This window comes from Lissotriton helveticus, chromosome 4_1 (assembly GCF_964261635.1).
Source record: "Lissotriton helveticus chromosome 4_1, aLisHel1.1, whole genome shotgun sequence".
NCBI classification, from domain to species: domain Eukaryota; kingdom Metazoa; phylum Chordata; class Amphibia; order Caudata; family Salamandridae; genus Lissotriton; species Lissotriton helveticus.
Window position 1 is genome coordinate 422358732 of NC_136063.1, and position 72089 is coordinate 422430820.

Sequence of the window (72089 nt, forward strand, 5' to 3'; positions counted from 1 at the left end):
TGCTCTCAATTTGTTAAATGTCCTTGCGTTGGGGTGCTGTCAGGTGATGAAACGGCACGTTATGACGACAAGACAAGTATATGCTGAGCGCACCCTATTTTTTCTTTTGTAGTTCGTGTTTCCTTCGTTTTATTTCCATTAGCGTGCAACACCTGTAATAGTGCGCTGTTCCTACGCATCTGAGCACAATTTATCCGAAAGTAGTGGCCCGCTCTTAGCGGGTCACACACAGGATCACAATTTTGCCATGGGTGCCTCTATTAGCCAAGAATGACCTTCTGTAAGTCAGGAACAACTGCAGTCTTGCACGCATAACACCATATTCTCACTCACACTCACTTACATTCACTCACATTTATTCCTTCTTACGCTTACTTTCATTAATTTCACACTCATTCCTTCATTTTTACCCACTCTCTTACTCTCATTCATAATCTCTCACTCATTATTCCTCATTCACCCTTATTCATGCTCACTCTCACTCATAGTCTCCTCTAGATTCACATGCTATTACTCTCTGTTACTCATTCCCGCTCACCCGCACTTATTCTCACTGAATCTAAATTTGCCTAGCTAACGTAACGGTAAGTTTCAATTCTTTTAAGGACACGGAGGCGAGGATTATGCTTTTCTTCCTTCGCAATTTATTATTACAAGAAAACACAGCAGTCTCAGAAAAGCTTCAACCAATGCTTATACGCAACAACAAAGAAGCATTTGGAACAACACATGAAAAAATCCATGGATAAACTATAACTCCCATGAGTCCGCCATAACAGTCCAAATATAGTCCTTCCACTATGTCCACGAGGTCTAGATAATCAGTCCCTCATCAATCTTCCTCCTCTTTCTTCGCGCAGGTTAAGCTCTTCATTCACTGATCCTGTTTGGAACCGTCATTCCCTAGTAGAAAACATGACAGCGTAAGCGTTGTAAAAAACCATTCCACTTACAGTCGTCAAACAGAGGAACAGCATCAAAGTCAACAGCAGGTATGTATCAATCGTAAACAAGTTACTGGCATACGGGGAGGGTTCGGAATCAGCGAACTCCTGGGTGGGATAATCCTCGCCTCCGTGTCCTTAATAGAATTGAAACTTACCGTTACGTTAGCTAGGCAAATTTAGATTCTATGGCAGGGCCGGAGGCTCGGATTATGCTAGTTTAAAGCTTACTCACCACCAACTGAGCAAGATCCACCACTGGTTTAAAGTAAAACCTCTTAAACGTGGAATCCGAGGACCAATCAGCTGCTCGCATTAAATCCTCTAAACGAGCCCCCACAGCAAAAGCCTTCGAAGCCATGACTCCCCTGGCAGAGTGAGCTCCAAAACGCTTAGTATCAATGCCCGCTTCTTGCATGACCCAACGCACCCACCTGGCAATGGTGTGGGAAGAGACCGCCTTGTGTGGTTTTCGCAGGGCAATCAGTAATAGTTGCTCGCCCGGGGGCGAATGTCCAGAGTCATGTCCTCATACGCTTTTAAGCACTGAACCACACATAACTTGGGGACGTCCTCAAAGGACGGGTACGATATGACCCGTGACGCAGATTTTGTGCGGCGTCCCACTGTGAAAGTAACTCCGCCTGGGGAAAAAACCCGGGCTGAAACGTCCAGAGCACGAACATCTGAGACTCTCCGGCAAGATACCAAACACAGAAGCATAGCTAACTTTGCCGAAAGCTCTTTCAAAGATAAGTATTTGTTAGGTTGCCAGGACAAAAAAAGGTTTAAAACCACATTAACATCCCACAGGACCGAATACCTAGGCTCCGGAGGCAACGAGAGACGGATGCCTCGCAGGAGCCTACAGACAAATGGGTGTTCCCCCACCGGTGAACCCTCAACCGGGTGATGGCCCGCTGAAATAGCCGAACGCATAGCGTTAATCGTTCTGTAAGCGAGGCCCTTGGTCGCCAATTCGGCCAGAAAATTCAAGATGAGAACGATACCCGCGACCAGGGGATCCATATCCCTTCGAAGACACCAACGCATCCACTTAGTCCAAGCGGATTTGTAGCGCTTCTCCGTACTGGTTGCCCAGGCTTTGGACAACAGGTCCTCAGCCGATCTCGAAAGGCCCGGGAGCGACCAACGGCACCGGAAAGCCTCCATGCCATGAGGCGGGGAGAACCCTGCACGATGAGAGGATGCGGCTCTTGATCCGGATTGAGCAGGAGATGTGGAAACTGGGGGAGTAGGATTGGAGAATCCCAAGAAAGTTCCAGAAGAACCGGAAACCAGACTTGAGATCTCCAGAACGGTGTGATCAACACCAGCTCCACCTCCTGACGGCGAACCTGGGCCGCCGTCCGCACCACCATCGAGAAAGGAGGAAACGCAAAGGGTCTCTCTTGACTCCAGTCCTGCAGAAAGGCGTCCGTGGCTTCCGCCAGAGGGTCCGGCCTCCAACTGAAAAATCTCGGTAGTTGATGATCCAGCCGAGACGCAAACAGGTCCACGGAGAAAGGGCCCCATCGATCGTGCAGCCACTAGAAGACAGGAGGATCCAATTTCCACTGGCTGGAATCCTGGAGATACCTGGAGTGCCAATCCGCTACTTGATTGGCCTGACCCGGTAAGTATTCCGCCGTCACCGATATGTGGTGTGAAAGGCAGTAGTCCCAGAACTCCTTCGCCAAATTCGCCAGAGCCTTGGAACGCGGACCGCCCAGATGGTTGACGTATCGAACCGCTGAGACGTTGTCCATTTTCAAGAGTACGCAGGATTTCGCTGAATCTTTGGTCCAGCATCGTACTGCGAAAGAACCGGCCAGAAGTTCCAAGCAGTTGAGGTGCAACTGCTGTTCTTCTGAAGACCACGCTCCGCCTGTGGAGAAATCCCCGCACCGGGCACCCCAGCCCGATCTGCTGGCGTCGGATTCTATGACTAGGTCCGGGACCGACCCGAAGATCGCCCGACCATTCCACGCTTCCATGTGTGATAGCCACCACGACATTTCCTCCTTCACTTCCGCCGATAGAGGTACCATCTGGTCGTATGACATGCCCCTCCGAAGATGTTGGGCCTTGAGACACTGGAGCGCTCTGTAGTGCAAGGGCCCTGGGAAAATCGCCTGGATGGAGGACGACAGAAGCCCTACCACCCTGGCCACTTTCCGCAGGGAAGTCCAGTCCTTTGCAATAGTCTGGCGTAACGTATGCCGGATCTTGGCTATTTTCCGCGATGGCAGACTGAGTGCTGCCTCGACGGAATCGATGACAAAGCCCAGAAAGATAACTTTCTGACACTGAACCAGAACCGATTTGGAACCGTTGATGATGAAACCCACACTCTGAAGAAGCGAGACCGCTTGTTGGAGCTGAGAGGTCAAGATCATGGGGCACTGGGCCATCAGGAGGATGTCGTCCAAGTAAACGATCATCCGAATGCCCTGCCCGCTCAGGTACTCGACCACCGGATGTAGCACCTTCGTGAAGCACCACGGGGCCGAAGAAAGCCCGAAAGGAAGGGCGGTAAACTCGAACACTCTGTCCCTCCAGCCAAACTGCAGGAAGCGACGGTGAGGGGGATGTATGGGGACCACCAGATAAGCATCCTTGAGGTCCAACCGCACCATCCAATCCCGAGTAAGGAGCACGTCCCGCAGGAGGTGGATCCCTTCCATTTTGAAATGTCGGTAAATCAACCAACCGTTGAACTCCTTGAGGTTGATTACCGGCCGCTTGCCCCCATCCGTCTTCTCCACCAGGAAAACATTGCTGAGGAACACCGAGGGGTGGCGCGTTGATTGACGAATGGCCCCTTTGCAAAGCAATTTGGAGACCTCCTCGTCTATCAAGCGCGCGTCCGTGTCTGAAAAAACGATAGGACGGGGATATCCCTGTTGAATGGGCAGATCGTAAAATTCTATGTGGAATCCCCGTATGGTTTGCAAAACCCAGGCGTCCGCAGTGAGCGACGCCCATGCCTCGTAAAAAGGCCGCTAGTAGACCGCCAATGCGCACCTGGTCTGCAGGTATTACACTCACCGCTTGAATTGTTGGGTCCGGAATTCTTCCTGTATCCTTGCCCGCCGAAGCGTTGACCTCTCGTGGGGTAAAAGTTGTTGAAATTGGCGGAGGTTTGGTATTGTCCTCTGCCGGAGCCTTGCCCTCTATTGTTAGCATTGTGTCCGCCACGGCCGGTCGAGCGGCCCCTACCACGACCGGCCCCTTGAGAGAAACGTTGCTGAAAGACACGTTTAATATTGGACTGGGCCTTGTCTAAAGATGTAAAAGTGGCCACAAACTTACCCAGTTCTTTGATAAATGGCTCTCCAAAGAGGCCACCTTGGGCCACCGCGCCCGCCTCCGAGGAAGCCAAATCCCCCAATTTTGGGTCCAGCTTGATCAACAGTGATCGCCTACGCTCTGTTGACAGGGCGCAGTTGGCGTTCCCCAAGAAAATTATGACACGCTGCGCCCAGTTTGACAGGACTTCAGGCGATATGACCGTGCCCGTGGCCTTCGCCTCCTCTGCCATGTCGAGAATCTTCGTGGCAGGCCCCACCGCATCTAACAGCTTGTCTTGGCATGACCGCCAAGAGCGGTCAATGCCCTTACGCGGATCCTTCATAAATTTTGCCAGGAAAGTGGCCATCTTAGGGTCCAAATCCGGTGTTAAGGCCACCTTACCGTCTAACGTGGGCCTCGGGCACTCCCCTCGCAGGCACCCCCTAGCCTCCTTTTCTAACGGCTTGCGTAAGCGACCCGCTACAAACTTGGCCACCGCGTCACCCGGCGTCCAGGCCGCAGACCGCGGATGCAGGATCTCATCCGGATCTAGCATGCCCGAACTGTCCTTGGGTAACTCCACGGCCGAGCTAGAGAGGCGCCAAGAACGCACCGACTCCTCGTCATCATCCGTGTCTGGAGAATCTACACCCGCAGACGGAGGAGCCGTCCTTGAGGCCACCGAGGACTCAGGCGCCGGAAGTGGTGCGGGGGGGGACAGCTGTCGCCTTAGCCAAGAAAGCGTCACATAGACGGTCAAAGGCTCCTCTGTCAACCCCCAGCTCCCCTTCTGACGCACCCTCCCTACATGGCCTCTTCGGGGCAGGAGGGCCTTCACCTGAGGGACCCGGGAGACTAGGGGGTACTCCAGACTGGGCTTGTGCAAGTTTTGCGCATTCTTCCATTATGCGTGCTGAAAGGTGGTCCTCCATGGGACCCACCACTTCAGTAACGCAACGATAGATAGAACTGTCTACTGCCTGGTAGAACTCGTCGTCATTCAAATAGGGGTGAAATCCTTCCTCATAATAATCCCCCTGCTCCATACTGTAAGAGGAAAGGGACGCAAGCCTGCACTAAAGACTACCCCTCCAAGAAAGGAATCAGCAAAGTATGGGCAACACAACCCCCAAAGCAGGGTGTTAGCAGAATATGGGCAGGCCAAAGGTCTGCAATAACAATTTCAGGCCCAAACACAGTAGGCAATAAGGGTGGCACCGAAAACCCCTCAAGCGTGCTGACCCTCCTCTTGGGACCGGGTTTCACCGCCCCACAGCGCGCTTCCACACGTTTTTTTTGTAAATGTGAAAGTCCGGTGCAAACCTGCCTGTCGGCGGTTCACGCGGTAAATAAACTGCACTACAGACCTCAAAGGGCGTCAGGCAATGAAGGTGGCCAAATACAGACCTGGTGAACCGGGCGTTCAAAGGGCGGTTGAGGGCAAGGCTCCGTCGTTACCGGCACCTCAGCGCGGCTCCCCAGACTGAGGAAAGCGCGCCGAGGAGCCGGCGAGACGGGAGAGCTCCCTCTAGCGGTCGTTTATACACCGCAAGTTAAATGAGGCCAAAGTCGCGTAAGGGGCGAAAAACGCTCCCGCGACCACGGGGCTCTGAAAAGGAAAACAGTAAACCATAACAGAGCCCACAATCCCGCCCGCACTTAAACCGCCGGCGAGAAATAAACACATAAGAAATGCAGAAAAAAGATTGAGGCACTTAACTGGCTGCGTGAGCAGCGAAGAAAGAGGAGGAAGATTGATGAGGGACTGATTATCTAGACCTCGTGGACATAGTGGAAGGACTATATTTGGACTGTTATGGCGGACTCATGGGAGTTGTAGTTTATCCATGGATTTGTTCATGTGTTGTTCCAAATGCTTCTTTGTTGTTGCGTATAAGCATTGGTTGAAGCTTTTCTGAGGCTGCTGTGTTTTCTTGTAATAATAAATTGCGAAGGAAGAAAAGCATCATCCGAGCCTCCGGTCCTGCCATAGAATCTAAAGTATTCCTTCTTACTCACTGACCCACTCATTCTCACTCAGTTACACTCACTCACTGCATTCATACTCACCCAAACTCATTCCCGCTCACACTCTCCAACATTCCCTCACATCCATTCTTAATCATTCATTCTCATTCACTCATACTGGTCATCTGCAGTCACTCTTTCTCTCCCTCGTTCTCACTCCTTTTGACTCACTCTTACTGTCCTTCAATCTCACTCATTCTCACTAACTCCCTGTCACTCACTCTCTCTCACTATTTCACACAAACACATACTCACAGACACAGACAAGATCAAACATACTCACTCTCTCCCCCACATACACTCTCACCTCCACTCATGCACAAAACATGCATTTAAAAACCCTTTTTATTTTACTAAGCTCAGCTGCCAGCAAAGGTCCTGTTTATGTTCCAGGTGATCCATTTTGTTTACACTAATAGTGAATAATTCATTATTGTTAATTAATAGTGTGATCAAAATATTCAGAAAACAAGGAGGGTGTAGAGCTGATCTAGTGTTCTTAGCACTGACTCTGTCACCTCTAAGGTCAAGTGCCAAACGGAAATCTTCTTGGTACCGTGTTTAGGGTCTTCTTTATGCATAGGATTGGACTACTATTCCCAGAAAGAAGGCCAGATGCCAGAACAAAACTGGATGTGTAGAATTGCTCCAGGAAATACCATCCAGCAAGAAGAAACAAGCATTTACAATGCAACGGTTTCGCCTTTGTAAAAGTTAGAGCTATTGGCATTGTAAATGACAAATTTTTTATTTATGTGTTGGTTTTGAAAACAGATAAATAAATGGCATTGTCATTTACAATGCCAATAGCTTAATCTCTCGCAAATGCGAGACCTATTGCATTTGCACCCACACGCACACACACAGAGAGCCACCCACACACACACACAGAGCCACCCACACACAGAGCCACCTACAAAAAAAAGCTAGCCACACAGACAGAGCCCCAACACACACAGAGCCCCAACACACACAGTTCAGAAAATAAGTTGAGGACTGTGCACCAACGCTCTGTAATGAGTACACATTTGCAGGCAGCTGCACACTGTAAAGAATGCATGCTTATTTTGTACATATATATTCAACCTAGCTCGTTCACATATTGTAAGCACTCTGCTATGTGACCTATACTGAGCAGACCTATGTCACCAAAATACACTGCAAGCACCCACCTATGTAGCCTATGATGTGCAGTTCAACGACCATACCCTACGCATGAAGCTTTATACCAAAACACACTGCATGCCCAGGCCCGTCACCCACGATACACAGTGGAAAATCAGCTCCACCAGCTGGAAAACAAAAACCTAGCTGCCAACCACAATACTTTTCTGATCACGCTGACATCTGTGTCATACTGAGCACTCAGCTTACAGCCACGGGGCATTACGCACATCAACCTAGAGTACAAAACAGAATGCAATCACATACAGTAAACTGCTCGCTATCTGTCGCAAACTGTCCAAATCCAATTGTCATACATGATACACGCAAATCCAGGTGTGACTTACAGCAAACTACAGCCGGCTCTTGCTAACTTTTCTACGCAGTGCACAACCAGTTGTTACTATTTTTGCACAGGAACCTGCTATGCACTGTACAATGCAAGCAGTTGTTACTTTACTTTATGTACATCCATGTTTCACCCATATCATAGTATGCACAGCTGGATGACAACCACTGTGCAGACAGATGTCACTAATGGTGCACAATCAGCTGTCACTCCTAGTACACTGCACAGCCAGCTGTCACCTGTAAAATGTACGACTAGGAGTTGCCTACAGTAACTGTTCCCAACCAGCTTCCAACAGTGCACAATCAATCGTCATAAGCAGCACACTTACCCGCCGTCCACAGTTCAGCCGTCGCCTATAGTCCAATTACACAGCCAGCTGTCACCCACCATACACAGTCATCACTGCAGTACACTGGGCCAGGCAAGTGCTGTGAACTGCAATCCACTGCACATCCTGGAGACACGGACAGCGGGAGGGGGGGCGGGAACGGGCACACGGACAGCGGGAGGGGGCGGGAGGGGGCACATGGACAGCGGGAGGGGGGAGGGGAAGTATGCTTTCAGCAGCATGGACAACTTGAGTGTATGAGGGAGGGAAGCAGCAGCATGAACAACTGGAGGGTGTGAGGGAGGAAAGCAGCATAGACAACTGAACGGAGGGAAGCAGCAGCAAGGAAAACTCGAGGGACAGAAGCAGCATGGACAACAGGAGGGTGGGAGGAAAGCAGCAGCATGGACAACAGGCAGGTTGGAGGGAGGGAAGCAGCAGTATAGACAACAGGAGGGTGGAGAGATTTAAGCAGCAGCATGGACAACTGGAATGTGGGAGGGAAGCAGCAGCATAGACAACGGGAGGGTGGGGGGATTTAAGCAGCAGCATGGACTACAGTAGGGTGTAAGGGAGGGAAGCATCAGCATGGACAACGGAAGGGTGGGAGGGACGCTAAGCAGTAGCATGGACAACGGGAGGGTGGGAGGAGGGAAGCTTCAGCATGGACAACAGGGTGGTGGGAGGGGGAAGCTGCAACATGGCCAACGGAAGGGTGGGAGGTGGGAAGCTGCAGCATGGACAACAGGGTGGTGGGAGGTGAAGCTGCAGCATGGACAACGGGAGGGTGGGAGGGGGAAGCTGCAACATGGCCAACGGAAGGGTGGGAGGTGGGAAGCTGCAGCATGGACAACGGAAGGGTGGGAGGGAGGGAAAGAAGGAATGAGGGAAGCAGCAGCATGGACCAGGGGAGGGTGGGAGGGAAGCAGCAGTACAGACAACAGGAGGGAGCAACACTGACAATAAGCAGCACAACGACGGAAAGAAAAACATCAACATAGCGCTCGATTTCTTGCAGTGTCTGACGGGAGGGTGGGAGGGGGAAGCTGCAACATGGCCAACGGAAGGGTGGGAGGTGGGAAGCTGCAGCATGGACAACGGGAGGGTGGGAGGGAAGCAGCAGTACAGACAACAGGAGGGAGCAACACTGACAATAAGCAGCACAACGACGGAAAGAAAAACATCAACATAGCGCTCAATTTCTTGCAGTGTCTAAAATGTGGCCACATCTTGACTGCATCCAGTGACATACAACTTTTCTCCGTTTAGTGACACCTCTTCCTCCCCAAGTTAAAGTTTTACTTTTGTCCTTTAGATATCTCATTCCATATAGACCTTGCTTCGAAAAGTAATAATAAATAAATGATACATCTACGCCTACCTCCCTCTCTCTAGGTCGGTACTTCCACTAATCAAAGTAGCCTCGGGCCATAGTTTACGTCTATGGCAGTGATCCAAGAAGTCAACGGAAGCCTGTGAATAAAGAACAGTCCTTGACAAACGTGCCCAATCACGGGGGTAAAAACAATCCCCTCGCTTACACACCCCCAAAGTACTGTTGACCACCCCGAGTACGCACTGAGCTAACAAACACGTACTCTGTGCGCGCTGAAACAAATCAGCCGGCAATTCCTCACTGGCTCCACGTCACGCCGTCCGATCGTGTCCAACAGTTACTGAGCGCACGCACGTGGATAAATACGTGGGGCGGCTCTCTACTCACATCAAATCGGAACGCCCTGTAAAAGCAGGGACAAAGAAAGAGGACTGAATCCTGCAGCGGCCGAACCAACTAAAAATAGTTAAAATAAAATAACAAGCATTTACAAGTGGGACACCGACAGCGGGAGGGGGGCAGGAGCGGGCACAAGGACAGGGGGAGGGGGGGCGGGTAGGCAAGAAAAACAAAGCACTCACCTGTACTTCCTCCTTCCTCCGGCGGCCGTGGTTGGCATGGAATGACAAAAACAAATCCATAAAAAAAAAACGAAACTCCGCCCACCGCTGCGATGACGACATCGCAGAGGCGGAGAGGGAAAAAATCTCAGGAACGCCTACGAATCTGGTCCGGCCATGACGGACAGATCTCTGTTCCAATGGCTAGCCTCCATTTATGGAGCTAGCCAATGGAACAGAGGGCGTAATCCCAAGCACACTCTGTTGTAACATAAGATTTCGCCTGCGCCGAAAAGCTGCGCAGAGCGCAGCCTTCGGCCAGGCGAAACCTAAAAACTGGAGACCAGCAAAACCTTCCAACCAGAGACACACCAAGCAGCAGAGTGAAGAAAATATAAAACAAGCAGGAACTGGAGAGGGTGGAGATTCCATGTGTCAAGTGAGCAAGCAATCAAGCAAGCACAAATGTGGCACAACTGGACTGGAAATGGACTGCCCTTCATAGTACCAAAAATTATATGATGAAATCAAAAAGTGATTCAGCCATCTTGGTTTACGCATCAACGTTGTTCGAAAGACTCTCAAACTAAACAGTGGAAATTACAAAAAAGTAAAAGAATACAGAATACATATGTAGATGCTTGTAGAAGCATTCAAAAAGGTAATTTGGAGGCGTTATTACTCCTGTTGCCTTATCAATCCTCCAACATACAGCCATCAGGAATGCCGGCATGCAGGAAGGAAAGTCGCCCTTGCCCCAGAATCCCTAGTGCAGCTAGGAAGACATGCTAGGAAAACAAAATGGCCTGAGGATTGCGGCGCGTCCTGAGGATGAAAAAACAGAGGTGCAGGCGGGAGCCCGCAGAAGAAAGAAGCGGTGACGGAGCCTTCAGCACCCGTGGTGCCTGTGCCTCATCATGGTACATGGAGGTAAGGGGAAACCCTTACACTCTGCCTCCTCGTAGGAACTCCTGGTTTCTGGGTAATAGAATTGTTTTACCGAAAGGGGAGCATGAACTGGTTCCACCGGGTCCCAGGAATGGTCACAAGGATTATACCCTTTCCAATCAATAAGGTACTGAAGCTTTCCTACTTGTATTGAGGTCAGAAAGGGCATCTGCTGAACTCTTGCCCTGTACACCTTATTCTTTAATCTAAGGATTCAGAAAACTAGGCACAGGAAAGCCTGTAGAATCTAGGGAACTGGGCTTTGGAAATTGGGTTCACATAAACACTAGGAAGCAGGGCAAAGTTTCTAGGCACATCCTCACTCCCTCTGTAATCTGATTACTTCTGGGGTGCTGATGGAACGGTCAGTATTCAGGCCCCTTTCAATATGAAGTAGACACCTGGCAATGTGTTGTGCAGTTGCTGTGGTTTTCCGCTTTGCTTTTGTTTGAATCCATTACCCATCACTGCACCTTTATAATTTTTCCCTCTCTGGTTCCCCCTTGGTTAGGGCTTCCCTTAAGTCCCCTCCTAACTCTTCTGGTTACATTGTCTGCCTCATTGTATGTTCCTGTTTTAACATTTTGCTTCTCTGTTGGTCACCTGACTGTCTTATGACGTCCTGAGATTCCCACCTGGCACCTGGTTTGATGGTAAACTATTAATTTAACATCTTTATTTATATTTTAGTTTTCCAACATATTTCAAATCATTTTGTATGCCCACTGGTCACACTGGAGACTATAGCACTACTCTTATTCTGAATCACTAACATCTGCACAGTACTTTTTAATAATGGTAGACATTTAGCAAAGTGGCACTGCACTCCATAACCTCCCCATCACTCTTTCATGTACCACACACTCCTCTTGGGTCCATATAATACAATGGTATTAACTAATTTCCTTCCGTCTAGCCCAGCCCCAGTTGCGCAGGGGTGTCTATCTACTAGTCCTCAGCCCACACACACAATCAGGCAGAGCCATGTGCTGGGTGTGCTTCACTCATTCCCCTTAGTGTGCAAATCATTTTGTGGATCATTTTCTGCCAACCCGCCCGCGTCATCTTCAGCACTCTCGTCAGTTCTAATTGCCTTTAGGCGTACCTCCTCAGCTACATCCCCGTTCTATCACGTCTTTATTCCCTTTCAACACTATGGGAGCCCTACTTTACAGCCAATGGATTGCTCTGCGGTGTTTGGCCAGAAGAAGGCCCAGTGTTTCAAATCTGTGGGACATTCTATTGTCCTTAGGTTGAGGTATGATACTCAATAGAAAATGGTGAATTGACGTTTCAAGTCTGAGATTTGTCACCTTGCACGATACCACCTCCTCCCAGTTCAGGGACCGGTTTTTGCTAGTCCATGTCATGTACAGAAACATGGCTGCGTGTTCATCACACCTTTGGAAGGCCTCAGATCAGTTAGGATATATTCTCTGCAACCTGGTTGGCGCTAAATACACTCGATGGAGATAAATGAAGTGTATCAACTTAAATCTTGCCTTACTTGGCATTTCCTGCACCTGCGTGCTAGTTCTAGCCCACTCAAAATCAGTTATTAGAGCTGATAGGTCCCCATCTTATCCCTGTCTAGTTTTTATGATCAACAGCGATCTACCATCCCTTAATGCTTTGGAAAAACGTGAGGTAAGTCTTTTACCCCCTCCTCCCTCCAGGTGCACCTCAACACCTCCACCGCGCCTGGGAAAATGGTCTAGACCTCTATGGCCATATGTGCCAGTTTGGCAAATTGTGAGAACTGCCCTGCCTCAACCTCAAATGACTCCCATGCTTCCCCTAAAGTCAAAAAACCCTGACTAGGGTACAAATGTACAAATGTGATGCAGTCCTCCAGGTGGACGAAGCCATACTTTCTATGATATGATGGATGGCTGCACCCACTCAAGCGGTAGTAATTTACAGAAGGGCGGCTGTTTCATAACGCCCTGCTCCCAGGCTGAAGCTTCTTGTCGAACCTCCCATAGAGTGTTCAGGAGATGGTGTTTCCCCCCTCATCAGGCATATCAGTAAAGTTCCCTCCGCTACTATTCCACCTAGGTGTCTGGTTTCCCAGTTTATGCACAATTTTGCTGCATGCGGCAATATAATAAAGTTCCAAATCAGGAAGGCCCAGTCCCCCTTGCGTCCTGTCCATTTTCAGCACCTTCAGGCAATCCCTATTGCATTTCCCTGCCCAAACCAGTAGGAGCAGTAACCTAGCCAGTTCTCAAAAAACTAGCTTTAAGATGGAGTACATGGTGCTTTGTAATGCGTACAAACAAGACAACAGTGCCTTTTCTGCCAGCGTCATCCTACAAATAACAGAGCGAGAGGGAGCTCTAGAAACCTTTAGAGGCTCTCAGCTCCATAAGAGCCCTGACGGGTGACTTCACAGCAAACTCCGCCATTACAAAGGGTAAGCCATTCACTCTCTCCCTCTATTAATGTTGGCCTACTCTGTTCACTATTTTTCAAACTGCTAACTGTACCCTTTATTTTAACTACAGTTGACTCTACAATTCCTTGAATTCTCTGTGGTTGCTTAGTAGGCTTCCCCAGATGACACCACCATCTGAGATAAATCTATCTAGGTGGCAAATCAAGTCCTGGTTTTCTCCTAACCCTTTCCTTGCTTTTTTCCTTGGGTTCCTCCAACAGGCGTATCACCAAACAGGTACCACTCACAGGAATTTAAGGACATCAAAGGTTCTCGATGGGTCTGAACTTTCGGAATATGACAGAACCTCAACTGTATATCCGGTCTTACAGATTGCAATTTAGATCCGACACTAATCCATGAAGCGTGAGACACTTCTTCATCCATCTACTGACTCCAAACCATTCCCACTGTCAAGGAATAATTTTGTATTACCAATTTATAAATAGCAGTTGTTTTAGCCTGTTTTCCTTTACCACATATCCATTTACATAATACACAGATCTTCGTTCAACAGAATGTCCAGTGAAAAGTGTCAGTTCTTTCAAGCGTCTCTCTTTCATTTGGATTTTATCAACATTTTGTTTAGACAACCCATAGTCTCACATCTGTCTTTCAAAGGAGACTACTTCCACCGTTATTCCCTACTTCCTGTATTTTATTTATTGTAGCAGTTTTCCGTTTCCTTCAGTTTTGCGCTTCGCCATCATATTTTTTATATGGATTATTCCACAGAGGTGAGTATCAGTGACTACGTATGAAGAAAAATGTTTTTGCCTCTACCCTTTTTGGAAATCTGATGACGTACATAAGATTATTTATAATCCCAGACGTTACCCTACCCTTTGAGCACATGAGTACAAAATATTAGGACTATTTCGACATAATATTCAACATAAACCCAAAAAGGTCTTTCAGATATTTGCAATTCAAGTGAGGCTCTAAACTGTGGTACAGTAAAAAGCTTGGTGACATTTTTACATGAAAACATGGCAGATCCCTATTCGTCAATCTTGTGTTTGCAGCCCCTTTCAGATGCAGCCAAAGCACCAGCTTTCCAGGCGTAGACCCTCAGCTTGATCCACGGTTGAAACCATTTTACCAGTGGACAGTCTTCTATAGGACCGATGGTCAATGTACTTCAGAAGGTCCACCCGAGGTACATTTTTCCTGCTTGGGACCACAAGGATGAGCTTGGTGGTCATGCACAGGAAAAAAAAAGATTACCCCCCCTTATGTAAAGCTAAAAATCCCAGAGCATCTGGAACACTGATTAGTTGTTTTTCAATTACTATCTCCCATTTTGGGAGTCTGTTACTGGAATACGAAAAACTTTTCTGACCAAATATTTCTGAAACAAACATGGAACCTGCTTGGCAAAGCTCCCTCCCTTTATAGCAACTGTCATACTTGTGGCTACTATGAATGCAGGCAAGGATCGCAATGGCGAGCAGATTTCCACTACGGGATTTTTGGCCTCTACCTCCACTGACGTGGTGGGCTGGCAAGACACTACATTGTGTGAATGGCCACTATCCGTCCTAGAATTAGTTGCAGGATGTTATTTGGGTAGGGTGGTGTTGGGAAAGTTAGAAAGCTTGAACAGTTGTGGCTGCTACCAACCAGGGGTGGTGGGGCGGGCAACGGAGGAGGGAGTAGAGGGAAATTATCATTTTTTTTAAAATGCACTTACCTTTCCTCTGTCGACCGCGGCCGTCACCTCTTTATTCTCCGTCCTCCTCTCCACTCAGCAAGAAGCACCCAGCCTGCCAGAATCCCCTGTCTGAGCGCTATGGTTCGGCTCTCTGACAGGGACTTTGCATGTTCTCCACCCAAGCGGTAATGTAGCCTGGGTAGAGAACATGCAAAGTGAGCATGGCATTTTGGCTGGCCCGGTCAAAGAGTCATGCGCACTTTAGGTGCAACCGGCACTCCTTGACATGTGACGAGCGGGAGGCCAGCACGCCCACCCTGACTTCAGCCGAAAGCTGAATACAAAAAACAAAATGATGATACTGAAGGTTATTGTTCTTTTATTTTTTGCATTCTGCTTGCAGCTGAAGTAGTGGGCGATGCTCCTCCACCTTAGCAGAGGAGGAGACACTGAGCTGGAAGAAACTCTTAAATAATTAATTTGCAATAAAATGTCTACTGTATTCCAGGTGATCTAATTAAAGAGGTTCCCTACACAATATATTGAATTCTATATAATGTCCAACAATGTTTAACAATCATATAATGCTACAATATATGCTATAATCGAAATGTATCTGTCAAGCTGAAGCTTAAACTATATTACAGCAAAGTAAGGAACTAAGTAGCAGAAAATAATAAATAATAGTAAAAAAATAACAAAAAATAGAAAAAATAGTTAAATAGGTAAAGTAAACATTAGCACCTCCTCTCAAGACTAACTATATTCCAGATGTTATATCACTTTCCACTAAGCTAAGTCTGAGCCCGAGGGACTGGTATAATACCCTCAGAAGTGTCCTCAAACTGAAGAACAGAGAATTATAGAGGAAACCTCATCATACACAGTTTTTAAAACTACACGTTTTCCCATATACAATAATGTATTACATAATGTGATTGCAGGATGTCACTTATAGTTAGACCTCAACCTTACCTCTGTATGTTGGGCTGGAAGTGTCACTAACAGCCACATTGGGCTTGTTTGCGAGGAAGCAATACCCTAAGATCATCTATGCAGAGGATCTTCCAATAAAGGAAAGGCTTAGAGTTAGTGCTGAGTGTTGGCGCTGACTGAATTCAAGCTGCGTGCATGTTGGCAACGCACCTCGTGGTGGACATTGGCAGTGAACTACGTTTCCCAATAAGCCACAGATTCTTGCATATTTAGAGAGACAGCGGCCATTTTGATCTTCAGGCATAACTTTCCATGTGGTGCTTGGCGTTCTTGCTAGGCAATTTGTACAACATTACTGCAGCCAGTTTTTGTTACATGGATTTTGGTTTTCAAGCATTAATGCATGTGGGTCGCCAAGGATTTGCTTATAAACATTTTGGCTCCTAAAATGTTTTTTGAACATTTGTTTGAGCTCTGAAACTGAGGTTTATGCATAAAAGCCAATAGACGCGATTCAGAAGGGAGATTCCCGTTTTTAAAGTAAAAAATTGTTTTCTTTGGATGTCTCCCAAATGAAAATGCTTCTGCTTCAATAGAAGTCAATGGCGGAAATACGTTATCACAAATCTTAATTTTAATCTCCCACATTCCTCTTCTAAAATGTTTACATATATGTTTGTAAGTTCATCAAACAGAACAGGACTGATGAAAAGGACATTTTAATTCATATACAATTGTTAGGCACAAGTCTTTTATGTATTAGAATTCCAGTATGCACATACTTCGCAAAGTCAAAGGAATTACAGGATGTTCATGATGTTCTTATGTTCTCGGTTACAGCAGTCAAGTACAAAAGTACAAACTATATTCATCTTGCAAGAAAAAAAAAAAATATATATATATATATATATATATATATATATATATATATATATATATATATATATATATATATATATATATATATATATATATATATATATATATATTTCCAGTACGTGTGCTCAGCACTTGAGGGTGCACACGCAAAGACCGCCATCTATTATTTAGGGCAATAGCAGCACTTCAATCTCTGAGTTTTCGCCTCACACGTTTCGGATTATTCCTTATTCATAGGCTCACTCCACAATTTGCATATCAGCAGACACTTTATTTAAAATGCTCCAATGAGCTTGTTACTTGCTTGCACCAACGCTTGCTGGGACTTGTAGTGTCACGCCGCTGCCTCCTGCCCAAATTGGATGAGGTAAGTAAATGTTCCTTCAGCGCCGAATGCGCCGTGACGTGCCCCTTTCTGCCCAACTCAACTTCAGTCTCGCCACAAACAGCAACGGGCATGAATTGCACGCCAGGCCCCCCTTTGGCAATCCTGGGGTGGTGCTTCCCTCCTACGCCTAGAGCGAGACGTATGTATATGGGTTATTAGATGTTTTTCTTAATATCAGTATGAGTGTTTGTATGGTTTGGTGGGGGTATTACTTAGCACATAGATGCATGAATGACTGACTCTCTCTTTGTATGTGTTTTGAAGACAGCATATGTGCAGGACTGTATGGGTGGATGAGTGTGTATATGTGTGTGTTAGTGAGTGAATGACTGTCTCACTAGTGTCTTTATCAGTAACTACATATGTTTTAATGTAGTATATGTGAATATTGATGTATGTAAGTGAGTATATGTGAGTATATGTGAGAGTGAGGGATTGTAAGTTCCTGTTTAAATAAGTATGTGTTTCTATAAGTGATTGTTTAAGAGAGTAAGTATGTGTAAGTTTCCTTAGAAGTAAGGTGGTAGTGTGTGTATAGCTGTATATGCAAATAAATGGATGTTCAATAGTTTATTTGCATGTGTGAATATGTGTGAGAGTATCTTTTGGATGACTGTCGGTGTGTAACAGGATGTATAGGTGTATTACTACATATCATGAGTGAGTATATGTACGAGTGACTATATAGAACTGTTGATCAATGAGTGGATGTGTATATAGATGGTGGAATTATTGAATTGGTTGTTGTAACTGGTATGGGTATCTCCATTTTTTTTGAAAATTTTAGTTTCTATTTTTGAATATGTGTTTCAAGGGTTACATTACAGTGAAAAGAGGTCTGTCACTCTGTCACAAGGATGGTGTCATCAGTGATGTCATGACTGATGTCACTGACCATGTCATGAGTGATGTAATATGTGACTTCATCAGCAGTGCATTGCACGCGCAAGTTATAGTGAGTCCAACTAACTATAACATGGGAATTTCATTGGTTTTATGCGAGTAAAATTTCCAGCTAACTATAACTGGTGTCAAACCTATGGTTTTTTCAGTGAATTTCATAGGTTTTGTAAATGCTATTTCCTAACTATAACGTGTGTAAAACCTATGGTTTTTTCAGTGAATTTCATAGGTTTTTTAAATGCTACTTCCTAACTATAACGTGTTTAAAACCTATGGTTTTTTCAGTGAATATATATATATATAACATTTCTATGGCAAAATGAAACCCCTCATTTTGTTCCTTTTCAAATTAAATGTATTAAGTGTTACCACTTTATTCCAATCAAGATGACTTCAGGTGTGCCGTACTTTTGTCATAAGTAAGACTGTTAGCGTTCTAGTTGTTCTTTAGAACACTCTGGGGCATTCTGTCATTGGGCTATAGTTGGGCTACATCTGGCTGATATTTGGGCTACATTTGGGCTCTTTTGTCTCTGGTGGCCATCTTGGGAGACTGCATATCAGAATTTTTTTAATGAAATATAAGAGGATTTGAGAAGTCACTCAAAATGGGCCCTAATTTTTCTTTCTTCAGCACTAATCATAATTTCTATGGCAAAATGAACCCCCTCATTTTGTTCCTTTGCAAATTAAATGTTTTAAGTGTTAACACTTTATTCCAATCAAGATGACTTCAGGTGTGCCATACTTTTGTCATAAGTAAGACTGTTAGCGCTCTAGTTGTTCTTTAGAACACTCTGGGACATTCTGTCATTGGGCTATAGTTGGGCTACTAGTTGGGCTACATCTGGCTGATATTTGGGCTACATTTGTTTTTTTTGTCTCTGGTGGCCATCTTTGGGCTACATTGGGCTACATTGGGCTACATTTGGGCTCTAACATATATATAGCCCAATGTAGCCCAATATATATTTTTTCAAAGTTAATTTTCTCAGCAACTACTGAACAGATTTACACCATTCAAAGAAAAGCGTAATCTGCGAGCCGGACTCTACCTTTCTACCAAATTTCTTATAAATCCATTCAGCCGTTTGAGCTGTAGCCGTGTCTAAACGTCCTATGGAAAATAACATGGGGAAAACACGTTTTGGGACCCCCCTTTTATCTCAGCCCCCACTTGACGAATCCCCCCCAAACTTTCAGGGAAGGAGCGGAGCGGAGCAGGCCATCTTCTTTGAGAAATTCGCAAAGATTCATCCACCGGCGCCAAAGTTATTCTCAATAGAATGTTGCGGATTTACTATGGAAACTAGGTCCTAACTACTGTCATTGGGCTATAGTTGGGCTACATCTGGCTGATATTTGGGCTACATTTGGGCTCTTTTGTCTCTGGTGGCCATCTTGGGAGACTGCATATCAGAATTTTTTTAATGAAATATAAGAGGATTTGAGAAGTCACTCAAAATGTGCCCTAATTTTTCTTTCTTCAGCACTAATCATAATTTCTATGGCAAAATGAACCCCCTCATTTTGTTCCTTTGCAAATTAAATGTTTTAAGTGTTAACACTTTATTCCAATCAAGATGACTTCAGGTGTGCCATACTTTTGTCATAAGTAAGACTGTTAGCGCTCTAGTTGTTCTTTAGAACACTCTGGGACATTCTGTCATTGGGCTATAGTTGGGCTACATCTGGCTGATATTTGGGCTACATTTGTGTATTTTTTTCTCTGGTGGCCATCTTTGGACTACATTGGGCTACATTGGGCTACATTTGGGCTCTAACATATATATAGCCCAATGTAGCCCAATATATATTTTTTCAAAGTTAATTTTCTCAGCAACTACTGAACAGATTTACACCATTCAAAGAAAAGCGTAATCTGCGAGCCGGACTCTACCTTTCTACCAAATTTCTTATAAATCCATTCAGCCGTTCGAGCTGTAGCTGTGTCTAAACGTCCTATGGAAAATAACATGGGGAAAACACGTTTTGGGACCCCCTTTTATCTCAGCCCCCACTTGACGAATCCCCCCCAAACGTTCAGGGAAGGAGCGGAGCGGAGCAGGCCATCTTCTTTGAGAAATTCGCAAAGATTCATCCACCGGCGCCAAAGTTATTCTCAATAGAATGTTGCGGATTTACTATGGAAACTAGGTCCTAACTACTGTCATTGGGCTATAGTTGGGCTACATCTGGCTGATATTTGGGCTACATTTGGGCTCTTTTGTCTCTGGTGGCCATCTTGGGAGACTGCATATCAGAATTTTTTTAATGAAATATAAGAGGATTTGAGAAGTCACTCAAAATGTGCCCTAATTTTTCTTTCTTCAGCACTAATCATAATTTCTATGGCAAAATGAACCCCCTCATTTTGTTCCTTTGCAAATTAAATGTTTTAAGTGTTAACACTTTATTCCAATCAAGATGACTTCAGGTGTGCCATACTTTTGTCATAAGTAAGACTGTTAGCGCTCTAGTTGTTCTTTAGAACACTCTGGGACATTCTGTCATTGGGCTATAGTTGGGCTACATCTGGCTGATATTTGGGCTACATTTGTGTATTTTTTTCTCTGGTGGCCATCTTTGGACTACATTGGGCTACATTGGGCTACATTTGGGCTCTAACATATATATAGCCCAATGTAGCCCAATATATATTTTTTCAAAGTTAATTTTCTCAGCAACTACTGAACAGATTTACACCATTCAAAGAAAAGCGTAATCTGCGAGCCGGACTCTACCTTTCTACCAAATTTCTTATAAATCCATTCAGCCGTTCGAGCTGTAGCTGTGTCTAAACGTCCTATGGAAAATAACATGGGGAAAACACGTTTTGGGACCCCCTTTTATCTCAGCCCCCACTTGACGAATCCCCCCCAAACGTTCAGGGAAGGAGCGGAGCGGAGCAGGCTATCTTCTTTGAGAAATTCGCAAAGATTCGTCCACCGGCGCCAAAGTTATTCTCAATAGAATGTTGCGGATTTCCTATGGAAACTAGGTCCTAACTATAACTACCTACTGGCGACCGCCAGTAGGTAATACATTTTTGGGGATGATGAAGAGTTATGGATCCATCTGTAAAGGGCTCCAATAGAAAAATACGGTTGTTACAGGAAAGAGAAAGGGACAGACATAACACATGGCACAAAGTGAAAAAAAATAGCATCTAGTGTCGATATATTTCCCCTCTGCTTTAGAAAGGGCTGTGTCATCTGATTCACAGATGCCATTAATTAACATCTCTCCCTCTCACAAAACAAAGACATGAGAAGGTCCATACAGGGCGTGAAAACACGTGAGAAAGCCCATACAGGGAGAGATAATAGAAAGGGGATCAATTTATTGAAAAATATGTGACACGTATAAATGTAATTTATATTAGATAAGTGTACATATTTATGCCAACACAGGTTCCAATGCAGCAGAAAACGCTAATTGTTAACATCCATAGGAATAGCATCAAGGCTGCATGGAAAAAGGAATTATAATATTATATACAGAATAATGAATTGAATGCATTCTCCTCTGTTCCCCTTGCGAAATTGTCTTTAAAGATTGTATTTTTTTACTCATTGCACTTGCACTTTTCATAATATCGATCGTTTTTGTGAATTCTTGACCCAGAGAAAACATACTGTAAGATGGCTGCTATAGTAGCACTGATTCAAGTAGTCCACCTTTGTTGTTTACTGGGCTTCCGTAAGGCTTCACGGATTAAAATGGTCGATTTTCTTTGCACACGCCAACACTGACAAAGCTGTGAGGCGAAACACCTCTGTTGGAGGGGTAGGGGTTCTGTAATAAACACTTTGAAATCGGAGACCCGAGTGCTTTCCTTTTTGACATCGGAACGGATGGAAACGTGTTTTGAATATATATATATATATATATATATTTAGAACAAATATATATATATATATCCAGACCACAAAATGGCCCCGAATATGAGCCCGCCAAAAATGACTTGTGCAGGGTTGAAGGTCTAGATGACCATGGAAAGGGAAGAGGGCACTTACACATAGCACTACATTTAACCAGGTGTAGACCCCAGGACTCTATGGTCCAGTTGAAGGCAGGAGCCGAAACGCGTAGACCGTCCGTATTTTGATGCACCTTTGTTTGCACATGGTGTGTAAATAAATTCAGTGAAAAAGCTATCTGTGGCTGTGCTGTGTCTTTATCTGCGAAGATCGTGGGGAGAAGAAGCTGATGTCATATATATATATATATATATATATATCCAAACGACTTTCTGTCTCTCCAAACGGCACCACAGAAATAACAGACCACCAGGCAGCATAGAGTGTTTGGGTAGGTTTATTATCCCTTCTTTTCACTCGGCATGACGCTTTTCGGGTAGCACGTACCCTTGTTCACATATATATATACGTGTGTGTTCCTTGAACCTTTGTGTGGATGCTCGAGTACTTGTTCCAATTGTTTATCTCAAAGCTGTCTCCTCCCATCTGGCTTGGAGGGTCACTAAAGCACTTTTCGTCATTGACAGAAGTGTGTTATAAAGTCATGTTATCAATCTGTGTTCACCATGTAAAGGAGAAAGACCTGTAGCAGTTTGTGTGTTTGCTGTTCTATTTGGGCACCTCCCCAAACATGTCATAATCATTGCACTATTGCGCCACCAACCATAACCTGAGTGGCTGGCAAGCTATCATCGTTGACCACAGAGGTCAAACTTCCAGGTTTAGGCCTTGATTACGAGATTGGCGGTGTGGCAGCGGGCTGCCACTCCAGAACCCCCCTCCCACATCACAAAACTTGTTTGCCCACCACCCACCATTTTAGGAGTTTTCTACTGGTCTGGTGGGCGGTGCTTTGGTAGTCCCAGGCAGTGAGCCTTGGAAAGGCACTGCAATAGGAACACTAAAGCAAGTTCCTGAACAGCATGGACTGTTAAATCCACACAAAAAGCCTCCCACCTCTTCCCCCCCTCCTGGGTGGTGGTTTAATATTCTATGTGGGTGAGGGCTCACAGCCGCTTTCGTGCTATAGCGTAATTCGCCTTTTCCTCTAGTAATTGAGGCTAAGCCCTCCAGTTAATGGATAGAAGCCTCTAGTGCACTAAATTCCCTTTGGTACTCTTGTGTTCAGTTATATGATGATTTAATTAGAAGTAATCCCTACTTGTTTCAGCCAATGGGTCAAGATATGAACTCTTGTAACTAATAGACAGGGAATCTGCAGGTTATGATAGAAGTGAATCGTTAACCCCATGTGAAGCCTATCAGGAGAGGGCTTTGATATGCGTCCTAAATACTCTATAAGCGTGACAGCCTGTCAGAGTCTGAGGAAGTATATCACGTTATCGACTCTGCCATGCAAATTGTGGACTGGGGACTAGAAGGAAACTCTCTGTGCCCTCCACTTCTCATATTTCAGACATCGCCAAATACCCCAATTCCTTGTTCAGCTCATGAATTCCTGCACCAACTTAAAGACTGATGAATCTGCAGCTGGCAGAATTGATCGGGTCAGAACGACATCTGTCACACAGTTATAACCCTCACCTGGAACGCATGCCAAAATAGGGGCTGAAGAGTCAAGGAACTGCGCCTGCCCCGTGTTAGGGACATATATACTTTGCAACCCCAACTGGGTTCCATCAAATTTCCTCTCGAAAAGGACATATCTAACTTTGCAGTCAATATGAACATCAGTGAACTCAAACGGTGTGGCAGGTTCATCCAAATTAGGGAGACCCTAGCATATGAGGGGAAACCGGTGGCATATATTTCGCCTCTCCATCGTCACTTCAGTTTAGTCACCTCCCTGCTCACCAATGGATCTCGTGGAGGAAGGCTTTGTCTACACTCATATGCTTCGAGTATGCAAGCATTCTGTATCTTTTACTCCCAGACCCCATGTCCCTCACATTCTAGGTGAGAAATGTATAGTTATTCATGTGTGTAACCATTGGTATGGGCCTGTGTATGATCCTTGTCCAATTCCATTGTCCTCAAGCAGTGAGGCCTGCCAGGGCCACCAGGCAGCAGCTCTTTCTCCCTGTAGTACATCTCACGGTTATATGCAAAGGAAAATAGTTCAACTGGGCCTGCACAATAACACTTGCCTCAACCCCTGCCCCCCAGGTCAGAGTGTCAATGGCCATCGTCCAGTGAAATATAATTCTAACTGCCCAACAATCTGTTCTCTCATGACTCTTATACCCAAGGGAGTTCTGAGGGGTGGCATACTTATCACCCTCCCATCTGTTCTCTCCTTTTGATAACACTATAAAAACTCTGCTGAGCCAGACGCTCGCCATCATACCCTTCCTCTTCCATGGGGTGTCAAGGACCTTTCCACTTAGCGGTTTCATCGGCATCCATCTCTGTCTCTAGGTCTCATGTGGCCTGCACAGGTGGGGACCTATCAGAGGTCTTCTGCCATTCTAGGTCTCAAAAGCAGACATGATGTGCCCTCTTCTTGCACTGTTTAGATCCGAGCTCTCTGGAGTTACGTCCGTGGAGTTTCAGTTCCAGCCTGCTGTGCTGAGTTGCAAAAATGGGGTTGCAGTCTCTAACACAGACACTCTTCCTACTTGGCCTGTCTCCTGATAGGTCCCAAGGGTCCTACTGTGTCGCACCCCAGCCGCCGCCATCTCTTTGGAAGTGGTGGTCTGTGCCAGCGGGCATTGTCTGTTCCTGCCTTGTGCTTTTTCAGTCATTACCATGCATTTGTAAGGTTGTCAAAGAACAGAATGTGTCCACCTAGCATCATTTTGAGCCGGGCTGGAAATAGGATCATGTACTTGAATCCTTCCTCTCGCAGCTAATTTTTAACATCCAGGAACGATGCTCTAAATTCTTGCAGAGCCAGGGTATAGTTCGTGGAACCTGCCACAGAGGTGTTATCGACTTGGAAGGAGCCAGAGGTGTGGACGTGTTGCTGTTTTAAATCCCAGTGGCGATACTGCAGCAATGGCACCACAAGGAAGAGGCTGTACCCACCCCCTCACCAGCACCATGTAAACACTGTCCAGCGCAAAGATCTTTGACAAGTCCTGCAGTGCCACCTCCTCAGCCGGCCGGCCTTCCAAAAATGTGATCATACACTTTTTTTGGCAGGCCCACCACTCGCATATTATTGCTGCGGCTGTGATTTTCTGCGTCCTCCACTCTCTGGTCCAGTAGTTCCACTCTCCAAGACACCTCCCCATCTGCTTCTTTAGTTTATCCTCCAAGAGATGCACTTCCCCTATAGTGCCTTCATTTCGTTTAACGTTGTCAGCCAATTTCGGATGGTAATCGCGTAGAATGTCAAGATTTATTTCTACCTTATCAATTTTTAATTCTAGTCCATCTCAGGATCAATTTATTGCCTTAATGATCTGGTCTAGTTTTTAAGGGGTTGGGGGGGGGGGCAATATTGCGCTTGCATGCCAGGCATTGTGGTGGGGTCCAGGGGCACCTCTGAGTGTGGCGGCGTGTCCTCGGGTCCCAACTGCACCCCTCCACTCGCATCCACTGAGGACTGGCTGCAGCCCTTTATATCCCTCTCGACTACCCACAAATCTGACAAAAAACAAATCTAACTGAGGTTTTAAGAATCGGTTCATGAATTGTGGCTTTATTTTGAACAACCAACTGTCATTAACTAAAAATGTTTTAGTGTCCTATCACTCCTAGATGGTTTATCCAAAGAAACTCCTAGAATTCTGGGCTGCCTTAAGATGGAGAAGAGACCCTGGAGAGAGTTATTATTCATTTAACTGGCAATGGAGAGCGCCTAGAGGACAGTTAAATGTGCGGGGCTTGGTACTGTGAGGGAGTAGTGCTGACAGCAAATGGTTAAAACAAAACCACTGCCCAAGAAATGCATAGATAACATGCCGAGCTCAGCCAAAGTCTAAAATGGAGCTAGTTGGCCCGATATGTACAAGAACACTATCTGAAGGGAAACAAAAGAATGAAGTTCATAGTAAATAATGGAATTGATCATAACTTTAAAAAAGGAAACACGGGGCGTGGCTTGACCGGCGATGTGAGCTGACGTGCTGCTGCGGAGCTCCCGCCGCCGTTGGGCCTTTTACTAGCCATTAAAGCGGATTTTGGGGTGCCCAGACCCACTCCACACCACCCCGGAGCCCCCGACAAGCTGGGCAGTACTTCCACGGGCGGCGACTCCGAGGCACGCTTGGTGGGATACAGGAACGAGCGGACGGCTCGACACAGGCGGGACCTGCTTGCCCGCCCGCCATCTTGCGACCCTGGAGAGGCGGCCTGCTGTGGGGGTCCAACGAACACTGTGAGCGCCGGCGGACGCTTGCTAACACCCTCCCCGCCCATCCATTGAGGGGAGACTGCTGATCCCTTACCTGCGGCCACACCGGAGTGGAGGAGTGCGTTGGCTGACCCCTCCGGGCGTCCTCCGCGACCGGTGCGCTCGGCGCCCCACGTTGCAGGGCGGTGCTGTGGGACATCGGGGCCTGCTGTCCGGGCTTGACGCCGGTCGGGGGTGCTCCTGATCTCGCTCCCCCGCACGCTGTGGTGGGAGAGCGGAGCTGCGACAGAGGGCAGCCGAGGGGACCCGAGCGGAGCTCCGACGCGGGCGGTGCCCCCGGGGCACTTCTGGAAGCGGACGGCGCCCGCCATGTTGCAGGCCTGCATAGAGGCGCCGTGAAGGTGCGGCAGTGCGGCGGCTCCTCTCTGTGGGGGAGCGGAGACCAGGGGCTGCTGCGGGTGGCGCTGTCCTGTGCCAGCCCCCCCCCCTGGAGACCCCCTGCGGATTCCCCCGGACGTTGCCAGCGGGAGCTGAAAGGAGGCAGTGCACTGGACCCTACTAATGTGCGGAGCCTGTTTCCTTGCTTGATCGACCTCTTGTTCCTGAGGCATACCCCTGGACTGGAGGGCTACAGCGGAAGGGCTGCTCCGTGTTGGTGTATTCGGCTGTGAGGTACTGTTGCCTGGTGGACCCTGGTCTACCTACTCTGCTGTGGGGGGAGTGCTGGGAGCTTGCTATTGCGGGGTGTGACGGTGCAGAGCCCTGGGCCCTTGGATGCATTAGGATTTCGCGCCAGTGTCCCTCCCCCCGCTTCTGGCCTTGCTCGCACGACCTAACTCGGGCAGGGGCCCTGACACGGCCTGGGCGGACTTCTTTAGGCCACACGGACGATGACACGCACGAACAGGAGCAGCAGGGCGGACCCAGCGACGACCCCCAAGGGTAACCCAGTCACTGCCATGTGGGGCAAAGTGGGGGCGCCGGCGGCCAGTGGGGGCCCGCCCACGGAACTGGCGGATTCACCTCCGGTCACACAGGCGTTCATGGCCGCCTTTATGACTGACCTTAAGGCCGAGATCGGATCCCTGAGGACGGAGGTACATTCATGCGTTACAGAGCTCAAGAGGGAGGTCACGGAACTTGGGGATCGCGTAGACAGTCTGGAGAGGACCGTGGACACGCGCACCGAGGACCAGGAACACCTGTGGCAGCGCTTAATGGCCCTAGAGGAACAAAATATTGAGCTCCAGATCAAGCAGGAGGACTTGGAGAATCGGGTCGACGAAACAACCTCCGCATTCGCGGCGTGCCACTCGGTGAAGAAGGGGAGGACGTGATGGACTTTGTGGCGCAACTCCTTCACGAGGTGCGAGGTGATGAGGATGTGTCGCCTCCTACTCTGGACCGGGCACACCGAGTGGCGGCCCCTGCGGGGAGGTCGGGTCTTCTGCCGGACATCCTCACGCGGGTGCATTTCTTTGTAGAGAAGGAAGAGATCTGGAAGCGTGCACGAGACAAACCGGATCTACAATACAAGGGCCATAAGATTCAACTCTTCCAAGATCTGGCGCCCAATACTCTGAAGCGACGACGCGCTGTTCGCCCAGTAACGGAGAAGTTGCGGAACATGAGCATCCCGTACCAATGGGGCCATCCCTTTGCGCTTATCTTTCAATGGGAGGGTAAGCGTAAATCCTTGCGATCCTACAACGAGGCGGCGCGGCTCCTCAACATTGCGGGCTCTCCCCCGGGGAGTCCCTCTAGGCACCCTTCACGCAAGAGAACGCCGCTTGCTCCGGACTGGACCACGGTGCCGCGAAGACAGCGCGCGCCTCCTGCTGACGCACCAACGACCAGCCAAGCCCGACAAGACGTCATAGCCCACATTAGAGCTCTAGAGGAGGCGGAGATCGACCACGCGGAGCGCTCCCCTGGGGAGCGGCCCTCTACACCGTGAGGAGGACGTCGCACATGCGGCATTCCAATTGAGGTACTGATCCCTCACACTCCTCCAGCGGGCGGGGGATGGACGAATAATGGGGTGGGTTGATTGAGCTCCTGATCCCCTTGTGCTGGGCCTGGGTGGGTGGGGGCTCCATACCTCCTAGTGTTTCCGGCCAATCATGTCCCACTGGAACTGTCCCCTGGGGAGTGACATCCCGATGGACATTCAAACCCGTGGGTGTAGGATGCCCTATTCTGGGGTCAGTGTAGTTTGGCCCTGTTGGCCACAACTTTACGATTCATGCCATCAGCCCTACAGGCTGCTGAATGTTTTTTTTTTTTTACTTGGCTTTCCTTCCCCTCTTCTTTCTCTCTTTTCTTCCTTCCTCTGTCTTCTATGGGGGCTGGGGGTGGTGGGTGTGGGGGTGGACGGAGTTGGGGGGGGTGGGTCCTCTGAGTGGGGCATTTGGCCGGTGTGCGATCTGATGAGCATGGCTTTGCTTACGTATCCCAGGGACCCCTGCAATGGCGAGTGATGTGACCAGACCCCTTAAGATCTTATCCCTCAATGTTAAGGGCCTTAACTCGCCTAATAAGCGCCAGCAGATCTGGCACTATTTCCTGCGGCATGACCCGGACATCATTTTCATGCAGGAGACCCACCTTCTTCAGGCTGATACTGGGCGCATGGCGCATCCTAGATACCCCCTCCAATACTGGGCGGCAGCGGACACGAAAACGGCAGGGGTGGCAATTTTGTGCAAAGCTGGCATCAGGCGAGGTACTGATAGGCTCTTCCGAGGTGGTGATGGCCGTTTCCTCAAGGTGACGGTCGAGGTGGGTTCTCGCCGTCTTACGCTGTGCAATGTGTATGTGCCCAACCTGGCACAGAATCGCTTCCTTCGAGATCTTCTGCGCGACCAAATCCTCCGGGGTGGGCCCTCTATTGTTCTCGGGGGCGACTTTAACCTGGTGTGGTGTCCTACGATGGACCGGAGTGCGGGCTCCTTTCATGGAGCAGGGGCGATGTCTCTGGCACTTCGTAAACAGGTAGGCGACTTAGGTTTATTTGACGCGTGGCGCTACTTCTCCCCGGATAAGAGGGAATATTCTTTTTATTCGAGTGCTCACCGCTCGTACTCTCGCATTTATCATGTTTTCATATCTCACGATCTGCTTCACGATGTGGTGGATGCTGAGATGTCAGACATATCCATCTCGGACCATGCGCATGTGGAGCTGCTTCTTAGGGATCCGCGGAACGGCCCTCCCAGGGAACGGAAATGGCACCTACCCCCGCCACTCCTCAGGGATGCAGCGTCAGTTGACGACATCCGCGCGGCCATTACCTCCTACTTTGAGTTCAACGATCTGCCGGAGACGCCGTTCCCGGTGGTGTGGGACGCCTTTAAGGCTACGATACGGGGCCATATCACATCCCTTGCGATTGCGAGGGCACGGGAGAGGAGGGTGGTAGAGGAAGGCTTGGTAACGGACCTGCGGGTGGCGGAGGCGCAGAATCAAGAGGAGTCCACGCTAAGGACGCGAAGGCGCCTGGCCAATCTACGAGGTCAGTTACGCATGCTACGAGCGAACAGGGCGGAGAGTTCTCTCTTGGCTCTGAAGCGCTTGCACTTTGACGGAGGGGATAAGGTGGGGAAACTCTTGGCGAGACGGCTGAGGGTCAAGGCGGCCAGATCCCACATAGCGAACGTGATGCTTCCTGACGGGTCTCGGGTGACGGCGGCGGGGGATAAACTGGGGGCGTTTCGGGACTATTACGCCTCGTTGTACGCGGCGGCTCCATCGGCCCCTGCCCAGTCGGAGGAGGTTCTGGAGCACTATGGCGGGACGCAATTGCACCCCAACGCGGCGGAGCAGTTGGAAGAGCCAATCACGCTAGATGAGGTGACCGAGGCTATCAAAGATCTGAACTTGGGGAAGACGCCGGGCCCTGATGGCTTGCCGCTCTCCTTTTATCGCCTGTTCCAGGGTCAGCTGAGTCCATATCTCCTCCGACTCTTTGCCTCCTTCGATGATGGACAGGGTCCTTCCCCGGACACGGGGATGGCAGAAATAGCTCTAATTCCAAAGCCTGGGAAGGATCCAGCGCTCTGCTCGTCGTATCGCCCGATTGCGCTGCTCAATACCGATTTTAAAATATACACGAAGGTGTTGGCTAAGAGACTTGATCCCCACATGCCGGACCTTGTTGACCCTGATCAGGTGGGCTTCATTCGGGGCCGCCAAGGGGCCGATAATGTGCGGAGAGTCGCGCACTTGGTGGGGAAAGCGCACCACTGGCGCATTCCGGCGTGCCTCCTGTCGTTGGACGCTGAGAAAGCGTTTGATCGCGTGGACTGGGTGTTCCTCCGAGCGGTCCTTTGTAAGATGGGGCTCGGTCCAAAGATGATTGCCAGGATCATGGCACCTTATGTTGCGCCGCGGGCGCGGGTCAGGGTGAATGGGAGATTGACGGAACCGTTTGCCATTGGAAGAGGGACGAGGCAGGGCTGCCCTCTCTCGCCCCTGCTGTTCGCCCTGGCGATTGAGCCTCTGGCAGACTTGATTAGGCGAAATCCGGACATCCAAGGCGTTAAGATGGGTGGACAAGTCCATAAGGTGGCATTGTACGCGGACGACCTCATCCTCACTCTCACGGAGCCCCGACAGTCCTTACCGGCGCTCCATACAGTGCTTTGCTCCTTCGAGGGCGCCTCCGGCTTGAAAATTAATCACGAAAAATCGTGGGTACTCAACCTTACGATTCCCCAGGCCGATATTCCCTTGCTAGAGCAGTTGTGCCCTTACCGATGGACGGATCAACATATCCGATACCTCGGTCTCTCCCTGACTCCCTCCTTAGAGGGTTGGTCGGCACTCAACTGGGCGGAATGTCGCAAATCCGTCCTCAATGATCTGCAACGGTGGAAGCCTCTTATCCCCTCTTGGCTGGGTAGGCTGAATGCAATCAAAATGTCTATATTGCCCAAAATACTCTACCTATTTCAATGCCTTCCTACGCCTATCCCTCTACCGAATATTAGAGCCTTGCAAAAGGACTGTACTAAATTCATCTGGGGGGGCAAGAGACCCCGCTTCTCTCAGGCACTCCTTATGGCTCCGCGAGATCGCGGAGGACTGGGATGCCCTAATCTGGTGGACTATTACTGGGCCGCCCACTTGCGGTTTGTGATTGAATGGGGCATCAGGCGGAGTGAGAAGGGGTGGCTCCATCTGGATCGGGCGGTCACAGGTCGCACCATCTGGAACTTGGCTTGGATCCATAGGGCGGGACGGTCCCCTAGTGCTTATTTGGCGACTCCCACGAAGACGGTTCTGAATATTTGGGACAAGGTGGCGGTACGGAAAGGCCTGACGACTTTCCCCTCGCCGCACACCCCCATTGAGGATAACCCATGGTTTCCACCGGCTAACCGCACTACTGCCTTTCGCAAGTGGACACAGGGGGACTGTAAAGTCCTCACAGATCTCTTTGACGGAGGCTCCTTTAAGTCTTTTGCCCATTGTCGGGACGAATTCCGTCTTCCTCCGGAGGCCGAGCTGCAATTTCTTCAACTGCGTCATTGGGCCTTATTGGATGCGGTGTACCCGGGGGCCACCCGGGCCTTCACCCCGTTTGAGCGTCTGGCCCGCTCCGGCGCGGGCACGACGGGCCTCATCTCTCAGATCTATCGAATTTTACAACATCCCCACACTCCCCCTGCTCACCCGTATCAGCAAAAATGGCAAGAGATGTTGGGTACTGATATCGATCAGACACAATGGGCTCGCCTCTGGAGGGATGTCCCTAAGATATACCGCAGCATGCCACAGCAAGAGAACGCGTATAAGGTAATGACGCAATGGTACTACACACCACAGCGTCTGCACAGGATGTTCCCCTCTGTGCCGCCCGGTTGCTGGAGATGCCATCATGTGCCTGGAGACTTCCTACACATCTGGTGGACTTGCCCCGTGATCGCTATCTTTTGGAAAGAGGTGTTGAGCCACATACGGGGGGTGCTGGGATTTCCTCTGCCTGATGCCGCTAGTACAGTGTTGCTGGGAATTAAACCTGCCGACTTGCTTGCCCTAACTCGTAGTGACTGGACTATAACGATGCAAATGCTGGGTGCCGCCAGACAACTTATTGCCCTGTATTGGAAGAAGGTGGAAGCCCCCCCCTAGCTATATGGTTTGGCAGACTATGGCAAGTCATCACTATGGAGCTGCTTTCAGCTAGGCTGCAGTCCCGCACGACTCGGTTTGAGAAGGTTTGGCGACCTTTAGTGACTTATCTTTGCAGAAGCGAATATGCTAGGAATATGCCCCCGGCACTACGAGCACTGCATTTAGTGGAGGATGCGGTGATCCCCTTTACTCCTCGCAGTGCCCTGGGGTACTGACCTGTGACACCAGAGTGGACCTTCCGAAAGGTGCTTTGCTGGCTGCCTCCCCCCCTCCGGGCTCTCTCGCCTTCGCTGCCCTGGCTGTCTCCCTTTCCCCCTCCTCTCTTCCTCTCTGCTCCCTCTAGTTTCTGTCTCTACTCTTTTTGTTGCCTTCTTATAGGCTTCTGGTTGGGTGTTGGGCCACTACGGTCCGATGTTTGTTTCCCTTTGAATTATTTGTAACTGCTCACCTCTCGGGGTGGCGTATAAGGCGGGGTATCAATCGGGCGTGGGGGAATGCACTTACTGATCTCTCAAATGAGCGACCTGCTTGGGTTATGGACTGACCTTGATGTGTAAGACGACGAGAATAACTGAACATGCCAGCACACGCAGAATCTGCGCAATGAGTTATATGACGCGGCCGGCCCCTTGAGGGTTGTAGGCTTATCGCTGTGTAAGTGTGACCCCTTTTTCTGAGTGTCTCTGAATGGGACTTAATAAAATAGATGTTGAAAATAAAAAAGGAAACACGTTTTATGGTGAAGAAACTCGGGGTGACCCAGTGGGACGAGATCCTTTTCCTAGTGCAGATGCCTGCGTCACTACGATATGCCAAGGAAAACTTTCTAAAGTCCGCAAAATGCAGCTTAACCGTTGGCTAATTGTAGCTGGTGGTGCTGTCCGGGCAAACCCCAGGCACATTATGTTGCTTTACCAACTTTGATTAAAAGTTGACCCTAGTGGAAAATGAGTGGACCCTATTAGATTATTTTTTATAGGATACAATAGATATTGCACCCAATAAAAATTTGACCCTGAGGTGATTGGCATTTTTCAGATGTGATAACGCTCGCATATTCTCGGTTTTATATAAAATATACGGATTCTGGTGCTGACTACCCCACACTCGCAGTCCCGGTAAACACTAAGCAATTTCCCCTTGTTGGATACCAGCAGGTTTGACTTAGTGAGATATAGCAAAGTGAGTGACCTTTGTCGCACCTGGTAATTTCCTGGTGTGATAAACTGTCCACCAATTGTAATTGTGATCTCTGCGCAAAGAGGCGTCTACACAGGGATGGCAATTTAGCAAGCCACTTGCATTCACATTTCTCATTAGGTTTGCTGTTAAGTTTTTGATATTTAAAGTACAGCGATTGGCTTAACCAACTTTATCCAATGCAAGTTTTCTAAAGTATGTTGGAACCCGAATGTGGGATAAACCCTAGCATCACTAGATTTACCTTAACAACTGGATCCCATATCTAGGTTGCAAGGGGTACATCATGGACAACTCGAGCTTCACTTTCATGCTCTCTCTGAGGTCACTTGGCGCCCCAACAATGGAAAGCAGCCCTGTTTTTCACAGCTCCTCATTTAAAATTCATTAAACATGCAGATGGCATGACTGAATGCTATTTGTTTCCCTGGCAAGAGTACACCCATGTTTTAATCCACCTTTTCACGTGGTGCAACCACAAATAAAAATCTGAAAGAAGTTATATCAAATAAAACCACAAAAAAAAAATCACAATTGAAAAAATCAAAAAGAACCTATAGGAAACAATGTTTGCAAGTCAATCTCTCCCTCAGAAACAGTAAGAATTGCACTTTTGGCTAGGTTTAAGGAGGGAGGCATATAAGTGTTATCCCGAGTACATGCCTACACGAAGCCTACGCATACCGTATCTCCTTCACGGTATGCGTTGCTTCTCTTGGCAGGATGCCTGCTGCTTAGAGATTACAGGCACTTACTACTGCATGACTGGGAAGACTATTTGGCTTATAACAGCTCTGTGGATTTCAACACTTGGTCAAAATAGATTTTTGGGTCATAGCAGCATCCAATGGCTCATTCGTCACTTAGACAATGTGTCCATGATATAGGAAACTTGGATGGACCTGGCCCTTCGGAAACTGAGATCCTGCATTCCAAGCAGCGCGCATGCCCATGGTGGGCCAAGGATGCCCTGACTACAAGATATGAACAAATCTGATTCTTGAAATCTTTGTCCATATGAAGTAAGTTAAATTCTAAACATTTTTGATTTACGTCAGTCAAAGGTGAGATTAATTGACATGCATCTGCTTTTGGATAAGATAATTGATCCTAATCCATTCTACCTTCCCCTAACTGTCATCATGGCACAGTAAATGTATAAAATCAATGTGCATATATATGTATATCAGTTAATTTCAGTCAATTGTAGAAAAAAATATATTCTAACTCCATTTTTAGCCTATTAGTACAACCTGCTACTGAATCAAAAGTTCGGCATGGAGGTGGGCGAGGGATAGAAGGACTACCGATGGCTGTCCTAGGATCCAGAAGAAGCCATGGCCAACATATTGACACCAGCCCATCACTGTACAGAACATGCAGGCAGGGCTAGTAGGCTTAAATCCTCTTTTGTGCGGTTTGGATGGGGTTCTCCCAAAATGAGGCCAAGCAGAGCATTTTACAGCTCTGCCTTTTTAAAAATATTGGCTTGAAAAACCCTACACTTCGATGCGAACTAATGAAATATTCGAAATATTTCCGTTTGCCACAGTACCCAGGAGCACTTTCTCCATCATAGCAAACTATTTACCTGCCCGTGATAAATTACTGTCCTTGATATAAAGAACTAAGTACACAGGAGGCAGATGTTTGTGCCAGAGAAGTAGCACCAATCTGATGAAGTGTGCCCTGCCGGAAAAAATGTTAAGAGAAATAATAGCACTTTAAGATACTGAAAAAGGACATAACTCTCACCACTGCACCTATGCCTGCTGTCCCCCATCACGTTTCTGCGACAAAAAAATAAAATATCATTAGCATTCATACATATAGGGTTCTGTCTTTAAGCACCTGGACATATCCCAAATATATATGCCTAATATTCCAGGGGGCTGTCAATTGTATTTTAGGGGTCTCCTAAATTCTTCCAGGTTGCTACTAATATTGTAATGATAAAAGTGGTCTTCAAATGCTCAAAAGTTCTATGCAATATGCCAGATCAACAGGCATGACCACTGATGTTCAAACACTGCTTCTTGCTGAGCTCCCGCTTCCGGATGTGAGCAGGAACTTGGTGCATATCCACACCCAAAGATATATCACGACGGTCCATAGCGAGACTCGGTTTACACGCCACCGCCTCCTAATGCATCTCAGACTACCTTCACACTTACATTTGTCAGACTCAAGTCAAGAACTGAATGTATCCTATTTTATAATGTTTATAACAGCAACGACCCCTTCTAACCTTAAAAAAAAAGAATATCTGTCTTAGATGATGTTAAAGCTGCGTTCCACGACTTAAAATCATTATGATGGTTGAGTCCAAATAAATTTGCTTTTCTGTAATGAATTAGTTTCCTACTCGTTTTATAATCAAAGTTTGAAGAAGTTGTAATGTGATCTGAAAACTTCAGAATGGAAAGAAAGTTTCTGCTCACTTATTTAATGTTTCTTATCATGGATCAGTTCTCACCCACAAGGTGCATTTGTTAAACTCCACCTGTTGTCATTGATGCAAACCTCCTGTGCAAGTACTCAAGTATGAGAACATCTACAGTGCACACCAAGTTGCAAAGTAATGAAGAGCTGTGTAATGGGGAGGGGATACAGAGTAGCCATGGAAGGAAAAGAAGGGATCAATGTGGGGTTACATGCATGGGAGTGGAGGCGGGTCCTACAGGCTGAGTGACTGTAGAAGTGAAATGGGTGCAGGCTGCAAGGCAGGGCGCTACTCTGGGGAAAGGACTCTTCCAGTGGGACTGATAACCTGGTGTTAAAACTGTAGTTAGGTGTTGTTTGAAGAGTAGCATTTAGAATCCTTTACTGAAGTGGAGAGAGTACAGTGTTTGGTGAGTTTAGATTGTGATGGAATTGAATACCCTCTGAGTGTGGAAGGAAAGGGCATGGCATCGAGTCAAATGAAGCCGCTCGACATTTTGATCTTGGTCATTGGGTACAGCGATTTGCAGTTGTGGACACTTTCTAGATGATGCAGAGGGGCTTGAAGAAGGCGATAGATACTGACAAAAGTAGCCAGATGAGTGTTCGCTCGGTGGGAGGTAGACTTCCATGAGGAGGGCCCCTGCAGGGAGAAGACTCTTAGGCATTTCAGATGAGTCTCTGGATGGTGGCCAGTGGAGCGCTGCTGCCATCAAGTTGAGGTAGGACCAGCAACTGGATGCCACTTTAGAAATGTTCTTCTGTTAGAAATAGATTTACTCTGTATGGAAGGGACAGGTGATGTCATGCAGTCTTAGATCTGTGTTTGATGTGCATCCTGAATATGATTATCAATGCAGAAACTCACGGATTTGGTGCTGCTGATGAGCTGTGGTGCAACTCCATTGTGGTTCATCCCAGCGAAGCACTCCTAGACCTGATGCTGCCACCTGACAAAACCTGTCTGGGTCATCTTGAATAGCTGCAAGGGTGTTCTTCAGGCTATTTCAAGGATGCTCCAAATAGAGAGGTTAGGGACAGGTGAGGATGCTCATAGTTGTGGAGAGGAGATCCAACTTGTGTAATTCCTAGTAGGTTTACATAAGTACTCATTTTGCCAGCTTAACAAAGGCATAGCCTTTGTTTACACATTCTCTCTTTAATCTCCCCGGGCACACCCGATGCTTCCTATTAACACCGCCAGACCAACTGTCTCTCGAAAACAGAGGACTATACAACTAACTAATCCGCCACAACACAACTCTCAACCAATCTCCACCCAAACATCTCCTGTAAAAAAGCATACCCCGCCAACCATGCACTCCTGGTCACTCTCAATAGCCACGCACTCCTTCAAGATTCCACTCCTTGAACGGTCTAGGGCCCATCAAGGCTTCCATTCGCATTAGTAATGGACATGGGGAGTCTAGGGTATTTTACGAAACATATAAACTAAAAACCCGCTGGGCTGGCTTCCTTGGTAGGTAGAAACACTATTAGAGACCCTGATCTAGGAGGAGAGACTCAGATTCGGAGTCGGCCTTATCTACAAATGATGGCCAGAGAAAATCAATCTTCCCATGACAGGCACCTGATGTCCAGTGCTCTACTAACATCAAGAGAACAATCTAGTACACTTTACCTAGGAGGAGGGTGCTCTTTGCGGGGGCCATAAACCTCATTGAATAAGAAAGTGGGATCTGGCTGTCACTGCTGGTAGACACCCTGGGAAGAAGACTGTATACAGGGCCATCAATAATGTCTCCAGGATGCCTACACTGTTCTAACTTTATTGAGGGAAGCTGAAGACCTTGTGTGTATGCAGTAAAGTTGACAGAATCTCCAGGATGGTACACTTCCTAGATCTTTTGAAGGTATTGTCATGGCAAAGGAGGCAGGGAGGACTATTCCAACTGGGGTATCGAAGGCCTTGAGAGCCGAACACCAACAATATATTCCCAGATTCCAAAGCATCAACCCCAGCCTAAATCTTGCACGAGAACCACCACCAGCAATGGGTCACATTTAAAAAAAAGTAATATATCGGTTTTTCTCACCTTTGTTTGTGCTATGTACACTTTCTGATTTTTTGCAAATACTTTGTATATGTGAAATAAACTGGTGCTTTGTCATTCTGACTGCATAATACCTGCTCTAAATGAGTGCATGAGATATCTGCTCAACAGCAGGGCTTGTGAGGAAAGGCCCAGGTGTGTCCGGAAGCTGGTGTGCACAAAATACAAGGTAGAAGCGGATGGGGGGAATTGGGTGATACCTTTTCCCCCGCTGAGAACCTGTGGCCATGGAGAATGGTGCTGCATTGTTGGTTCTTGGTAGCGTCTATTCAGGAGAATCCTACGGTGTGGCACTTGACACAGTATTCCATCGCTGTCCTCCACAAACTTATCTTCACTTACACTGAAGCCATCCTCTCTACCTGGAACAGTACTGATGCTGGTACCACCGTTACTGTGATGCAGGCTGCAGTAGGTTGATGGTTGCAAAGCACAGAGCTATTTTATTGTTCAACTGGCGAAACTCTGAGATGCACAGATGGTCTATGTCCCTCGCTTCGACTCCAGCGACAGCCACAGTGGTAGCTCACGCCCCTCATCCATCTTGTTTAAAGGTACCGTCTTGTCCCCAGCCTTCAGATGGCCATATTAGGCATTGAGACAACTAGGCCAGAGACGGCGGCAAATATTAAAAGTGATACAGTCTGTATATCAAAGGCTGAAATCAAAGGTTTGATCAAATGCAGAATGTGCTTTGTTCTCTACATCAGTGGGCAGCAAACATCAAGGACACACAGGATGTAATTTTGCAAACCACAGTCTCGACAAGGGAATTATTAAAGGTCGTTAGAGACAAGGGACACTGCAGTAAAGCACAAACTTGGCTTGATTTTGTTGAGCTGAAGCTCTTAAGACACAGGTGAGAATTTCAAATATCTGCCTGGATAAGATGTAGGGTTTCATTTCGAATTTTGTAGACATTTTGTCTGTGGAAATACATCTCCACACAATTACAAGTTTTACGGTGTGGGCGCAATCTTTGCCAGTAATACCACCTGTTCTTCCAGTCACTGGGGGTGAGTGTCTGTAAAATTTCAGCGCTCCATCCATCATCTCCTTGTGTCTGCTTTGTTCGCCTTAAGTTGTCAGGGTGTGCCCAGACGTGGGGCCCTTGCTCATTTTGCCACTGGATTCAACCTAGCCTGTCTGATGAGGGCTGTTAGCCTGAAACCGGTCCTAGGATGCTTGTTTCCGGTCCAGAGAAGACATGGCTTGGCAGTTCGGGCTGGACTGTTCCCATGAGGCACAGGGTCAAGACTGATTTGCATATAGCTGTATCTGAACTGGGGTGGCGAAGTGAGCTAAAGAACGATGATGGATTCAACACAGATCTGTGACTGGGGGTGAGTGTCTGAAAAGATTTAGCGCTCCATCCATCATCTCCTTGTGTTTGCTTCCAGTCACTAAAGCCATGTTTTTTCTGATGAGGTGGGAATTTTTTTTTCTGGATTAAAATACCTATTTTAAAATATTTTTCTAGGTAAGGAGAGCGCTTCTCTTTCTTCTCTCCTGTCAAAAGAGGAAGGACTCCCAACGCGAACTGAATCTATTGAGATGTAAAAAAATGTGGTCCACGGATCACCAGTCGGACTGTTGACAAAATGAGACCAGAAATGTTTGCTGCCTCTGAGCAGAACTGAAAAAATGAAATGTTTAACATACATGATGGAAATACATTTCTTAATTGGGGAAAAGGCTGCCAGGTAAATTGTTGAATTAGCACAAATAAGAGGGCTTTGGAGACAATTTTATCTTGAAATATTTGTGAAAGACATAGTTCAGTCAGGCAGAGGGAAATATATATTCTGCATATCTTTGCTTTTACCACAAATATTACTTACTATTTAACGATGTTCCAATGGGCACAAAATCATCGAGGAGAAGAATGGATTGCTCCATTGATGCTTATGGGTAAAGTGAGTTACTCCTCTTCTGGGGTTTGGGTGAGGCCTGGTGAGATGGCATGTAGCGCCTCCAGTAAAGGTGGTGGTGTTTTAGCTCCACCTCCACAAAACCTACAGCTGAACGCTGTAAATGGGAGGGGCAGCAGCACCGCTGGGGTGTGGGTAAGGTTTGGTGAGAGGCATGTAGCGCGTCCAGTGGAGGTGGTGGTGTTTTAGCTCCACCTCCATAGCAGCTGCAACAGAGTGCTGCTAATGGGAGGGGCAGCAGCACCGCTGGGGTGTGCCATTTTAAAGAATCACATCCAAGCTCCGCCTCTGTGGAGAGCGGCGGCTGCTGTGTGAAGGGCTGGAGAGAGACCAGGTCAAAGTTTATAACCCTTCGGTCCATCCTGTTTACTCCACTTTCGTACGTCCATGCACATCCCAAATGGCCAAAGAAGAGAGACTACACGATATATAATATTTAAAATGAGATTAATTCATAAAAAAGTCAAACATATGGTCCCGGAAAGGTACATCTAAATTTGAAGCAAATATCAAACTTTTTTCGAATTTGCCAAGGATTTTAAGAGTACACCCCTCAGTAGGTTTTTCGTTTCTTTTCTGGGAAAATGCTTTCCACAAGGAGAAACCATTTGGCAGTTGGTAGGAGTACATATATAATTGTATTTGGAGTGGGAAGCTACCTGTAAAAGGTTTGTGAATACGCATAAACGTGCATGTACAGAGATAGCTGGACAACTAGATTTCCACCAACAGCTGTGTGGAGCTTTCCACCCGGATGGAATTCCCCAACTCTGTTTGGGCCTCTTAACCCTGTAGTAGGAAATGCGAGCCGCCACCCTCTTACATGAGGGAGGTGGAGACCCTGGTCACAGAAATTACAACTCCAGTCTTCAGAATGCAGTCAGACTCACTCAAGAGGGGGAGGAACCTGACTGAGGAGGATACCTTGTAATTACCTTTGTTGTTGATCATTGCAGGGAACTGTACCCTAAGAGGAGTGAAGAATCAATCAATCAATCAATCAATCAGGGGTTTGTATAGCGCGCTACTCACCCATGAGGGTCTCAAGGCGCTAGGTGGGGGGGGGGTGCCTCCGGATCAGTCGAAGAGTTTCTTTTTATAGAGTTTTATATAGCGCTGGCTGGACCCGAGGCTATCAGAGTGCTTCACAACATATACAATAATGTGCAGGTAGGCGATACAGGTAGTTGGTAGAACAAGCTTAGTAACATATATAATAATGTGCTGATAGGCGATTCAGGTAGTTGGTAGAACAAGGGGATTCTTGCTAGGAGATCAACAAATAATCAAAGGGGGTGTAAACAAGGGGATTCTGGCTAGGAGATGATCAAACCAGTTCCGAGTTAATGTCATCAGACTCTCTGTTAGAGGTAAGGGGAGCCCTGGCTGCGGAACTTTCTTGTCTCTTATCTGATTAGTCGCGAACGGTCGAGGTAGAGGGCTTTGAGTAGCTTCTTGAATTTTGGAACCGAGGGGGTCATTCTTATGTGGGGGGCATGGTGTTCCAGATTTTGCGGGCGTTTCCAGCACATGATTTGGCTGCTGTTTTTTGCTTATGACTTTTCAGCGGGATGAGTAACAGAGTGTTGGAACTCCTGAGGTTTCTGGCCTGGTCGGCCCTTTTGAGTTTGTTGGCTAAGTATTCAAGTTTATCTGTGTGCAGGGCTTTGTGTGTGAGGCAGGCTGTTCTGAAGCTGGCTCGCAACTCGATTGGGAGCCATTTAAGCTCTTTGAGCGTGGGAGAGATGTGGTCAAATTTCCTGGTACCAGTGACCATCCTAGCAGCTGCATTGAGGGTTGTCTTCAGGGGGGCGAGGTGAGATTTTGCTGTTCCAGTCAGGGCTGCAATCCCATAGTCAATCCTGGAGAGCACTAGTGCCTGGGTGGCTTGTTGAAGGTCTTTGGGTGGGAGGAAGGGTTTTATTTTGTAAAGTAATTTCAGGTTGAGAAAGGCGCTTTTAGCGGTATGGAGATGTGTTTTTTCATATCCAATTTCAGGTCTAGGGTGAACCCTATGATTTTACCGAATCTGCCAGGATGAGGTTACAGTTGAGGGCGTCAATGGCTTTGAGCCATTCTTTGATTTGGGGGTTTTTGGTTTTGTTGGAGATGAGCAGAATTTCCTTTTTCTCTTCGTTGAGTTTCAGGTAATTACTTGCGAGCCAGTGTTGAACCTCCTAGAGCGTGGCGTTAAGTCTCTGGATGTCATCGATGGAAGTGTTTTCTAGATAAAGCTGCGTGTCGTCAGCATATAAGTGAAAGGGGATGTTGGATTTCTTGAGAAGAGAGGTAAGGGGTTCCATATAGATGTTGAAAAGCTGCGGGGAGAGCACTGATCCTTGTGGAACACCCCTGATGACAGGGTGGAGGTCAGACTCAAAGTTTTTAATTTTTATTGTTTGTGAGCGGTTGTGGAGAAAGGAGGGGAACCAGTGTAGGACCGTCTCTTGAAGACCAGCCCTTTCTTGTAGCACCTTGATGAGCAATTTGTGGTCAACTGTATCGAATGCAGCCGATAAGTCTAGGAGGATGAGGAGGCAGCATTGATCCGAGTCCAGTGACTTGAGTAGGTCATCAATGACATTTAGGATTGCGGATTCGGTACTGCAGCCTTTTCTGAAACCTGATTGATGGGGATCTAGGAGATTGATGTTAACCAGGTGTTGGGTCAGCTGAGGGAGTACATATCTTTCCAGGATTTTGGACAAAAAAGGTAGGTTCGATACAGGTCTGAAGTTGTTTAGATCCTCGGGGTCTATCCCTTCTGAATGCGTGCAGGGTCGGGGAGCGTCTGATGCTCACAGGGAGCTCGTTCCAGGTCTTGGCTGCGATGTAAGAGAAGGCTCTCCCACCCGTTCTGTTTCAGCGGATGCAGGAGACCTCCACCAGGGCGAGGTCGGCGGAGCGGAGATTCCTCTTGGGTACGTGGAAAGATACTCTCTCGTTGAGGTACTTAGGTCCGATGTTGTAGACGGATTGGTAGACATGGGTGATCAGCTTAAAGGCGACCCTCTATTTGACGGGCCTCGTAGGTGTTGGGTCATGTGTTCGTGATGCGGGGTCCCAAGGACGAGTCTTGCTGCGGCTTTCTGGATGGTTTGGAGTTTATGGAGAAGAGTACTGTTGATTCCGGCTTAGAGGGCATTGCCGTAGTCCGGTCTGCTGGTTATGAGTGCGTGGGTGACGGTCCTTCTGCAGTCGCGGGGGATTGATTTGAAGGTCTTGTGGAGGATGCGCAGGCAGTTGAAGCTAGTGGAGGCCACGGCGTTGATCTGGCGGTTCATGGAGAGGAAGGAGTCAAGGATGATGCAGAGGTGTTGTGCGTGGTCCGTGGGGGTGGGTGGATTCCCGAGGGTGGGGGGCCACCAGGTGTTGTCGCAGATGGAGGTGTAGGATCTGAGGGTGAGGACCTCGTCTTCTCTGAGTTGAGACTCAAGCAGCTGTCTTTTCATCCAGGCTGCCACGTTATTCATTCCTTCCTGGAAGAAGAGTCTGGTGTCTTCAGGGTTCTTTGTGAGTGAGAGGATGAGTTGGGTGTCATCGGCATACGATACAATGCTAAACCCATGCTGTCTGACGATGGCAGCGAGGGGGGCCATGTAGATGTTGAAAAGCGTGGGGCTAAGTGATGATCCTTGGGGTACTTCGCAGTTGACATCAGTGGGTTTGGAGAGGAGGGGGGTTGGATCCTATGGGTTCTACCAGTGAGGAAGGATGGGATCCAGTCGAGGGCGGTTCCTTGTACCCCGCGTCATGAAGTGTGGCTGCGAGTGTGCGATGTTAGATGGTGTCAAAGGCTGCGGAGAGGTCGTGAAGGATGAGGGCCGCGGTGTGCCCCTGGTCGAGTAGAATGCGGATGTCATCGGTATGGGCGAGGAGGGCGCTCTCGGTGCTGTGGTTGCTGCAGAAGATAGCCATGTGGCGGGCTCCGTCAATGCATTGTGGCTGGAGGTACCTACAGTGGGAGATCTGAAAGAAAGTGTCAGGATGAGAGGAGTTGGGTGATTCATGATTCAGGTGACAAATGCTCTTTCTGGAGGCAGACTTGGATCCCCTCACCCTCTTTGATGAACGTATCCTCTCCACCATGCACACTGACCTGCTATATGTGTAGTTTGTTCTGGTGAATCCCAACCAAAGGCCAGGTATGACTTTATAACTATATTTCTATTTTACATTCATGTCACATTCTTCCCTTCCCCAAAGACAGGCACAGAACTCACAGGTCTCACTCACACACTGCTTTATCTCCCCTTTTAATATGTTTATTATGATCAGAGTTATCTTAATGCACTCTTTCTTAAATACAATCCCCATTTAAATTGCACTGTTATCAACAGCAGGAGCCGAAGTGCCATCTTTTGTGTCAGGGTGAAAACAAGGTCACTTATCAAAACATATTCCAACTACACACACAGGTATAACATACTTTTTTCTATGATACTATCATAACATAGAATTTCATATGTCTTGTTTTTTTCAATACTCAACACTGATAAGTGTGCATATTTATTTATAATAAATTTAGTCCACATGTACTTAATGGTTTTTCTTTCTATTGTATGTGTTATATTTCAGCCTTGAAAAAGTCCCAGGTCTGCGTGCCACGACGGGGCGAAATATGTTAGTTAAATTTGTATAGGTGAAAAACACTGTGTAAACTTTCCATCTGTTATGCTTTAACCCCAACGAATAGTAGACCCAGCCCTCCAAACCAGAGTGCTTCACTCACCAAACCAGCCACAATTTCAAAAATAAGGTACTAGAAGGTGTAACAGAGCAGGGCCGGCTTTAGACCTTGTGGCGCCCGGTGCAACAATCTTTTTTGCCACCCCTCCATTACCTCCTCCTCGGATTCCCTCACTACCAGCTGGCAAAAGTGTCCCTCACCTCGTCACAGTCCCTCTCTCACATATTTTTCATTTATTTTAAAGCACTGGTAAAGACTGACTTTACTAATCCACTTGGCTATTCACATAAAATACATTTCCGTACTTTGCAGCAGGCATATTAACCCTCTGTGCTACTTTATGGTGAGTCAAAATTGCCCCTAGACAAAACTCTGATCTCTCTCTCTAGCAGGAACAATAATCACAAGCGTTATCTTGAAATATTTTTTTTGCTTCCTGAAAGTTGGACGTACAAAGAACTCTGCAGCAGGTGCTTTTACATGTAAATTATGCTAAACACAGCACCGCCCCTAAGGTCAAGGCCCCCCTTCCAGGTCAGCGCCCAGTATGACCGCACCGGTCACACTGCCCTAAAGCCGGTACTGTAAAACAGAGCCTGTAGTGCCTTGCACCTAATCTTGGGTTTGTGCCATAACTGCATAGTTTATTATCAACTCGTAAATCAATTAGGGGGGGAGGGATCACTTGTCCTGCTAACCTCGATTTTTCAGGTAGGTAGTCGGTCCCTTGGTAAAAAACCCTCATGCATGTGAGTAGATGTTTTATGGTAGCGGTATATCTTGGTTCTCCGTTATTTTACTCTCGTGTCTGCATAATCACAGGGTTAGTTGGTATGCAGCCTCCACCAGGAGGTAGTAACCCAAGGTTAAAAGCAGTAGTGTCCAGTGATAAGTGGTAAGTGTGAGATTAAAATAACTCGGACAGCCAGATGCCGTTATTTATTGTTCTGTATTCGAGTTAAAGGTGAAAATCTGGTAGATATGCGTAGGGAGAATTGTTAAGATTCTCACGCTATCCTTTTTCGTGATATTAAAAGGTCGACATGTTTCAGCCCTATATGCCTAGGTAGGTCGGTGGGCTTTCTTCAGGACTGTGTGGTGTGTGTGTGGTAAAGCGACGTATTAGTCCTTTACTTCTGGGAGGTCAGTCTTGTGCCTGTAAATAAAAATGGTGTGGGTAACCTTGGGGAAGGTAGTGGGACATAAACAAGTGTGCTGTATATATTAAAAAGCAACATATAAAAATGACAATACTTTATCGATCACTACATCTTGCAGACAAACACCACATACTCAGGTGCCTGCGTTTCATCAATGTTCATTCTCGTTTTCTGCGACTAGTTGGCAAATTTCCCTTCTCATTATCAATATATTCCCACAGACCGGTAATGGTGTGTATACTGTGAGCCTTATTTTCAGTAAAGATAGAAGTAAGCATATGGCTGTTTGCTCATAGTATTAGTAAAAGACTGGCTGCCTTAGCGCAAAAATCATGCTGCTCGTTAGTTAGTTTCGATATCAAATCAGTTCAAGCCCTTTTGCATGTCAAGTTAGTTCGTTATTGATGCGCCGATTGGTTCTGGCGTTGCGTAAAAATGATTAACAGCCTTGGCCGAATATATATATGCAGCTATTAGTGCTCACTGCTTATTGTCAGTGCTCAATAGCAGTTTTCAAACTCCCCAGAAAAAGCGGTCATCAATATCATTTAGTGCCTGCACTTATAGGTGTTATTCAGTTAAAAGTTATCAGGAAGTTGGTGCTGTTCGGTGCTCAATACGCGCTTGCTTATTTTAAAATTAGAGGTGTCTGATTGTTAGCTACGTGCGTGGCTTTCGCTCAGGCATTACTTATAAAGATCTGTTAAAGTACAGTCACACGCATCACCGCAACTTGTCTTACTTTTGACATTGATGCCACGTACCTCTGCACATTGATTAAGTGCTTCCTCAGGTGACGGGGAGTCTTTGGGAGGGGGGCCCTTTTCTAAAAACAAGGGGTAGGGAATTAGTAATGGAGGATGGTACTTATCCGTTAAAACGCCAGACCGGGCTCAGTCCTCGCTGTATTTGTAGCTCCTCGCCTCCTGCTCCACTTGTGATGACTCTGCCGTCCTGGACCTGGTAGGGCTAGTTTACTTCTTGGGTTGATTATATTACTTTCCCGGCTATGGGAAGTGTAGAGAGACTATGGTATGGGTGATTATTTATATTACAATGTGCTTTTTGTGTTCCTGTGCAATATTAAAGATTTATAATAAAGATTTATGGACTCTAAAAATTGTCTATGTCGTGTTTATTTGCCAAAATTTATTTACCAATTATAAAAGGCTCAGGAATTACAAATCTAATTATGGTTAATCACGGGGTTTGCTGGGTGATTATTTAACAGTGTTCGAATGGTCGACGTGAGCTGGTATTTGCCAAGGTACCCGGTGGTTACATGATGGTATCCTTATTGTTTGTACCTGTCACATAAGCATTGGCTTTGCGATGGTACTACAGATGCAAGTTGACAACTTGGTGGGGTGTATATGTTAATTGACAGTAAATTGGAATTAGGATGTTGCAAGAGAGTGTAACTTTTTTGGTAACTTTGAATGGGCTCGGTTTACAAGGCAGGTGGATGGTGTAATACGCTTAATAATTACTAATAAGTTCTTACGGTGCAAGGTGCTGGTCATAGTTCTTAGCATGTCACCCTTGGTCTGTGTGATCCTGAGAGGGTATGCGGTCCTTCTTCTATCTGGTCAGACTAGCCCATGGGGTATTGTCATTGAGACCTCGTACATCGGTGCCGAGTCTATGGACCCACCTTTGTTCTTTTTCATAAAGGATGCGTTCCGCCTTTTGGTCCTTGGTTTTCAGAGTTTCCAGAATTACCCATTGTAGGTCATTCACCGTGTGGCCTTTTTCTAGGTAATGCGTAGCCATCTTGGTCGTTGCTTTTTTGCATTTGACATTACTGCGATACTCGCAGATTCTTTGTTTTGCTTTTCTGCACGTCATGCCTATATAGATCAAGTTGCATGGACATGTAATCATGTAAATTACATGACTTGTGTTGCAATTTGTATGGTTCCGCATAGTCCATTTCAACTGCGGTAAGAGCTGTAGTTCTTTTGTGGGTCTGGTTAGTGGGCAGACCGAGCAGGATCCGCACGGGAAGTGTCCCATGGTAGGTGGGAGATTCCATAGGGTCGATTGGTTCTGTGGTGTGGTAGGACTGGCTCTCGTGTGGACCAAAAGGTCTTTCAGATTTCTTGTTCGTTTGTTGGCAAACCGTGGTTTTGGCCAGGACATGTTTGCAGACGTAAGGATGCGCCAATGTTTATTTATGATTTTCTTAACTTTGTTTGAGGCAGGGCTATACGTTGCTACACATGTTAATAGGTCTTCTTGGGGGGTTCTGGTGGCTATTTCCAGTAGGCCTTCTTGGTTTTGATTCCTGGCTCTCTTCTTGCATTTGCTGATCACCTTCTTGGGGTACTGTCGTGCTTCTAGCTTCTTGCAGAGTTCGTTGGCTTGAGACTTGTAGTCTTCGGTCTTGCTGCAGTTCCTCCATAACCGGAGGAACTGGCTGTAAGGGAGGTTCTCCCGTAGTGGACGTGGGTGGTAGCTGTTGAAGGATAGAATGCTGTTTTTGGCAGTGGGTTTAAAGAAGGTCCTGGTTTGAAGGTGGTCGTTTTCGACATAGATGGTTATGTCTAGGAAGTCTAGGCTCTTCTTGTCGGCAGTATAACTGAATTTTAACCACTCATCTTGTGTGTTTAGCCATGTGTGGAAATTGATTAGACTTTCCATGTCGCCTTCCCAGATGAGAAGAATGTCGTCTATATAGCGCTTCCAGAAATGAATTTGGTGTGGTAAGGATTATCCTGGTTGTTGACGATTATTTTCTCAAAATTGCTGACATATAGCCCTGCCACACTAGGGGCAAATGTGCTGCCCATAGATGTTCCATGGCACTGTCTGTACATGGTGGTGTTATACTCAAAAAAGTTTTCAGTCACTTACCACTCAGCCGTCCATGACAGTCTGTCACGGATCGACTATTTCCTGACACCGGGCCACGGGCGGTTCACTGTCGATGACGTACAGATCAAGCCGGGGGGTGTCTCGGACCATTCCCCATTGACGCTGATTATTTCCAACCCGGAACGGTCCCAAAAACGCGTATACCCGATATTCCCGGGTTACCTTAGGATCCCACAGGTGACCAAAGCGCTTAAAACAGCGACGAGGTGTTACCTCGCAGAGAACACAGGCTCGGTCTCGTCCCCATCGATCCTGTGGGAAGCCTACAAGACGGTTCTCCGAGGACAAGCCATTTCCACTATAACAAGATATAGGCGCACCCAGAAACAGGAACTGCTAGATTTAGAGGACAGACTCGCTGAGGCGAATGAGGATCATATGGCTGACCCGACCGGGGACACGCTGCACACACTTCAGCTGTGTCAGCAGCGTCATACTGATCTTCTGCGCCGTAGAGTGGTTGAAAATATAGCAGACACAGCGAATAGGGTATACGATGTAGGGGACAAGGCGAGCAAGCTCCTAGCCTGGCTAGAGAAGAAACGAGAGGGGCAGAGGACGATTTTGCAATTGAAAGACTCTACGGGAGCGATGCACACCCGCCCAGCCATGATAGTCGAGCTCCTGGCTGCTCACTTCCAGGAGGTATATACCTCTGAAATAGAGGTTACACAGGTAATGGCGGAGACAGCGCTCGTGGGAGTGCCCACCCGCACCCTGTCGCAGGACAATGTAGAAGACCTAGAATCAGACCTGACGGCTGAGGAATTGCAATCAGCTATCGCAGCGCTGCATTCAGGAAAAGCTTTGGGCCCCAATGGAATTCCGATTGAGTGGTACAAAACCATGTCGGAGACGCTTACTACACCACTACTCAACATGTACATCGACAGTTTAGAACAGGGACGTCTTCCGCCTGATCAGTGCATGGCTACCATTGTGGCAATCCCGATTCCTGGCAAGCCCCCTGAGGAATGCGGCTCCTACCGGCCGATATCCCTCCTCAATGCCGAAAGCAAAATCTTGGCGAAATTATTGGCCAACAGGCTGCTGCCTCACCTCAGACACCTCATACATCCAGATCAATCGGGATTTATGCCGCACAGGAGTACGGCAATGAATCTCAGGCGCCTACATGGTGTTATGGCGAGGGCTCCATTGTTGACAGGCGATGCAGCAATCCTCTCACTGGACGCCAAAATGGCGTTTGACTTGGTGGAGTGGCGGTACCTCTTTGCAGTCCTACAACATATGGGCTTCGGCCCAAAATTCATAGCATGGATTAGGCTACTGTATAAGAATCCTGTGGCGCGAGTGACGGCAAATGGCCACACCTCGAGAATCATTTCCTTAGCAAGGGGCACGAGACAGGGTTGCCCGCTCTCACCGCTTCTGTTCGCCCTGGTATTGGAGCCCTTGGCAACTATCATTAGGACCACTCAGCTACTGCGGGGCATACAGTGGGGAGATGGCTGGGAGGACAGAGTGTCATTATATGCTGATGACATGTTACTATACCTAGCAGACCCGGCGGAGGGGGTTCCGGTATTATTGGCATTGTGTGAGAGGCAGGGGACTGCCTCAGGTTACAAGATCAATTGGATGAAGTCAGTGCTGTACATGCTGCATGGGACCCCGCCACGCCTGGAGGTGGACTGCCCTTTGCTGGTGGAGGTCGTCTCCTTTAGATACTTGGGGATTCAGATTACACGAGACCACGTGACCTTTCAGGATGTGAATCTTAGACCGCTACTCGACAGATTGAAAGCGGATGTGCGCCACTGGAAGACACTCCCACTGCCCCGGTTCCTTTATGTTTTGGAAAATACGCCGGCATTAGTCCCGCCTTCCTTTTTTAGACAAATAGCACGGCAGCTGTCGGGCCTGTTGTGGGGGGATCGACCGGCGAGGGTCGCGCAGGTGAAAATGGTTAGAGACTGGTACAGTGGGGGGATTGCGCTCCCCAACCTGGAATTGTATTACTGGGCGGCGCACCTCAAGGTGATCAACCAATGGGTGCATGCACCGCAGGAGGACCCGGCGTATTTAGCAGACAGACGGCAGCTTGGCACTAATACACTTTTGGCCCCGCTTTATCACAAAGGCCTGACGGCGAAATTGGTCGGCCCGACTAAGCACACTGTAACATTATGGCATAAAGCCCAATCTCGTCTGAAGTGGGGGGGGTGATCACACAACTTACACCCTTGTGGGATTCTAGGTCACTGGGACACCTACGACGCTATAAAGGTTTCGACCAGTGGGATACTATCGGGATCTCCACGGTGGGTGATCTGTGGACCAGGGATGGGGTGGTTCCGTTCGATACTCTGAGGGAGCAGTATGAGTTGAGTACTACTGAAACATACCGATACCTACAGATTAGACATGCGTTGCTGGCTGTACTGACACCGGGCACTAAGGTCCCGGAATCGGCTCCTTTAGAGGACTGATTACTCACCGACTGCATGGAGGCTAGCGCTACCTCCCTTACATATCGCAAATTAGTCAACAACCTGCCTGACCCATTGCAAAAATTGAAAGAAAAATGGGAAGATGATATTGGTGAAGTAGATGAGGCAAGCTGGAATGCCGCACTGGCGTCGCCTAGAGAAGCGGGAATTTCGGCGAAATTCCGATTGGTACAATTCAAGATACTACACCGAGTATACTTCACACGCACCACCCTACACAAACTCCAAAGGGCAGATCACCCGTATTGTTTACGAGGCTGTGGGAAAGAGGGAACACTGTTTCATACCCTATGGTCTTGTCCAATCATAGTAGACTACTGGAGGCGAGTGACGCGCACGGTCGCACAGACTCTGCAGCTCCCGGTCACTCCTGACCCCAGAATTTGCCTGTTAAATGTATGGGACACGACCAACCTGACATCACATGGGCGACTGTGGGTAACTATTGGGATGATGCTAGCAAAGCGGGATATAGCACAAAAATGTGGAGCGTCAGCGGCACCGACTTTGGCACAATGGTGCAGAAATATGGACATGCTCATGATGATGGAGCGGGCGGTGTACCAGCAGAGGACTAATCCACGTAAATGGAATAAAATATGGTTGCCATGGAACGTATACAGGGGGGAACCTTGTGACCCGCTGCCGGAGGAAGAAGATATGGATAGCTCAGAGGAGGACGATGATATGGAGTAAGGGTGGGAAGGCGAGAGTAGTGAGGGTGCATGGGTACAGGCTGATTTAGGACCTCCCGTGCCCTCCTGGCATGGCCGATGAATGGACTACCTGTGGGTTGTGTAATTTTGTCCGCTGTACTGACACAAATGCGAAAAATGATGCTTCTTTTACATGCCTCCGATATACCAATCTATAAACCTGAATGTTGACTGTTATGTAATTAAAGAGAATGTTGCAATTCTGATGGGATGTGGCTGAATGTTGACGCCGCACCTATTACTGCCTGACATTGCCGCATGCGATAACCTGTTGCAACAATAAAAACAAATAAAAAAAAAAAAAAAAAAAAAAGTTTTCAGTCAATGCAAGTCTACAGCACTCCAGGACAAAATGTCGTGGAGTTTTGTAGTGCCAGTCCATATCGAAGAGTAGGCTCTCTAGGGTATTTAGAGTCTTTTCTTGTGGCAAGCTTGTATAAAGACATTCTACGTCCATCCCTACCAGGATCATTGTGCTCTCTGAGTAGGTTACTTGTGTAAGTTGGTTTAAAAGGTCCCTTGTATCTTTCAAATAAGTTGGGGTCCTCCGTGTTAGAGGTTTGAGGTATTCGTCAGCGAATTGGGAGAGGGGTTCCAGGACAGACCCAATGCCGGAGACAATGGGTCTGCCTGGAGGTGGGAGGCGTGCCTTGTGAGTTTTTGGGAGGGAGTAGAAGTAGGGTGTCCTTGGTGTTTTTGTCTCCAGGAACTCCCCTTCTTTCTTTGAGATCCAGTTGTTGGTTTCAGCCTCCTCAACCATTAGAGAGATTGTTCGTTGTAACCTGGGTGTAGGGTCGATTGTTATGATTTGATAGAACTTGCGGTCCGAAAGGAGGTCCAGACATTGTTTGTGGTAGCCTTCTTTGCTGAGGAGGACTATCCCGCCCCCTTTGTCTGCTGGTTTGATTACGATTTTGTCATCATTTTTCAATGCATTAAGGGCCTTCTATTCCGACTTGGTTATGTTCTGGAAGGGTTTCACTGTTTGATCAGTTAAACCGTTCAATTCCTTCATCACAGCTTGTTCAAAGGTCATGATTTCTATCGGTACCTGAGAATTCAGCGGGCAGAATTTCGATTTGTGTCGTAGTGAAGTGTCCCCATCTGTTGTTGGTGGTGCTTGATTGGTGAAAAAAGCCTTAAGTTTCAGTTTTCGGAAAAATTCTGATATTTCACATTTAGTCTTGAAGACATCCTGGTTGGGTGTTGGTACGTAGCATAGGCCCTTGTTAAGGACTCTTGTTTCCTCAGGGGATAGCATTCTGTCTGTTAGATTCACGATGAGGGAGCTGTACTCGGTCCTGCCTTCGCTTTCATGACACTTCTGGTCTGTACCTGACGCGTCTGGTCTGACCATGTTCCTCCTCTCCGCCTTTGTCTCTGAATGCCAAACTGGATGGGTCACACATTTTTTCCTTCTCCCTCCTCAATGATTGATGAGTAGTTTATTATCAAGCCATAATTCTTCTAAATGGATTTATTTGCACATGATCTCTGTTTATAGCTAGCACCAGGCCAGGCTCTGTGCCTAATCCTCCACGGGCATACATGTATAACATTTTGTACTACCCCTCTGCGCTACTTTTTCCTAAACCCTAAAAATCCCTTACTACCCCTCAGCACTACTCTCCCCTGAACCCTAAAACCCTCTTACTACCATTGTACACCACCAATCCAAGAACTTAAAACCTCTTTACTAGCCATAAAAACCTCTTGCTACCTCTTAACTCTTCCCATTGATGGACTCTGAAAACCCCTTACAACTGCACACCACTACTTACTCCAGAACTCTAAGAACCCATTGATACCCCAATCCACTACCCATCTCTGACGCCTAAAAGCCCTTACTACCCCTATACACTACCCATCACTGAACTATAAAATCCTCTTACTACACCTTACCACTATCAATCCCTGAACCCTAAAAACCACTTTCTACCACTGACCGTTACTCATCGCAGAACCCGAAAAAATCCTTGTTTTTCCTATACACTCCCCATCTATGAATCCTAAAAAACCCTTGTTACCCATATCTAATACCTATTCCTGAACCCCAAAAACCACTATACAGTAAGAACCCCTGAACCCTTGCTATGCCTATACACTCCCTATCCTTAACCTTAAAACCATTTGCTAAGTGAAAACTAAATCTATCCCTACCCCTTACTACCCCAACACACGACCAACCACACCCATTTATCCACCATTAAATGCTCTCTCAATATAATGCTTTGTAACTTACCTTGTTATAACTTACCTCATAGTGATAAATGCTGTGTTATAAATGCTTTGTAGTGGTCCCTCATTGTATTAGATATGTTGTATTATTATAGTATCAAAAAAACTCCTGGTTAGGGGTACATCTCCTCATTTGGGCACCTTCTTTCTACAACCTCCAAGATTTCAACCTTTTGGCATTTCTTGGATGACTACGCATGCGGCGGGTGGTTGGGGGGTAAAGAGTGGCCTGGGCAAATACTGCACTCTGACAGAATCAGTTTTTCCAGCAATAAGCAGATGTGGGGGCGGTGGGTATTTGTTAAATGGGAGGGGAATCTTTGGCAGCTTTAGATCTCTCACGGAAGGGTGACGGAGAGACAGACCTATGTCTTGAAAGAATTTAAAATATCCCTTCAAGAAATGGCAAAGTTGCACTGTGAACATCTTTGTGACTTGAGAAAGGAGGAAGCAAGACAACATAAAACAGCCCATAACACACGTGTGCATGGTCAATATGCAGGTCCAAGGATATTCTTCAGTCATCTGAGGCACAGCAGCAACCTGTAAGGGTCACCTCACTCCCACAAGCCCTACAAGCATTCCACCTGCATTTACAGCACACCCACCTGCTCTCATTTCACAAACACATCCTCACCCTCAGTGGGCCACAATTGCGTAGCCAGACATGTGGGGGGGCCCTTACTGACCCCCCATGGTTATGAATATCATCCAACCAATCTCATGAACATTTAATGCAACCTATCGCCTGCTCATCCTTGCACATAACAACACAACTTTTAAAACCACCCATCCCAAACTCCAGGGGCATTTTTTGTGCACTGTTTTAAAGAAGTATCTTTTCAACCTAGCATCCTCCTGTGTCATGTTGTGTATGTTTAACTATAAAAGATGGTTGTGTGTGAACAGTTGTAGTTTTTTAACCAGTGGCAGCTCCTCCGCTATGACGGAGGAGCATCGACCCACTGCTTTTGTGCAGTGCACAGTAGAGGAAATATAAAATTATAATAACCTAGTTATTATCATTTTATATTTCCTTTGTGGGCAGGCGAGTGGGCGGGGCTGCTCTGCTCTCAGAGCAGGGCAGCGGAGGAGTGGTTTACCCACTTCTAAGTGTGCAATGACTGTTTGGTCGGCCCTCTCGGGCTGCCTAAACCAGTCATGTGCACTTTTCCCTTTCTCCATGCATGCTGCGTTACAGCCGGCATAGAGAATAAACCCAGGCCCTTTTCCCTGGTTGAGCGTTGAACCAGGATGCTCAAAACCAATCACAACGCTGCAGTACAAAATTCAGGGCCTGGCAAAGGCCAGGCACAGCCTCAAGAGCTCAATGAGCTTGACCAAGGGCTATGTCAAGTGAATATTTAGGCTATTAGTGTTTCGATCAGATGCCTATGCTTGAAGCCACATGGTCACCAATGATCATTTGCAGTCCATGTATAACCCAACATAGGAATAGGCATTGCATCCTCATACGAATGGACAACACATTTATTGATTATTTGGGATGCACGAATTACACAGTGTTAGCTGCATTAGTGAAAAACGTTGGCTTTACTGCCATCTGATATAGGTGGCAATGGAATACCTTTTAGTAAAGACCAATTGGCAAAAAAATTGAAGTTTTTGATTCCTTAAAGACTCTAGCGATTAGGAGGCGACAGCCCTTCCGCTGGCGCCAATCAGCGTGGCACCTACAGCGGGATGGCTACCGCACACGTTTGCGCGAGTCTATCTCCGATTATTGGACAGAGAATGGCGGGCCAGAGGTCGACGCCGTCACCCAGTGGGAGGCGATGAAGTCGGTGCTCAGGGGAGTGGACATTGCCTGGTGTGTGGAGGCCCGCAGGACCCATCTGCGCGAGGTGGAGGTGGCGGCGGGGCGGGTTCGGGACCTGGAGAGGGACTGTACCGCGAGTGACACGGACGAGGCGGTGGGGCCGCTCCTGCAGGCACAGCAGTTGTACTCCTCCCTGCTACACAATGAGGCGCGCCAGCTTTGGCTGGCCACTCAGAGCAGGATCTATCAATGGGGGGATAAATCCAGTACCATGCTATATAGACTTTGCCAACACACCTTCCGGCCCCAGGCTCTGCCGGGCATTTGGGATGACCAAGGTGTCCAGTTGGCGGCCCCTGAGGCCATAGCTGCCAGCTTCGCGAGGTATTATGCCGATCTTTATGCCCCCCGTGAGGTCCTCTCAGCGGACGATATAGACACATTTTTGGCAGATATCCCGCCGCGCGCCCTCCCAGAGGAGGCCAGGGATCGGCTGGACCTTCCCCTTTCTTTGGAGGAACTGGGCACGGCACTTTGGGAATTGAACACCGGCAAAGCCCTGGGACCGAACGGATTCCCGTGCGAGTTTATGAAGACCTTTCATATCCAGCTGGAGGGGCGCTACCAGTTGGCACTGGAGGCGGCCAGGGAGAGTGGACACCTACCAGCGGATTGGCGACACGCAGAAATTGTTGTTTTCTGTAAGCCAGGGAGGCCCCCGGAACAGCACTCTTCGTACAGACCGATTTCCCTCTTAAATTTCGAGGCGAAAATATTGGCCAAGGCCTTGGCCAACCGCCTTCTCCCATACATCACTGACTTAGTACACCCTGACCAGGCGGGGTTCATGCCCCATAGAGCAACTCGGCACAACATTCGCCGGGCGCAGGTGGTGGTGGAGACGGCCCGGGCCGCCGGGATCCCAACGGCGCTCCTCCTGGCAGATATCGACCGAGCCTTTGACTCTCTCAGCTGGGTGTACCTTAGGGCACTGCTGTCCCGCCTTAATCTCGGGCCGGTTTTCCTCTCATACTTGAGCTTGCTCTATGCGGACCTGACCGCGTCGGTGCGGGTGGCGGGAGCGGCGTCCGAGTCCTTCCCCATCGGACGGGGCACCAGGCAGGGATGCCCTCTCTCCCCCTACCTATTCGCCCTGGCCATGGAGCCTCTGGCGGCGTGGGTGAGGATGGATGCGCAACTCCGGGGACTGGAATGGGACATGGGCCCCTCCGACCGTATTGCGCTCTCGCCGACGATGTCCTGTTCTTCCTCACGGACCTCAATCGGTCCGGACCCAGGGTCCTGGAGATAATGAAAGTTTTCGGGGAGATTTCAGGATTGCATCTGAATGTGCAGAAGTCCAAGCTGTGGGCTCTGGGCGGCGGAGACAGGCCGGGTGATTGGGCCTTGACACTGCAGAGCGCGGTGGGGGGCCTCAAATACCTGGGTATCTTTCTTACAGATGTTCCGGACTTGGCATGGGAGCGCAATGTGGTGCCTGTGTGGGACAGGGTGCGTTCGGACATAAAAACCTGGTCCAGAATGCCACTGAACATATATGGCCGGTCGGCGATCTTTAAAATGGTGGCCCTGCCGCGCCTTCTATACCAATTACAGAACCACCCGTACCCCATTGCACCGCAGTGGTTTCGCCAAGTGAACGCCGCTCTCAGTCAGTTCCTTTGGGCTGGGGGAGTGGCGAGAGTGGCTCTCCGCACCTGCTTCCTTTCTACGTACTGCGGGGGCCTGGCCACCTCGGACATCTTATCATACTATCAGGCGGCGCACCTGCTGGTGCTTAACGACTGGTGGTATGGGGATCGGGGCGACCCGACTTATGCCCTGGAGCGGTACCTGATGGACCCAGACACGGTCCACACCATTCTTTATTCGGCAGCTATCAGGAAACGACTCCCCATGGTCACTCAGGTGGTCTTCCGGGTGTGGCGCGCTGCCTTGCGCCGTATGGGATGGTGGAACAGATTGACGAGGGAGACCCCGCTGTGGCAGAACGGCCGTCTCCCGGAGCTGGCGTCCCTACAGGGATTCAGGAGCTGGGATGATATCGGTATCTCCACGCTCGGCAGTGTCATGAGGGGCACCACCCATAAGTCTTTCCAGATGTTGAGGGAGGAATATGACATGCCCAAAACTCAATTCTTTAAATATTTGCAACTACGTCATGCACTATCTCCCTCCCTGGTGGGCTTGGAATCTCTGCCCGAGTTTAGCCCCCTGGAGGCCAAGGTGTTCATGGGGGAACTAGAGGAGAAAAAGATCTCCAATATATACCAATCTCTGGTCACGCACTGTTCCTCCTCTCTTGATGGATTACGTTCTGCATGGGAGAGAGATCTTGGTGCGTTCGAAGAAGAGGACTGGAGAGAAGCCCTGGAGGCCCCTAAGGGGGCGGCCATTGCGATGCGCCTCCGCTTTATTCAGTTTAAATACTTACATAGGGCCTACTTTACCAGAGAGCGGTTGTGGAAAGCAGGTTTGATTGCCTCCCCCGAATGCTTGAGATGTGGCCGGGCGGTTGGAACGTTTGTCCATACTGTGTGGTCGTGTGCGAACTTGGCCAGGTACTGGGTGGGGGTCTGGGACTGTTTGGCTGAGGTTCTGGGCTGGGACCTTCCCCGATCACCGCAACTTGGCTTGCTTCATGTTATGGAACAGGTGGGGGGCAACATTTACAAGCGTCACTTACTGGTCCTGGGCCTTACTGTAGCCAAGCGGGACATAGCCAGGGCCTGGAAGGACCCCAGGGCCCCTTTGTTGGAGGTTTGGAGACGAGGATTGGACTTTTGCATGGGACTTGAGCGCCCGATCTTTGAGGCCAGGGGTTGCCCCCGGAAACATTTTAAGATATGGAAAAGATGGGCGGACTACAGGGGACTGTGGCTGGAACCACCGATGGCCCAGGACACTGGGGAAGACCTTTAACTACTGTACCCTGGGCGACAGGGAGTACGCACACTGGCTATTATTATATTCTAGGCCTTGAGATTAGCAGACACTGGGTGGGGGGCGGGGTTGGGTCAGGGGAGTTAGGGAGTTGGGGGGTTGGGTGTTTAATGCAATAATGCTTGTACTGAATGCATATCCTTTTTTCTATATGCTTATGCTCGTTGGTCCTGCGTTGTGATGCGGGACGATGTCCTTATGCTCTGTGTAATGTCAGTACTTGAAAATAAAATTTTGTTCTGAAAAAAAAAAAAGACTCTAGCGATTGAAAAACCAAAGGTTTCTTCAGAAACTAATGACCACAAGGGTCCCCTCAAAGAACATTTGTCTGCTTCTCCTCTGCATGCAGTTGCCAGTTTTCTCCAGTTGGAGACCCCATGGAGAAGTTAAATCAGTGGACATGTGTAGGCAGGGTTTCGGTTCATTTAGAGAAAGACAAGTCCCAGGTGAGTTTTGCACTGTTTTACTTATTTTTATTCTAAACATTAGACCATTGATATGAAGTAGAAAAGGAATAATAATAAAACATAAATATATTAATTCTAGGTCATTTTCTTTACTGAAATGTATCCGCAGCCAATCAGAAAGTAAAAGCAAATAAACATACTACAATACCCATAAACCCTAGTGGGTATCACATGACAACCATAGAGTAGACCCCTATATAAGGAGCATAAGAAAATAGTGCATCCACTTTCTTTGCTGCTCCGCAGCCAGTTAAGTGCTTTACTCTTTCATTCATGACTGTTACTGTATGTAGTTATATGGTGCTTATTAGCTAGATTTACCTGTGTTTGTGTGCACATTGATGTCCTGCTCTTTGTTGTTGCGCGCGTCTTGCGCTAATGCTGGCTTTCATTCTTTTATTTGCAGCGTTTCTCCTGTGCCCTTCCCGCTGCTAGCGCGTTTGTCTTTGTGAGCGCTTTTATTACCAGCGCTCGGTTCGCAGTACGGCGAGTGCCGGTTTCCATTCTGGTGTTCCACTCAGTCCTCGATTTTGCTTGGTTTTGTTTTGGAGCGCTTTCAGCCTCTTTTACCCGGGCGCGCTGTGCCTGAGTTGCCTGCAAGTGGAGTGGGAGAGTCGGGTGTAGAGGACGCACGTCGCTCGATGCACTGTCCTCTTTTACTTTCTACAGTCGGGCCAGCCTGCACATGCGCCGCGGCCATTTAACTGCAGTTTTTTCGAGTTTTGGTGCGCGGGAGCAGCGCTTTCATTGCTCATTACCCACACGACTGCTAGAATCCCCCAAAGGACGCTCACATCAGCAATTTAGCGTTTGGGCAGTAAACTAATGCACAGGCTTTGCCTAGAGTGGGTGGTATAGGCAACCCCTCCCTCCACATTTAATATTGCTTTCACACTGTGACTATTGTGTGTTTTGGCTTGCCTGGGGTTGCCACTCACCCCTATTTACACTGTCACTCTTGTTAGTGTTTACAGTTGTTCTGTGTTGGCAGTGTTTTTTGGCTCCTTCTTCCTGTGGGTTTATCTGACATTTCTCAGTGTCATCATGTCGGACTACTATTATGAGGAAGACTATTTTGAAGAGGGCCCTTCGCGGTCATTGAAGCATGAGCTTGTAGAGGCTCTAGATGTTGGAGTGCAGCACTCCATTAAAAAGGCCATGGTGAGGGCCATTGAACCATTGAAAATACATTTGTGTAATTATGCCCTTCAGCAGGGTCGGCTCCAGGGCTCTAAGCCTTATTCTGCTTCTAGCGGTAAGAGCTCCTCAAATCCACATTCTTCAGATTTTGTTAAGCTGGCTAAGACCTTGTCTTCTGAGCACTCGTATGGGTCTTCCTCCAAGGCCGCACCTTCTAGTTTGCCTCTACGGGACGAAACCTCTTCTTCTTCTGATACTGTGTCTGAGCCAGAGGTTTCTCCTCTCCTGGTGAAGAAACAACGCAAAGAGCGTTTTGTAGATGCCCCGTCTCAGACAAACTTTCATAATTTTGAGCCAGCTGAAATTGTCCACCCTAACTCCTCCTCCAGGCTTCTCTCTACAGAGGTTGCTGAGTATGTTTATTTCAGACTGCGACAAGCGTTTGATACAGATGTCAGGGCGCGATTGCGCTCAGAATGTCCACGTCCGGATCTTGCAGACAAGGTGGCGGACACTCCTGAAGTGGATCCATCTATGTTAACATATCTTAAAAAGTACATGAAAAATCCAAAGAATCGATCGGGCCTGGAGATCTTGTCAAGATCGGTTGCTGGACTTGTACGGTCCTTTGACCAAAATTTTGGATTTGGGTTTCAAGGCAAAATCCACTGGCCAGATCATAAATTCAGATTATCTGATAGGTTGGGCTCAGCGAGACATCTGTCTTTTGGGCAATGCCAATTGTGCTATGTCCGGTGAGTGGCGTCGCTCTATTCTTTTGAAGCTCGACCCCAAATTAGCTGACTTATCGTCCTCTGAATCCGGTCCCTTGGCGCAGGGCCTCCTTTTCGGGCAACCTTTCCTCAAAGAGTTGACCAAGTTTGTAGCTACGTTCAGTGGCCTTGACAAATCACAGGGTTCCTTGAAACGGGCGTTTCGTCCGGTTTTTGGAAGGGCCGGACGACATAGGGGGCGGTCGTTCGGCCGCGGTTACCATCAAGGCACCCAAAGAGGCTACAATTCCCAGCGTGGAAGATATCAAGAATCCAACTCCTCCGCCTCCTTCTACCCCAAGCATGGCTCTAGAAACAAAAAACAAGAAGGGTCGATATGGCGGTAACCAGGGTGGACAGCGTGATGCCGCAGCTTCAGGTGAGCCTGATTCCCTTTTCAGAAGTTCAATTGGGGGGTTGCATCCAGTATTTTCTCCACAGTTGGCAAAGGATCTCGCAAGATGCATGGATCCTGGACACAGTGCAAGGTTACAAGATAGAGTTCCTCCACTCCCCCTCTCAGACTCGTCCTCCTCGTCCCATGCTTTTTTCCCTTCAAGATCAACTGTTCATTTCCAGCAAAATCGAGTCTCTGCTTCAGAAAGGGGCCATAGTGCAGACAACTCCTCACCCTCTAGGCTTTGTCAGCAACATCTTTCTAGTACAGAAGAAGGGGGGTGGATCCAGGCTTGTTTTAAATCTCAGGGAGTTCAATGGATGGGTTGTATATCGTCACTTCAAGATGGAGGGGATCCATCTTCTTCGCGATCTTCTTCAAGACGGGGACTGGATGGTCCGCATAGATCTGAAAGATGCTTATCTGTCAGTGCCCATTTGCAAACCACACCGGCGTTTTCTTCAATTCCAATGGCTGGGAATATGGCACGAGTACAAAGTCCTCCCTTTCGGCCTCTCGTCAGCACCTTGGTGCTTCACGAAGCTTCTGAGGCCTGTAGTCGAACTTCTTCAAGCCCGAGGCATTCGCCTCATAATTTATCTGGACGACTTCCTCATCATGGGTCAGTGTCCTCGTCTTCTAATGCAACAAATTTCCTGGACTGTAGATCTGTTGCAGAATCTGGGTTTCTTGATCAATCCTCAGAAGTCGATGTTGATTCCCTCTCAGTCTATCGAGTTCCTGGGTTTCCTAATCGACTTGATCACTTGTCAACTCCCCCTTCCCCCTCAGAAGATCAGATTGATCATGACAGAGTTGAGATTGATTTTGAATAAGGAGACTGTATCCTTGAGGTCTGTAGCCCAGGTCGTCGGATTGTTAGCTTCATCTATCCAAGCGATCTTCCCGGGGCCCCTTCATTATCTGGCACTCCAATGGCTCAAAATACGGCATCTCCAGAAAGGCCTCAAGTATTCCGACCAGATTCCTCTCTCGGAGGAGGCGAGGTGGGAGATGTTGTGGTGGCTGGAACATATGGAGTTGTGGAACGGTCGAGCCCTATTCGGCAACACTCCAGAGGTGGTGATAGAGTCCGATGCCTGTCGGTGGGGCTGGGGAGCCCGGTGCGGTCAACTGTCTACGGGCAGTCGTTGGTCCCCGGAGGAATTTGATCTCCACATCAACTTCCTAGAGCTTCTAGCAGGCTCCTTTGCGATTCGTTGCCTGTCGCCCTGTCAGACGAATTGTTGCATCCTTCTCCACATGGAGAACGTGTTGGCGGTTCGCTACGTAAACAAGTTGGGCGGGACCCGGTCCCGTCTCCTGGCGGAAATCGCCAAAGACTTTGGGCATTTTTGCCTGCAGAACAAACTGTTTGTAGTGACGGAATATCTTCCAGGGTGCAGCAACCAGGTTGTCGATTGGAATTCCCAACATCTCCGGGACTACACCGATTGGAGGCTTCACCCTTGAGTGTCCCAAGTGTTGACCAAGATGTGAGGCCCTTGTCAGATAGATCTGTTTGCTTCTAGACTCAATAAACAGATTCCAGTGTTCTTCAGCTGGCGTCCGGATCCGGAAGCTCTAGCCACGGATGCTTTTCTACAGGTGTGGTCTCCAGCGCTTTGTTATGCATTCCCTCTTTTTGTGATGATTCCGAGAGTCCTGGCCTGAGCTAAGTGTTATCAATCGGAGTTGATTCTGATCACTCCTCTTTGGAGGGCTCATGCGTGGTTCCCGGTCCTTCTGGAAATGTTATGTGCGATTCAAGTCCTTCTTCTCCATAGAATCTGTTGCTGGACCCTCTCAAATCGCCACATCCAGGACGCTCCTTTGCTGGAGCAGCTGTGCGTGTAATAAATGCACTTAACATAACATAGCATAACATAACATCCATTGATGACATTGTGTCAACTCATGCTAGTCGCCTGGTGAATTTCGGGAATCGTTGGCAAGTCCTAGGCCTTTCACAAGAAGCTTCCAGATTTATCAGCAAAGCTTGGTCGCCCAACACACACAAACATTATGGAAACGATAGTGTGATTGGTGCTCTCAACGGGAAGTGGATCCCTCTACAGCAGATGTCTCTTTGGTAGTGAACTTCCTTGCGTCTTTAGCCGCTTCAGCTCTTGCTTATCGCACTGTCAATAACTTCCGCTCAGCCATCTCGGCGGGTCACACACCCATTAACGGTAAACCACTTGGTGAGCATCCATTATTAGGTCAATTACTCAGGGGTATCCGGTTGGCTAATCCCCCTACTCAGAGCTTTGGGATGTCTCCACTGTCTTGCATTTCTTGAACTCCTGGCCTTCTAATCAATATATATCTCGTAAACAGCTTTCTGCCAAACTTTCTATGTTGCTTTGTCTAGTGTCCTGTAAACGCGTGTCTGACATTCGCGCTTTGGATCTAGCGGCTCGCAGATTTTCTTCGGAAGGTGTGGCTTTTGATCACCAGACGCACTAAGTGTAACACCACTTCTGTCACATATACCGCATTCCCTGACAATCCTAAATTGTGCGTGATGCAATATATCCGTGATTACGAGGTGAGTATGGCAGGTTTTCATCAAGATATGGTAGGTCAATCGTTGATCCCTCTACAGAAACCTTTTCGCCCAGTGACCCCAGCTACTCTAGCTAAATGGGTACGTTGGCTCATGGGCGAAGCTGGTATTGATGTTTCCAGATTTGGTGCCCATTCTGCTCGTGTTGCTATGGCCTCTAAGGCTTTTTCTGTGGGGGTCAGTCTATTTGACATTATGAATACAGCTGATTGGTCTTCTTAATCTACATTTAAGACTTTCTATTATAAACCTATTGTGAATGTTGCATCTGTTGTGGTGGCGTAGCTTTGAACAAGCATAATCGGAACCTCCGGTCCTGACATAGAATTCAAAATTTGCGAACATTCGTGACAAGAATACTCAATTCTATTAAGGACCCGGAGGCGAGGATTATCCCACCCATATTTTAGTACTATGATGTCTGTTTTGCATTGTTGATATTCTGCAATGTTTACTTATGCTGTTTTTTACCCTTCCCTTTTCATATGTCTCCTTTGGGAGTGTGGTATTACGGTTTTGTCTTCCAATTTCAGGTTCTGACCTCAAGTAAGGTTTGCTGACGTTCACCTTTACGGAGAAGTCTTCATGGTCTCCAGCTGGATGATGTTTCGTTGAAGCTGAATTCAAGTTTTTCGTTGCTGCCCGTTGGCCGGTGGTTTTCTTTGTGAAGAATGGATTCTTCTTCCTGTGATTCCAGATTTCAGACTGTGTTTCTTATTGTTGCTTGGACTTAACTGGTATTTTACACAAAGAAAGAGGATGTACTATTCTCTTATGCCGTGTGAGAAAAATATACACAATTGATAATACATACGGGAAAGAGCAATGTAGGAAGCACAAACCCAAATAGGAGAAACAAACTTGCATTTATTGCTAGGTGTACATATTCATATTAAAAACATTTGATGCGAGAACATAAAAACCAGAAATTCATATAAACAGTCAATCATATACAAATAATGTATTTATAACACAATTACACAAAAAAATATATTAAAACAGTGGCGAACAATATTAGTTATCGACGCGCGTTTCGGCGTTATCACGGGAACGCCTTCTTCAGGAGCCACAATAAATTCTGAAAGACATTTATAAAACACGTTAAAACACAAAGGAGTAATCTCGAACTCCTATCATCAACAAAGCAATACATGTACATATGGTTGTGCTTACATACCATTGACTCCCTACTTGTGCAGCTAAGCAGTGTAGCTACATAAGATACAAACTAATCATTATATATTTGAGCAGTGGTATATTAATAAAAAAACCGGAAGATTATGGTGAGGTATCTCAACATGAGGGGGGGGGTAAGATCCTGAGATTTTCAGTTTAAAAGTACATTCTGAACAGAAACTATCAGTGTATAGAATGGCAACTAGAGGTTCGCTACTAAATTTCCCCTTTTTAGTACCACAGCTTTATAAATGTTCACTAGTGCTTCCAATGCATGCAAATAAAGACAGGCCCCTGTTTCACTTCACCATCCCGATAACAGGGAGCATATACTGGATTCCTTTCATGTGGTTTGTATATTCTACTTTAGGGTTTAAATGGGAAGAAATCCCCCCCCCCGTTTGAACAATCTCATATTGCCTGCACTTTGAGTGTGTGTGTTTTCTGTCCATGTCTATTTGTGCCATGTAAGCAGGTGGTACACATATGGTATGTGTGCACATCTGGCCCGATTGGCTGTAGCTTAGAAGTTAGCCTTTGCCAGATGCATATATACGTCCTGGTTTAGTGGCAATGAAGTGAACGTAAATGGTGTAGGTCTGTAACAGTCATTTTGAAAACATGTTTAACACACAAAACAATGGTGTGGATCTTGCCTGGAAAAGATAAGATCCCAGGCTCAAATAGTCATCTTTGAAATTGTTTGAAGTTCATTTAAATCACTATATTCCCAGTACAAGTGGCGAAAATAGTTCAAAAGACTTGTGAGCACTCAACTACAACTGCTAGACAATGTATATAAAAAGCCATGCAAAAAGCTTTCTCGACACTAATCAACGGTCTGACAATATGTTAGAAGTCTTCTCTACTTAAACCTAACAGACTGCACGCAGAAGATTGAAACTCTGAGCAGAATCAAAGAGGCTTTCAATGTTTGTTTATAGGTTCCTACTATCATGGCTAACATAAATTGCCCAGTTTTATATGGAGTATAACACTTTTTGTCCAGCTTGTTTTTATGCACTCTCAATTTTGGCTAACAAATAACCAAAGAGAATGGGGATGAAGAGGTGTTCTCTGGAATACAGTATTTGGTAAAGTGGGCAAGCGAGGGCTTTAACTCTGGCCTCCAGAAGCCAAAGTTGACAACGTTGCAATTAGATTACATATTCTCAGTAAACAGAGTCCTCCAAAAAGCTACCTTTTTATAGAATCTCCTCTGTTATTCCCTCACAATGTGATAGTTAAGCTAGAGGAAGAATGCCAAAGAAGTTGGTGGAGTGAGAACAAAGATGTATTTTCAAGCTATTACCAAATCACCCTTTAGGTAGTGAGTATAACACCACAACATGACTTGTTGGAGTTGGTTGTTCATTTCCTAATGATGCCTGTTCCAGGTTCTGGGAATCACATGAGATATTTCTATTCAAATCTATTTAACACTTGATACTTTTTGGTGTCAACAATGATCAATGGAGAGACAGGAAAGAGCACTTCACTCACAACTGAGCTGAGACCCTTACATGATTGATGTACACAAATCGAATGTATGACCTTTGGCTGCATCAAGATCTGGTCCCCACCTTCTCTGCCCATTCGCTGCTCATTAAAAGCAGCCTTGCAGATTCACACTATGAGGGTGTAGTGCTGGCACTGTCGCATTTGAGACTGCAGTGGGATATTTTTATAAGGTCCATGGGCTTTGTGGCCGAATTAGGACACCAGAAGCTGGGCCTGGCTTTTGATGGTGATACATGGATATAAGAGGCTGGCGAGTTTTCTTTTTCTTGGCAAAATTCTGGGGTTTCAAGAATATGACAAGCTGATATTGCTTGTCAAAAACATCTTTTTCGGAAAATTAATAGTAGTCGTTTCGAGCCAAAATAGTTGTATATACTAACATTCAAAACCGGTATCTGCAGACAGAAAAGGTTACAAAATAACAGCTTTATGTTTGGGACCAGAAGGGTATGTTCATAAAATGACTTGCTCGTGTTTGCTCAATACTTCTCCTTATGTTTTGAAAAACTCACTCAAACTTTGATGTTATGTGTTCTTTTGTGGAAGAGGAGTATAATTTCGACTGGGCTACAAATCGAATACCTTGTACACAACATTCATGCACATATACATGTATGTATTTATGTGCAATTCTGTCCTCTTAAGAATCCTTTCTATTTCTTCACAGGGAACCTTAGTAAAATACACAACCCGATTCTTAAGTAAGAGTACAGACAATTGTAATAATGGTCAAGAAATAGTCCAAAAGTTAACTTTCATCAAGCCACAACTTCGGGGTACTTCTCTGTAATCCAAATGTCCATAAGCACAATCCTTTAGGAAGCAATAAGTACAGACAATGGGAATTTGAGATCCGTGTTGTGTGGTCCTGGTAGCAGCAACATTGTATTATGATTGCCTAGCAAAAGATGAGGAAAGTTATGCCTATTTTCTTAGGTGCTAGGATAACCGCCTGCACCCTGGGCAGTATTTGTGGACCTAGTGAATTGCTGAACAATTTCTCCTTCTGTCTGAGCAGTCAAGGAGGTCATGGCATAACCTGCCTTATTTATTGCTGGCTTCAGCAGAGAGCTTGGCAGAAAGAGCTTATATCAGCCAGAATTAGAGAATACCCCAATTGTAAAGAAGTTTCCAAGGGACAAATAATTTTCTTCTTTTTTTAATGCAAGTTATGTACTATACACTTTATCTGGCACAGAATATGAACTTGGATGCTCCACATGTCTTCCATCACCTCTAGACAGTAATGAGGCTAGGGTGATATGTAAGAAGGAAAGCAAAATGTACCCTACTCTGAGATTTAAAACTATGATACAATAATGTATGTATGTTGTATTTGTGTAACGCAAACCTTGTAATAAGGCAGCGAAGCTGTGTATGGTGATAGCGCGCTGGACCACTAGCTCAATTTACCATACTCACCTTGGCCCATAAAACATTCACACTTTGAACTAGTAGTTCTACTTTTTTACTATTAACTGCCTATCAGTATTTTGAGTCGTTTTATGACTTATATCTGTAAACCATGACTTACCAATCCTTGTCACCTTTGCTATAAGTCCTAGGGATCGAAAAGGGTGTTAGAATAAATAAGCAGTATTTAAACAATTTTACCTTTTCTGTAATAACCACAGACTCGGTAAAAGTTCTAAATGCTTTATCTATGCAAGTTTAGGTGAGTCTTTATCCAAATTCCAAAGACCATAAATTTCATAAGTAAAAATATGATTAATAAGATTTAAAATTTGCAAGAAATCACAGTAACACCTTTAGACATTGGTACCTGGGAAGGGTGAGAAAGGGAAATTGCACAAGGACATACCATATGGATTATATTTACCTACAATGGTGCAAGGACCAATCCTGGCCACGGGCTGGGGCAAAAGACAAGGCTCCTGACTAATCCTGTGCCCATAGGACAAGACAGGTGCAGTTCAGGATAGGTGACCTTCGCTAAGTGTAACGCCAGCATCACACCCGTCTGTAGCAAATGTGGGTACCCCAACTGGGTAATCGATAATTTCACCACCAACACCTCGATTCTTCTGACAGAGTGCTCCGCCAGCACCTCTGCTTTCGATCTCCTATAACATGCGTTGGGTCAGTGACAGGTCAGCTACTCGGACAAGTCGGACAGTTTCTAAACCTACCTTTGTTATATCATTACCAGGGCAATGTACCACCCCTAAATGTTGCAAACCTATGTGTTCCCCTTCAGTGATTGGTTAGAAAGACGAGGAGAGGTCATTACACCATACTAAGATGAGACCATTCTTCATTGACTTGTATTGATCAAGTTCCCGGCCATAATTTATTTTCTCACGATTTTATTCCACCCAGCAATATTGATATACAATTTGAATACATTGTATTTGATACAGTTCGTTTGCTTCCTCTCTTGAGGTCACATGTGCAGGTTCCCAGGAACATCGTGGGTAAGAAGAGTGTTGGCAGCCGTTCAATGACAATTGCTTCATGATTTTTCGAGATTCTCTGCACAGGCGCAGCTTTTTCAATATGGAGTTTTGTGTCACTTTCAGGCCCAAATACGAGCTGATAATAAAATCAAATAGAAACACATTAGAACACAAAAATAAATGAATGTACTCTATACCACTTATTTCTACTCTATCCCCATTACTTCATTAATACTATACCATTAATAGTTAAGCAAAACGAACAAAATTTAGTATGAGCAGCAGCATATGCATCAGTAGCATGGCCGTGCGGTCGCCGGCTCAGTAGGGAGCAGCGGCAGGGAGAGAGAGGGCCCTTTGCAGGCCTCACTTTCCAGACAGCTTTTACCTCTTTTGGACCATACTAAAAGAAGTATATGCTTATTCTGTGGGACTCCAGACCTACCTTGTCCGGCCGTGAGGGGAACGGCTTGTGTGTCCCTTTGACAGCGGGTCCCAGCAGGCGCCGTGAGGGGAACGGCAGCTCGGGAACATCGCCAACAACAGCTGCAACCGCCGCGGGGGCTGGAAACACCAACTCCCAGGTGCCCCGGCGCCAGGTCGCGTCTCTGATGCCAGCACTGCGCCCGGAGGCGCCAGAAAAGCACGGAGCGCCGAACGCTCACTGGGGACTCCAGACCTACCTTGTCCGGCCGTGAGGGGAACGGCTTGTGTGTCCCTTTGACAGCGGGTCCCAGCAGGCGCCGTGAGGGGAACGGCAGCTCGGGAACATCGCCAACAACAGCTGCAACCGCCGCGGGGGCTGGAAACACCAACTCCCAGGTGCCCCGGCGCCAGGTCGCGTCTCTGATGCCAGCACTGCGCCCGGAGGCGCCAGAAAAGCACGGAGCGCCGAACGCTCACTGGGGACTCCAGACCTACCTTGTCCGGCCGTGAGGGGAACGGCTTGTGTGTCCCTTTGACAGCGGGTCCCAGCAGGCGCCGTGAGGGGAACGGCAGCTCGGGAACATCGCCAACAACAGCTGCAACCGCCGCGGGGGCTGGAAACACCAACTCCCAGGTGCCCCGGCGTCCAGGTCGCGTCTCTGACGCCAGCACTGCGCCCGGAGGCGCCAGAAAAGCACAGAGCGCGGAACGCTCACTGGGGACTCCAGACCTACCTTGTCCGGCCGTGAGGGGAACGGCTTGTGTGTCCCTTTGACAGCGGGTCCCAGCAGGCGCCGTGAGGGGAACGGCAGCTCGGGAACATCGTCAACAACAGCTGCAACCGCCGCGGGGGCTGGAAACACCAACTTCCAGGTGCCCCGGCGGCCAGGTCGCGTCTCTGACGCCAGCACTGCGCCCGGAAGCGCCAGAAAAGCACAGAGCGCCGAACGCTCACTGGGGACTCCAGACCTACCTTGTCCGGCCGTGAGGGGAACGGCTTGTGTGTCCCTTTGACAGCGGGTCCCAGCAGGCGCCGTGAGGGGAACGGCAGCTCGGGAACATCGCCAACAACAGCTGCAACCGCCGCGGGGGCTGGAAACACCAACTCCCAGGTGCCCCGGCAGCCAGGTCGCGTCTCTGACGCCAGCACTGCGCCTGGAGGCGCCAGAAAAGCACGGAGCGCCAAACGCTCACTGGGGACTCCAGACCTACCTTGTCCGGCCGTGAGGGGAACGGCTTGTGTGTCCCTTTGACAGCGGGTCCCAGCAGGCGCCGTGAGGGGAACGGCAGCTCGGGAACATCGCCAACAACAGTTGCAACTGCCGCGGGGGCTGGAAACACCAACTCCCAGGTGCCCCGGCGGCCAGGTCGCGTCTCTGACGCCAGCACTGCGCCCGGAGGTGCCAGAAAAGCACGGAACGCCTCTCACCCCGCGAGTCGCACGCGGGAGAAGCCCGGGACAAGGGCGGGCCCTGTGTGGCCCTCAGTGGACAACAGGGGACGGGACGGGCCACCCCCCTTACCAGTGGTATTCAATCCTGACAGCTCTCGGAACTCAATAATAAGGTACTGTCATTTGCTCCTCCCCGTATTGTTTGCTGTGGGTTATTGTGCCAGCTGCCTCCCTTAAGAGTGTGAGTGATACATTTTCTCTTGTGCGGGACTATTCGCTTGCCCAAGTACTTTCTCCTGCATCTTACCGTTTTTTAAGGGAGAACCCCCCCAAGCAAAATGAGTATTCAGGGCAAGAAATCTAAAACAACTGCTTCTCGCCCAAATACCAGACTTCAGGCCACAATGCCGCAATCCCTCCCAACACTGACGGCCATTGATAAAATGCTGCAACAAACCATAGGGGCGGTTGCCAATGCAAACCAAAAAAAATGAAAGAAGACTATCTTTTCCACCTACAATAAGCTCTAAAGACCATGTAGAAGATTGCTCGGTCATTGCCATCGATCCCACGATCCTGGACTCTTATCTAACATCCACCTATGCCGAGCTCCCCTGTGAACAGATTCCGGCTGAGACCTCAGTGGTTGATGATTCACCACCGGCCCCGGTTGAGCCCTTTATTAACTTCAACGACGATCAACCTTGTATTCTGACTTCCCCCTCTCCTG